At 36.8% G+C, this 72089-nt stretch overlaps 3 protein-coding genes and 1 pseudogene across 3 annotated transcripts; 3 read left to right on the forward strand and 1 right to left on the reverse strand.

Moving 5' to 3' along the window:
* The first annotated feature begins 526 nt into the window (after positions 1-526).
* Positions 527-4396, forward strand: LOC133290508 (uncharacterized). The gene is made up of 7 exons (XM_061488599.1): positions 527-808; positions 896-1013; positions 1885-2303; positions 2347-2894; positions 3084-3204; positions 3360-3580; positions 3715-4396. Exons 1-7 carry the CDS (start codon positions 527-529, stop codon positions 4394-4396), a joined length of 2391 nt encoding a protein of 796 aa, XP_061344583.1.
* Positions 4397-16722: 12326 nt separating this feature from the next.
* On the forward strand, positions 16723-22470 carry LOC133290509 (transcription factor ORG2-like). The gene is made up of 4 exons (XM_061488600.1): positions 16723-17043; positions 18092-18448; positions 22196-22317; positions 22392-22470. The coding sequence occupies exons 1-4, from the start codon at positions 16780-16782 to the stop codon at positions 22468-22470; spliced, it is 822 nt and encodes a 273-aa protein (XP_061344584.1). The 5' UTR covers positions 16723-16779.
* A 4081-nt stretch (positions 22471-26551) lies between these two features.
* Positions 26552-34667, forward strand: LOC133290510 (photosystem II CP43 reaction center protein-like). Its single transcript, XM_061488601.1, has 3 exons — positions 26552-26736; positions 27087-27196; positions 33630-34667. Exons 1-3 carry the CDS (start codon positions 26552-26554, stop codon positions 34592-34594), a joined length of 1260 nt encoding a protein of 419 aa, XP_061344585.1. The 3' UTR covers positions 34595-34667.
* A 9341-nt stretch (positions 34668-44008) lies between these two features.
* Positions 44009-52205, reverse strand: LOC133290507 (disease resistance protein RUN1-like; annotated as a pseudogene).
* Between the last annotated feature and the right edge of the window lie 19884 nt (positions 52206-72089).

Consider the following 72089-nt stretch of genomic DNA (forward strand, 5'->3'; position numbering starts at 1 on the left):
GTTTTTCTTCATTTTAGTGTATCCAAATATTACGGAAAATAAAACATTACAGGAAAGAAAAAAAATAATAGATACTAAGTTGGTTCAATTAGAGTTTATCATTTTAATTTTAATTTTGCCAAACCCAATCTTTTCAAACACAAAATTTTAATTAATTTAGATCCATTTTATCATAACATAAGGACGTCTTCCATTTTTATCATCAGGAGACAGATTGTTACACGAAGGACCTCTACAAGAGAGAAACAGCAGTGAGTAAGGCTTAGGAACTTAGTGGCTTGAAGATGCCACGTCATTCCTATAAATAAGGGGTCCACGTTAGTAGTTAGTTGGTGTGGGCATGTTAGTTAGTGTGAGTAGGACATTGTTATGCAGTTAGTAAGGTGAAGCCTTTGGTAGTACAAGAGGTGAACTCAAGTGTGAGAGGAATTTTAATCAATCAATATACGATTTGTTTTCTTATGCTGTTAGGTTCACCCTAACAAATTGGTGCTTTCATCCGTGAACAACATTCACGCTTTTCATGATGAGGGTTCAAGATCTAGTTGAGGAATTCTCTGCGTTCCAGCAAAAAGTGGATGCTCGTCTGAATGACAATCATTCCCAGCTGCTTCGAGTCGAAACCAGGTTAGATGATTACCAGAACCAAATGGCATTAATTGTGACTCAATTGCAGCAGTTATATAACATTGTTTTAGCGATTGATACATGTTCGAGTGACCCACATCGTCGCAATCCACATTTCGATGCAACATCTTCTTTGAATACTTTGCATGGGGAATCTTCTGATGTCCGCAATTTATCCAAGGCAATTAGTTTGGAAATTCCGTTATTCAATGGTGTTGATCTGAATAATTGGATTTTCTATACGAAACTTTTCTTTATGTTGCAATAGATCTCAGAAGAATTCAAAGTGCCTCTTGCAGGCTTGCGTATGGAAGGAATAGCTGCTGCTTGGTATCAATGGATGTATAACAGTGGGTTGATTCGTTCTTGGAATGATCTTACGCAAGGTTTACGTGAGAGATTTGGAGTTTCAGCTTATACGAATCTAAAAGGGGTTTTTTTATCAAAGCTCACCTAATCCAGTTCTCTACTTAATTACATCCAACAGTTTGAGGTATTGATTAATCAGGTGCCAGTTCTTGAGGATGATCTTTATATGAGTTTTTTTGTGTCTGGTTTACAAACAGAGCTTTGAAGCGCTGTTCAGTTACACTTTCCGTCGACACTCCATCAAGCAATGCAACTTGCATTAGCTTTTGATGATCACCATTCTGAACTGCGTGCCTCATTCACTCTTAGTTTTAAGAAGTTGCCACATAAACCAATTCTTATTCAGGAATCTGTTCCAGTTCTTGTAAACTCATATTCACCTCCTTAATTACCAACCACGAGTTCTACATTAGCCCTACTAGCACCACCGATACCAACGGTTAAGAAATTTTCTCACGCGGACCTTCAGAAGAAATAAGAGATGAGGCTTTGTTATTACTGTGATGAAAAATGGAATGCAAAACATCAATGTAAAAATAAATTCTTTTTAATGGTTGGAGAATTTGATGAGCAGCAACTAGATAAGGAGGAGGAAGAGCAGATAGTATGGCATTTAAAAGAGATTCAGAAGGCACCTCATGAAGGAGCTTTACATGCGTTACATCCTCAGTTTAGGTACTCGTTCCATATTGTTCCTTGCTGAGATTAATGCTTGTGAGTTGTTTGTGTTAGTTGATTCCGGTAGTACACATAATTTCATTCGCAAGTAGCTAGCCAATGATCTGAAGTTCCCAATGACTCGTGCCAAGCGTATGCGAATTTTTTTGGGCAATGGTGAATTCTTGGTGGCTGATTGCAAATGTTTGAATGTACCTCTTATTCTGCAAGGTTATCTCTTCATAGTGGATCGTTGGGTGCTGGAGCTGATTGATTTGAGTCTTGTGTTAGGAATGCCTTGGTTGGAGAAGTTGGAAAGAGTGACACATGATTACATGAGTAGGTCCATGGAATTTTGTTGGAATGGACAGAAGGTGATCTTAGAAGGGTCAGTGAATCTTGCAGAGCAAAATTTGATGATAGAGGAGGAAGAAACTGAGGCTGTTACTTGCTTTGCTTTCATTCAAAATAGAGATGAGAGTATAAAGGCTCCTGCACCAGAATTATTGGCATTGAAAAAAGTGGTATATGATATTATTTGGCAAGTTTTGCTGCAGTATCAGGCTGTGTTTCAATCTCCTTATGAACTACCTACATTCAGAGGATTAGATCATGAAATTCACTTGGTTGAAGGCTCCAAACCTGTGAATGTAAGACCTTATCGTTATGCTTACCATCAGAAAGCAGAAATAGAAAAGCAAGATCATTAAGGATAGGTTTCCTATTCCTACTATTGATGAACTCCTTGATGAATTGGGAGGTGCCAAGGTGTTTAGCAAGCTAGATTTGAGGGCTGGGTATCACCAAATCAGAGTTTTACCTCAAGATGTTCCAAAGACAACCTTTAGAACATATGAGGGTCATTATGAGTTCTTGGTTATGCCTTTTGGCTCGACCAATGCTCCTGCAACATTTCAGGCAGCCATGAATCACTTATTCAGACCATATCTTCGGAGATTCATCATAGTTTTCTTCGATGATATCTTGGTGTTTAGTAGAACAATAGATGAACATGTGGAACATTTAAAAATTGCTCTAGGCAATCTGCAACTGGATAAGTTCCTTGGGAAGTTATTTAAATGCTCCTTCGATACAACTTCCATTGATTATTTGGGACATGTGGTATCTGGAGAAGGGGTGCATGCTGATCCCAAGAAAATTAAAGCCATGGTTGATTGGCATACTCCTTACAATATGAAGCAACTTCGCGGGTTCCTTGTGTTGACAGGTTATTATCGAAGGTTTGTGAGGAATTATGCGATGATAGCTATACCCTTGACTGATTTATTGAAGACAAGATAGGAGTTCAACTGGACTAAAGAGGCAACACAAGCATTTCAATGCCTCAAGGATGCAATGACTCACACATCGGTATTAGTTTTACCTTATTTCAATTTTCCTTTTGTAATTGAAACTGACGCTTCCAATAGTGGAATAGGAGCTATGTTGTTGCAACATGAACGTCCTCTAGCTTTTTTCAGTAAGAAGCTGGACATTAGGATGGAAAATGCTTTAGTATATGTGAGGGAACTTTATGCCATCGCAGCTGCAGTAAAAATATGGAGACAATACTTGCTTGGATCATCATTTGTGATTAGGACTAATCATAGAAGCATTCGAGAGTTGTTGAACCAAACGATTCAAACAACTGAACAACAAAGTATTTGTGCAAGCTGTTAGGCTACGATTTCAGAATTGAATATAAGGTGGGCCGCAACAATTTGGTGGCTGATGCTCTGTCTAGGGGGTATGAGGAGGGTGGTCTCAATGTGATGGTCTCTCAACCAATATTTAGTATCTTGGAGGAGGTCAAAAGGCAGAATTCTAAAGATCCATATCTGCTTCAACATCATCAGAAATGGTTGACAAATCCTGGGGCTGATAAGAATTTGTCAGTTAAAGATGGAATTCTTTTCCACAACAATAGGTTTTTATTGAGTCCCAGCTCTTCCTTGATTTCCACGTTAATTCGTGAGCTCACACTACACCCATTGGGGGTCATGCTGGGTTTCTTCGCATATTTCTAAGACTTTCTGTAACTTTTTATTGGAGCTCAATCAGAAGAGACGTGAAGGAGTTTGTTAGCAAATGTGGGGTATGCCAACAGGTTAAATACGAAGCATCTAAGCCTGGTGGGCTGTTACAGCCTTTGCCAATACCGGAGGGCATCTTTGAGGACCTAACTATGGATTTCATAGTTGGATTACCACCGTCCAATGGGTACACCACCATTTTGGTAATAGTGGATAGGCTTTCTAAATTTGCTTACTTTAGCAAATTGCCTCGTTCATTTACTGCAGCTGTGGTTGCCAAGCTCTTCTGTGAGTTGGTGGTCCACGTTCATGGGTTCCCTCGGTCTATAGGCTCTAACAGAGACCCTATCTTTGTGAGCCAGTTTTGGTCTCAATTGTTCAAACTAAGTGGAACGACCTTACATACCTCTACAGCTTATCATCCTCAATCGGATGAGCAGACTGAGGTAACAAACCGTTACTTGGAGCAGTATTTGCGTTGTTTCTGCAACAAGAAACCTCAAAGTTGGTCAGCTTTCATTAGATGGGCTCAGTTTCATTACAATTCCAGTGTACACTCAAGCATTGGCATGAGTTCGCATCAAGTAGTTTTCGGTAAGTGTCCAATATTGATTCCCCATTATCCTCGTGGGTTAGTGAAAGTTGAAGCTGTGGATTCCTTGCTGGTGCAGCGAGATGAAATCCTTTCTCGTCTCAAGATGCATATGTAGCAAGCACATAACCGGATGAAGATCCAAAGCGACAAGTGTAAGAACCCGCACCGTTAATTAAGGTATTTAATTAATTAATTATGTGAAAATAGGAAACGATTCCATAATTGACCCTAATAATTATTTATGAGGCTTATTAATTATAATAAGTGGGTTAGAATGCTGAAAGTCGCTTTTCGGAAGAAAAGTGCTGATACCGGTTCTGCTAGTCAGTATAAATGCGTACTGAAAAAGTATCCCGGAAAATTAATGTAAGTGCATGATAATTACTAGAATGATATATAGGACTTGTAAAACGAGTTTCAAGTCCAAATAATGAGAACTGGTACTAGAAATCGGTACTGGCTTTGAAAAGCGCGTACCAGAAAGGTGCTCAGAAAAATATAATAAAAATATGATAAATCTTAGAAAATTATGTAGTTTCATAATCCAAAGTTTGGGATTAAAATACTAAGCGTAGCAATTAAAGCTAATACTGCGTGATTAAGTGTGAGTTGGCTATTTATGCACTTACTAAGGGCACATTGCCCTAGATACCTGATTTCCCTTCGTGAGAGAGGCTGACCAGCTGCTTGAGCACTGTTCCATTGGTCTCCTTCACCTTCTCTTGAGCCAAGTTGGGATCTTTGGCATTGATCCTTCTCTTTTCTTCTTGTAAACACTTGAGAGCATCATTGTTGAGTGAAAGGAGAGCCTTTTGGTGAGAGTCCAGCTGCTGTGAGAGGTGTGAGGGAGCTGTGTTTTCTGTTCTTGAGGGGTGTGACCTTTTGTTGGCATTTTGATGCTCCAAGGTGCCTTCTTGTTGAGTAAAAGAGTCATCTTGTGTTACATTTTCGTGCATCATCCTTGAGTCAGACTTAAGGGGTTGTGATGAGCTCCAAGAGCATCTCCATTCTGAGTTTTGAGCCTTGGTATGTTGTACCACCCTTTAACTTGAGTTTAAATGCTTAAAAATGGTACCTTGATGCATCTAATGACTAAAAGATGATAACTTGTTGTTGGGTAATGTTGAACACACCTAGAAATGCATGTTTAAGTGTTTAAAATCAGTAAAAACCCAACCTTGAAGGATATCTTCACGAAATGCAAAAACTGCATTATGTCGTGAAATATCCGGATATTGGATATCCGGATATGGGGTATTGGGATATCTAGATATTGGATATCCGGATATGTGAATCTGTATATCCGGATATTGCATATCCGGATATGGACAGTGTGATATCCGGATATTGCATATCCGGATATGGTCCCGAGGAATATCCGGATATTCTGGGATTTCGTGGAACAGTAGCTGTGTTGTGTGTACAGTAGGCTATTGGGGGTTTGTGGACCCTAGTTTGATGAAGTTGAACTTCTGTATTTATTGGACTAAGCCAGAATCATGGGATTAAGGGCTTGTGGCTTTGTTAGAAGCTTTAAGACTTAAAACGTAATGAAAAGGCGTTGTCTTTAATTTGTATGCATGTGGTACATGTTTATTGATTTATATTTGGTCCATATCAGATTGTGATCTGCTGTGATTGGACTTTGAGCTTGTGGCATTGGATATCTAGCTTAGAGGTAAGCTTTCCTGTCCTCGGTTTAGCCATGTTGTGGTTCCACCATGTCCCATGGGGATATGGTATATGCATGTTGTGTTACATGCTTTTGATGTTTTGGAAATGTTGTTGAGCTATTGTATGTTAGTGCCTTGTTGATATGCATGGAGGTGTTCCACCTATACGGTAAGCCTGAGTATGTAGAACATACAAGAGGGTGAGGTTGTGGGTGAGGTGCAAGCGGTGTTCCTTGTACTACATGTTGGGAATAGACGTATTCCTACATTTCTCTGGCCAGTAGATAGTGATTACACACATGCCATAGATATCTGTTGCACTGCATAGTTTTGGAACTGATAATGATATAAATGCTTTTAGAACTTATATTGCACATGTAAGTGAGCTTGGGGTGGAAGATCCTTGAGGACCCCTTGTCTTACTGAGATTTCTTGTTTAGAGATCTCACCCCACGTTTGGGGAATGCTTATTTCAGGGTCAGGTAATGATGAGACCTCAGGCGGCAGGAGGCCGGAGTTGAGTTAGATTGCTGTTATATTATGCTGCCATGTTGGATGCTGGATTTGCATGCTGCTTTTATGCTTATAGCTTCAGTTTATGTTTTTGGAGTTTTATGTTGAGACTTGTTGTTTACTATGTTTATTTGGTGAGCATGGGGATTGTCCATGACACATAGTATTATTATGTCTTGAGTCTTTTGGAGTTGTATTAATGTATTAGGATATTGTCCGGATTACGAGATGTAATGTCGTGATTTAGATACACACTTTATTTATATATTGAGGTATTTTAGTAGATGACTTATTGCAATTTACATACAGGCGTTATTTTATGAAATTGATTAAGTAATCACGTTGGTAATTGATAATGACGTCATAATTGAAAAGAAAAAAAATATTCTTCATTTTTAATTAAGCACCGCTTAATACGATGTAATGTTAATATTCCGAGTATACACGGGGTGTTACATTTTATGGTATCAGAGCAACGGTTCAAGGGAAAAGCCTGTATGTATTGCAATGCTTAGGATGTTTGGTTGTGTCTGTTTTGTGTGTTTGCTCCATCGAGTATTATTATGATAATGCATATGTGACCACATTGCGTGGGCCTGATCAACTCATAATTTGTGTAACTTGTGCAGAGTCATGGTAAGACCCGGGGGAAACTGCGAGACTTCGGAGGATCGGCCCGATCCTGTCCTGGCTGCATTGGCTGAGATGCAGGCGGCCCGACTAGCCGACCAGGAGGCCATGAGAATGGCAAACCAGGCCATGCTGGACGCCGTCAGAGAGGCGAACAGGAAGGCCACTGAGGACGTGTTGGAGGCCAACCGTCTGGCGAACATGACGATGTTTAGAGTCATGTTGGAGGAGATGAGGAATGGCCCTGATGTTGGTCATGCTCCTCCGCCACCTCCTCCACCGCCACTGCACCACTACCACCACCTCCACCCAGTCTGCAGGATGACTCTCAGAGTCAGATGGGAGATGACAGTCACCTTACGGGGGCCATGCAGACCGTCCCTGTTTTTGTTGAGGATCGTGATGAGATCGACCGCCGGTTGAATGCTTTCCGTAACCATAAGCCACCTGCCTTTGATGGATCCTTTGATCCTGTTGCTGCGACGCATTAGCTTCAGGCGTTGGACAAGATATTTCGGGTCATGCAGTGCACAGATCCGCAGAAGTTGATGTTCACTACTTACATGCTGGAGGGCGATGCCCATGAGTGGTGGACAAACCTTTCTCTCTTCTACGAGATGCAGGGTCATGTGATGACTTGGCCTATGTTTGAGGATTTCTTATTGGGTCAGTACTTTCCATATGACGCTCAGGAGAGGCAGCAGGGAGAGTTTGACAGATTGGTTCAGGGCTCGTTGTCTGTGGACGAGTACCTGGCTAAGTTCAACCAGTTGGTGAAGTTTGCACACTTCAGGATGGCGAGGCCTACTCCTACATTTCTGGTTGCTAAGTTCCGCAGGGGACTTAGTGAGGATATTGCTGGTTACCTAGCTGGTTCTGCTTCTAGAGATTTTGGGACACTGGTTCAGCAGTGTCGTGATATTGAAGATTACTACAGCTCGAGTAAGGCCAAGAAGGCCAAGGTTGCTGAGGCGACGAAGGTTGCAGCTGGTAGTTCCACTTCTTGGCAAGACAGGAAGTTTGGGAACAAGGGCAAGGGTAAACAGTTGGCAGCTCGGCAGGCGCCGAGTCAGTTCAAGGGGACTTCTGCTCAGGGGAGTGCAGCGAGACCTCCTGCTCCCACGTGTTCGGGATGCGGGAAGACTCATTTTGGGCCGTGCTCTACCGGCCAGTTGATTTGCTTTAAGTGTGGCAAGGAGGGCTATTTCTCCAGAGACTGTCCGTCGGCAACGGCGAGGGCTACTGCAGTGCAGGCAGTGCCACTTCAGATGGTTCCCCTTCCACCTACTTCGGCACCGGCAGTGCCACCATCTTCTGGAGAGTTTATACTCTGGATCGTCAGCAGTCGGATCGAGCTCCGAACCTTGTCAGAGGTACTGTTATGATTGGTACATCAGCTGTTGATGTTTTGTTTGACTCTGGGGCTACGCATTCTTTTGTTGCTACCCCGATTGCTGTGGGGCTTGAGTTGCCCATGTCTATGCTTTCTCCACCGCTGCGGGTGACCACCGCCACCGGAGAAAGATGTGATGCTACCACTGTCATCGCGATGTGGCGTTTCAGTGGGATGGCCGTGAGTTCTCGGTAGATCTGATAGGGTTGCCGATGGCCAACTTGGAGGTTATTCTGGGCATGGATTGGTTGTCCAGAAATTGTGTGATGATTGACTGTTGTGCCAAGCGTGTAGTGTTGTCTCCGTGTGATTCCACAGCCAGTTCCTCGCCGTACATTTCGTTGCTGCAGGCTAGGAGAGCCTTGAGAGCAGGGGCATTTGGTTATGTCATGTTGGGAGGTTTGGTGAGTGGTACACAGGAGGATATCACTGGCATTCCTGTGGTGAGGGAATTCCTCGCGGTGTTTCCTGAGGAGATTCCTGAGTTTCCGCCACAGAGGGAGATAGAGTTCTCCATAGATCTGTTGTCTAGTGTGGGGCCGATTTCTTTAGCTCCATACCGGATGTCGCCACCGGAGTTGGCAGAGCTGAAGAAGCATATTGAGGATCTTTCAGCGAGAGATTTCATTAGACCGAGTGTGTCTCCTTGGGAAGCACCGGTTATCTTTGTGAAGAAGAAGGACGGGACAATGCGATTGTGCACCGACTACAGGCAGCTGAACAAGGTGACAATCAAGAACAAGTATCACCTTCCTCGGATCGATGATCTGTTGGATCAGCTCAGGGGTGCTTGTGTGTATTCCAAGATTGATCTCCGGTCTGGATACCATCAGATTCGGGTGAAGCCGGAGGATGTCCCGAAGACCGCATTTCGCTCGAGATATGGTCATTTTGAGTACTTGGTGATTCCGTTCGATCTCACCAATGCACCTGCTGTGTTCATGGATTACATGAACCGGATTTTCCAGCCGTATGTGGATCAGTTTGTGATCGTCTTCATTGACGACATTTTGATTTACTCCAAGACGGAGGAAGAGCATGTGGAGCATTTGAGAACTGTTCTGCAAGTGCTGAAGGAGAAGAAGCTGTATGCGAAGCCTTCCAAATGTGAGTTTTGGCTCAAGTCTGTGAAGTTTCTTGGGCATATTATTTCTGCTGAGGGAGTTGCAGTGGATCCGAACAAGATTGAGGCTGTGCTGGATTGGGAGAGACCCAAGACAGTTACAGAAGTGAGGAGTTTTCTGGGTTTGGCAGGTTACTATCGGAGGTTCATCAAGGGATTCTCCACCATGGTTTTGCCATTGACTCGCCTTACTATGAAGGAAACTCCATTTGTGTGGACTCACGAGTGTGAGGTCTGTTTTCAGGAGTTGAAGGAGAGACTGGCTACTAATCTTGTGTTGGTCCTTCTTGATCCTGCGCTTGAGATTGAGCTTTACACCGACGCCTTCGGGAAGGGGCTAGGTTGTGTGTTGATGCAGTTGGGCAAAGTGATTGCCTATGCTTCGAGGCAGTTGAAACCTCATGAGGAGAACTACCCTACTCATGACTTGGAGTTGGCTGCTATTTTGTTTGCTTTCAAGATTTAGAGGCATTATCTTTTTGGTTTGAGGTTTGTGGTGTTCAGTGACCACAAGAGTTTGAAGTACCTGTTCGACCAGAAGGAGTTGAACATGAGGCAGAGGAGATGGATGGAATTCATAAAGGACTACGACTTCGAGCTGAGGTATCATCCTGGCAAGGCCAATGTGGTAGCTGATGCTTTGAGTCGGAAATCCAGTAGTTCATCCAGCTTGTTACTTGGTAACTTTGATGTGGTTGAGAAGTTCCGAAACTTGGCAGTGACCGCTCCGTGTGGGAGTGTACTTCTCGAGTTGGAAGCAACTGATGTTGTGAACGAGCTGCTGGAAAAGATTAAAGAGGCACAAGTTCAGAGAGAGTCTGGATTATGTGAAGAACCAAGACGGTGTGTCTTGGAATGATGATGGATTGTTTTTGTTTCAGCAGAGGATTGTAGTTCCTCGAGGTCCGTTGACAGAAGAGGTTATGGCAGAAGGCCATAAGGGTCAGTTTTCTATCCACCCTGGTGCTACTAAGATGTATCAAGACTTGAAGAAGAACTTCTGGTGGCCGGGCATGAAGAAAGATGTTGCTATCTTTGTGTCCAATTGTTTGGTTTGCCAGAAGGTGAAGATTGAACATCAGAGACCGGCTGGTGAACTTCAACCTCTTGAAGTACCACGGTGGAAGTGGGAAGGTATTTCCATGGACTTCGTGGTGGGATTGCCGAAGACTCAGGCGGGTTGTGACTTTATTTGGGTCATTGTGGACAGACTGACGAAGTCTGCCCATTTTCTTCCAGTGAAGGTGAGCTTCACTTCAGAGCAGTTGGCCAAGCTTTATGTTCGCGAGATTGTGAGGCTTCACGGGGTGCCCGAGAGTATCATCAGTGATAGGGACCCGAAGTTCACATCTCGGTTCTGGGAGGCGCTGCAGGAGGCTTTTGGTACGCAGTTGAGATTGAGTACCGCCTATCACCCTCAGACTGATGGACAGACTGAGAGGACCATCCAGACCTTGGAGGACATGTTGCGAGCTTTCGCGTTGGAGCAGGGCTCGGCATGGGAAAGGTACCTTCCGTTGGTTGAGTTTTCTTACAACAACAGCTTTCATGCTAGCCTGGGCATGGCGCCCTACGAATCACTGTATGGTAGGAGGTGTCGGACTCCTACTTGTTGGTCTGAGGTCGGGGACAAGGAGCTTTTTGGCTTGGACTTTGTCCAAGATACCACCTTGCAGATCCAGATGATCCGTGAAAAGTTGAAGCAGGCGCAGAATCGCCAGAAGAGCTACTATTATGTCAAGCATCGTCCGCTGGAGTTCAGTGAGGGTGAGCACGTGTTTGTGAGACTTTCACCTGTCACCGGTGTTGGTCGGGCACTCGGAGCGAGGAAGCTGAGCCCGCAATATATTGGGCCATACCAGATCCTTGGTAGAGTAGGACCTGTTGCCTACCGGCTTGCCTTGCCTCCGAAACTGGCTAACATCCATGACGTGTTTCACGTGTCTCAACTTCGGAAGTACATAGCAGATCCTTCGCACGTGGTGCAACCGGATGATGTGGAGGTTCGGGAGAACCTGAAGACTCCCGTCGAACCACTCAGAATTCTCGATCGTGGCGAGAAGCAACTAAGGAGCAAGATCATTCCAATGGTCAAGGTGCAGTGGACCGGAAGAACTCCTGAGGAGTGTACATGGGAGCGTGAGGACGAGCTTCTCCAGCAGTACCCCGAGTTTCGACCAGGTATGTTTCTGATTTTGAGGTCAAAATCCTAAAAAGGTGGGGTGAATGTAAGAACCCGCACCGTTAATTAAGGTATTTAATTAATTAATTATGTGAAAATAGGAAATGATTCCATAATTGACCCTAATAATTATTTGTGAGGCTTATTAATTATAATAAGTGGGTTAGAATGCGGAAAGTCGCTTTTCGGAAGAAAAGTGCTGATACCAATTCTGCTAGTCGGTATAAATGCGTACCGAAAAAGTATCCCATAAAATTAATATAAGTGCATGATAATTACTAGAATGATATATAGGACTTGTAAAACGAGTTTCAAGTCCAAATAATGAGAACTGGTGCTAGAAATCGGTACTGGCTTTGAAAAGCGCCTACCGGAAAGGTGCTCAGAAAAATATAATAAAAATATTATAAATCTTAGAAAATTATGTTGTTTCATAATCCAAAGTTTGGGAATAAAATGCTAAGCGTAGCAATTAAAGCTAATACTGCGTGATTAAGTGTGAGTTGGCTATTTATACACTTACTAAGGGCACATTGCCCTAGATACTTAATTTCCCTTCGTGAGAGAGGCTGACCAGCTGCTTGAGCACTGTTCCATTGGTCTCCTTCACCTTCTCTTGAGCCAAGTTGGGATCTTTAGCATTGATCCTTCTCTTTTCTTCTTGTAAACACTTGAGAGCATCATTGTTGAGTGAAAAGAGAGCCTTTTGGTGGGAGTCCAGCTGTTGTGAGAGGTGTGAGGGAGTTGTGTTTTCTGTTCTTGAGGGGTGTGACCTTTTGTTGGCATTTTGATGCTCCAAGGTGCCTTCTTGTTGAGTAAAAGAGTCATCTTGTGTTACATTTTCGTGCATCATCCTTGAGTCAGACTTGAGGGGCTGTGTTGAGCTCCAAGAGCATCTCCATTCTGAGTTTTGAGCCTTGGTATGTTGTACCACCCTTTAACTTGAGTTTAAATGCTTAAAAATGGTACCTTGATGCATCTAATGACTAAAAGATGATAACTTGTTGTTGGGTAATGTTGAACACACCTAGAAATGCATGTTTAAGTGTTTAAAAATGGTAAAAACCCAACCTTGAAGGATATCTTCACGAAATGTAGAAACTGCATTATGTCGTGAAATATCCAAATATCTGCCCATGGAATATCCGGATATTGGATATCCGGATATGTGATATCCGGATATGGGGTTTTGGTGTGAATCTGTATATCCGGATATCCGGATATGGACAGTGTGATATCCGGATATTGCATATCCGGATATGGTCCCGAGGAATATCCGGATATTCTGGGATTTCGTGGAACAGTAGCTGTGATGTGTGTTCAGTAGGCTATTGGGGGTTTGTGGACCCTAGTTTGATGAAGTTGAACTTCTGTATTTATTGGACTAAGCCAGAATCATGGGATTAAGGGCTTGTGGCTTTGTTAGAAGCTTTAAGACTTAAAAAGTAATGAAAATGCGTTGTCTTTAATTTGTATGCATGTGGTACATGTTTATTGATTTATATTTGGTCCATATCAGATTGTGATCTGCTGTGATTGGACTTTGAGCTTGTGGCATTGGATAGCTAGCTTAGAGGTAAGCTTTCGTGTCCTCGGTTTAGCCATGTTGTGGTTCCACCATGTCCCATGGGGATATGGTATATGCATGCTGTGTTACATGCTTTAGATGTTTTGGAAATGCCGTTGAGCTATTGTATGTTAGTGCCTTGTTGATATGCATGGAGGTGTTCCACCTATACGGTAAGCCTAAGTATGTAGAACATACAAGAGGGTGAGGCTGTGGGTGAGGTGCAAGCGGTGTTCCTTGTACTACATGTAGGGAATAAACGTATTCCTACATTTCTCTGGCCAGTAGATAGTGATTACGCATATGCCATAGATATCTGTTGCACTACATAGTTTTGGAACTGATAATGATATAAATGTTTTTAGAACTTATATTGCACATGTAAGTGAGCTTGGGGTGGAAGATCCTTGAGGACCCCTTGTCTTACTGAGATTTCTTGTTTAGAGATCTCACCCCACGTTTGGGGAATGCTTATTTCAGGGTCAGGTAATGTTGAGACCTCAGGCGGCAGGAGGCCGGAGTTGAGTTAGATTGCTGTTATATTATGCTGCCATGTTGGATGCTGGATTTGCATGCTGCTTTTATGCTTATAGCTTCAGTTTATGTTTTTGGAGTTTATGTTGAGACTTGTTGTTTACTATGTTTATATGGTGAGCATGGGGATTGTCCATGACACATAGTATTATTATGTCTTGAGTCTTTTGGAGTTGTATTAATGTATCAGGATATTGTCCGGATTACGAGATGTAATGCCGTGATTTAGATACACACTTTATTTATATATTGAGGTATTTCGGTAGATGACTTATTGCAATTTACACACAGGCGTTATTTTATGCAATTGATTAAGTAATCAAGTTGGTAATTGATAATGACGTCATAATTGAAAAGAAAAAGAATATTCCGCATTTTTAATTAATCACCGCTTAATACGATGTAATGTTAATATTCCGAGTATACACGGGGTGTTACAACAAGCATCTCAGGGAGCGTTCCTTCACTGAGGGGGACTTAGTTTGGGTTAAACTACAACCCTATAGACAAGTCTCGGTGGAGAGGAAAGCAAATCATAATCTTGCTAAACATTTTTTTAGGCATATCCTGTGGTCAAAAGGTTTAGGGACATGTCCTACAAGCTTCAATTACCAGAGGGCTGCCAAATCCACTCAACGTTTCATGTGTCCCTGTTGAAACAATACAATGGGGAATCTGATATTCCATCCCAACCCTTGCCTTTATTGGCCATGGATAATAAACCACTGTAGGAGCCATTGGCAGTGCTGTCTTCACAAGAGGTTTTGTTGAGAGGGGTTCCTCAACAGCAATTTCTGGTACAGTGGACTCACACAGTACCAGAGGACGCTTCCTGGGAGTCCGAGGTGCATCTTAAACGTCGTTATCCAAGCTTGGACCTTGAGGACAAGGTCAATTCTGAAGAAGGAGGGACTGTTACACGAAGGACTTCTACAAGGGAGAAGCAGCAGTCAGTAAGGCTTGGAGACTTTGTGGCTTGAAGATTCCACGTCATTTATATGAATAACGGGTCCATGTTAGTAGTTAGTTGGTGTGGGCATGGTTAGTTAGTGTGAGTTTGACATTGTTATGCAGTTAGTAAGGTGAAGCCTTTGGTAGTATAAGAGGTGAACTCAAGTGTAAGAGGAATTTTAATCAATCAATATACGATTTGTTTTCCTATTCCTTTCTACTGTTAGGTTCTTCCTAACACAGATTTATATTTATCATTAATTCTCTCGATATCAAAGCTGTAAAAGTTGTTCTTCACGGTATTTCCGAACACAATTAGACCATAGAGGTATATATAGAAATCAAAATGTGTTGGAGAGGCTAACACCTTGCCTTGGCATTTGGCTAGGCTCAGTACAGGGTTAGAGTTAGGTCGAACCATAACACTTAAGTTGGTAGGTGTGCCTTGACTAATAACTATAACTTTTTGGCCTTGTAGTAAATGTTTGATCTAGGGGTGTCAAAACGGGTTGACACGACACGAATTTGACACGACACGAATACATCAACACGAACACGACACGAATTTTTATTCATGTCAAAATCTTCAACACTGACACGACACGAATTTTTTGCGGGTTGACATGACACGAATAACACGCAAAATAGAGGTCAAAACAGTAGTTGACAAAAAGTTTAAAAAAAATGGATCAAAATTTAAAAATTTTTAAAAAATAATAATAAAAAAGTAAAAATAAAAAAATAAAAAAAATACAGGTCGACATATATGAATACCTCAACACGAACACGACACGAATTTGTTTACGGGTCAACCCGAACACGAATTATTATGTCGTGTCGCGGGTCGACCCACGTGTCATAACCTATATTGACACCCCTAGTTTGATCCAACACATGGTATTAGAGCCGAGATCATGGTTTCGATTCCAAATGACACTTTGCAGGCTGCACTATACAAAGGGGATTTCTTGGAGAGGACATACTTGGAGAGGCCAATATCCTTGGCAAGACCTAAGATTTGGTCGAAGTCAAGTCAATCCATAACGCGCTCCAATAGGAGAAATAGTACTGTTAATTTGTAAATTTACAAATCAGATCGGGCTTGTCATAAGAGGAAAAACATGTTGATCGAGTATGGAAGAGAGAAAAGTGTGGCTACAATAACATGTTATGTAATAAGAAGTAATCTAATCTGCATCACAAATACTTTTTACCAAGTTTCTGAAAGGTAAAATGGATTGCATGCTTACGGTGGATTAAGGGTCCGTTTGGATGGACTTTCCCCCCTCCAAAAGTTGCGTTTTTTTATAAAAAAAAGAAAGAAGAAGCATTTTTCACTTTAAGTGTGTTTGGATATTTGCTTTTAAAAAAAGAAAAAATCACAAAAAAAAAGTCAAAAACTATTTTTTTTTAAAAGCTACTTTAAGAAATACTTCTAAAATAAGAAAGAGATAAAAATTATTTTTACTATAAGCCCAAACAAACTGGCTCTCATTTGTCTTTGTGATCTTAATTGAAGGCCATAATTTGTTTCTTTTCCTCTATTAGACCGTTCTTTATTTGCAGGAATTGCAATCCAGTAATTGTATTTCGTTGGTAAAGATATTTGATGGAGTCTTTTCAGCAGATACCTAATCTTTTCTTAATCTTAATTGGCAGCATCACAAAGAGAATATATGGCATAATTATATAGAAAAAAATAATAACGTCATCAATATTAAAAAGAAAATAACGTCATTGCATACGCGCCTAGTCAACAAAAACGCATACTAGGAAAAAAATATACATATAAATAAACATGGGTGCTAACATAAAGTATGACATCGTATACCTATATATGCAAGTAAAGATCTTCTTTATTGAGTCATTCACTGCCTCTAACAAATCCATATCATTCTTTTATTCTCCATTGCTACAACATTTTTCTCAATCATGAATATGCTTAGAGAGAATGAGCCCTTAACCCATAACCAGAAGAACTACTTTTATAACAATACTACTGTGTCCTCAGAGAACTCATTACCCTATAAATTCTCTTCACCGAAGCCACTTGTTGAGGTTGAGAGGTTTCCACCATCCCCGGACCCTACCATAGTAAAGAAGCTTAACCACAATGCCAGTGAACGTGATCGTCGCAAGAAGATCAAACGCTCGATTGCTTCACTTGGTTCGCTTCTTCCGGTGCCACATCAAACGGTACTTTAAGTCCTCTCTTTCCTTCCTCTTTTAACTAAAAGGACACTGTTCCCATGCAAATAAAATCCTTCTTTAAATCCGTAGCTAAAATCTTTTGTAAGCAGCAACTTCACGAAATTAAGAATGTTATCCATTGCTAAAATGATAAAAGATTATTGTCAATTGGGACGTTTATTAATCAAAATATTTTAAGAATACTAATAACAAGATAAATATATATATATATTAGTTTCCTTGTTTAAGGGGTACAACATATGTACCCGTTTCAATCTCCTATGCATTTAGGCTCATTCATTGATTAATATTCAAACCGATTTTTCACAAAAATATTAAATTTTCAATGTCGATATTACTTTCATAAAATTTTCAATTGAATCAAAATATAAAGATATGAATCTGTTTCTCATTACGGCAGTGGTACAGACCAAAACTCTGTAGAGTCACCGTATTGGGCTCAGGATAGTTGAGAGTGAACAAAGGGATGAACTTGGGCTACAATTATGGCATGGGGAGAGATTTCTATTGAGTAATAACAATGGTGAGCAAATGGAGAAGATGATAGAATGAGGGAGCTAAGATCCCTTTGTATAGAGCGTTGGAAATTCTCTCTCAGTGCTCAAAGTGTGATGTCATAATCATTTTCAATCCTATGTGCTCCATTAGATGTGAGGCTACATGACCTTTGACGTGTAGAAGGTCATGCGTGCGTAAGAAGTGTGAGAGGATACATGTATAAGATAGTCAAGTGAGGTGGCCCTATCAGCTATTTGGGCCGGCAGTGCAGGGCCATCCGGCCAGATTTGAACAAATTATAAAAAGCAACCTGATTTATTTGTTAATTTTCTAACTCAAGCATAAAATAAGCACTTATTTAGCAGTAATGCAAACGGGATGAAACAACTACTTCCAACAAGAACACGTTAGTACTAGCTTGTTTAACATTAACCCTGTGTTCATGTGCAAGTTTCTGTGGTACCCCGCAGCTTTACTTCTCAATTAGAATCTAAATTATCATCATTAGAGATGTCATTTCATGTCAATGTTGCAGAAAAAATTGAGCGTTCCGAACACAATTTCCTTAGTCGTAAAATACATACCTGAGTTACAACACGAGGTAGAAGGATTAAGTAAGAAAAAAGAGGAGCTTCTATCGAGGATTTCCCAGCAAGGAGATGCAGTGAAGAAACAATCTCAAAGGAAGATTTCCCAACTCAATTCTGTTTTTGTAGTTTCTGCAACTAGGCTCAACTTTAATGAGGCTGCTATTCAGATTTCATCGTATGAGGTTTACAGGACCCCACTATCTGAGATCTTGCTGTTTTTAGAGAATAATGGATTTTGTCTGCTAAGTGCTTCTTCCTCTGAAACCATTGGAGGGAGGGTCTTCTATAACTTGCATTTACAGGTATGCTTTGTAATATTTTTTTAATTTTGGTGGAATTAGGATATCATTTATATTTTTATCATATTTACTTTACCTACTTTTCTCCAACAACGTGTGATCACAATCTCTGGAAGAAAAAGAAAGAAAAGACAAAAATCATATGAGATTGTGATATAACAGTTGTTGGAAAAAGAATAGGTAAATTAAACATAAAAAAAAATAGACATAATATTTTATGGCTTCTTTTCGCTAGTTGTTTTTTCTCTTCGGGCCAATTGAGAGAGAGGGTATCTGTTAAAAGTTTGAGAACTAACTAACGGTGCGTGGTGCATCTACATGTGGAAAAAACTCATAGATTCTGACTAAGCTATTGTCAATATAAAAGAAACAAAGCATTTAATTTGATTATTTGATCTTCATAATTAGAATTAACGTTAGTTTGATTGAAAAATTTATTTGCTTCTTCTTAGAAATAAATTACAAAAGCTTATATAGAGAATTTCATACTCTAATCTAGGTTTATCTTTGCTTTCGTCTATTTAGGACACAGTTAGGAGTTCTATATTGTTTTGTTATTTTCTTAGGATTTTTGGGTGATTTATCCTCTCTCTCTCTTATTTTTTATTTTTTATTTTTTTCAGATATCGGTTTTCCCTATTGACATAGAGCGCTGGAGCGCTAAATTAATGGAGTATTGGAGCGCTAGGATAATGGAGCGTTGGAATGTCGGAGCTAAAATATAACATCTAAAAGGTGTCCGCCATAGCATTATGAAGAAGGAGGTCCATAGCCCACAAGATTCACAAAGAAATAGGAACGACCATACAAGCGTTGTGGTTGACTACTGAAAAGTCCAACTTCTCGAGCACACAACCTTTTTGAAAGCATACAAATAGGGATTCCTAGGTCTTAGAAAAACATATAATTTCGATTAGAGTGTGTGTGTGTGCGCGTGTTTGTGTTTGGGAGGAATAATGTCATGATGCTTCTTCAATAACGGAGTTATTCTTTAATCTCTCTTCTCTTCTCTTTGATGTCTTTTTACTCAATTGACTTAGAAGTAGATAGAACCCAAAAGTAATTTCTTATGGATTACTTTTTTTTCAACTCAATATATATTTTTCCTCTGTTGAGTGTTTTATCATATTCTCAATGCTTTTATGATTTGGGAACCAAATGATTGATATCAAGATTATTTGCTAAACAAGAGATCTGAACATACAATCTAGAATTGGATAGGAATTCATAAAGATGAATAACGACTGAGGCATTCGCGTCACATTTATGCAGTCTTTATAAATTTTATGTTCTTAATGTTTGAATTTAATTAGGGGTCGGCCAAAGGATTTATGATTGCCTGATTTATTCAAAGGGTTACCGTAAGAGTTTGGGTCTTAGTTGACTTGGGAAATTTTGATTAGCAACTAGATTAATATTATTGAATTACAACTGAATTCAGGATTGGCAAAAGAAATTTTGGGAAATCGAAACCTAACCTATTATTTTCATTGCTTACAATCTTTTTTAAATTTAATTTATCTATTATTTAATATTTTCAATTATTCATTACCTTTCGAAGTATTTCGGTTTACATAATTAAATCCAAGGTGGTTGATTATTGCTTTAACCTCTAATTCTTATGCTAAATTGGTCAATGCACTTATTTTAAGGTCATGTCAATGTTTTGGATTAGTTTGTGTCAAACAATAAGTGTCGCTATTAGAGCCTTGGATTCGGCTATTGATTTCTATTTTGAACTATTTTAGTTGATGTAATTTTTCATTTTACTTTTGTTTCTATTTTTAATTTATTTTGTTTCCTTGTTTTAATTTATTTAATCATAATAATTTTTCCTTTTTTAAGAAAATATTTTTCTTATTTTTTTTTGTTTCCCTCTTAGTTTTATTTTTGTTGGTTTATGATCACAATACTTTCGAGTTTTATTTGGAATTTGAATAACGACAAAGTCAAAGAGGAATATAAAAGTTGCTCAAGAAAAGATAAAACTTTTGAACACACAACCATCTCGAAGGCATATCGTGAGAAATTACGCCACACTTAGGAGTATGCGCTCAGAAATATCTTAGTGATAGATATCTTGGTTGGCTTATAGCCAATATCCCAATCACTGCGCACAAGCAATAAGCTTATAGCCAAGACGTGGGTATGTGCACAATATTGGCAGTAATAGTAAATAAGTCAAAAGTGTGTACCTGAGGTCTTTAGCCTTTTATTTATAGGGTTACCTCTTGGGCTTGGTCTGTTTAGATCTCTCAGTTTCTGTAAGATTCAACCTCTAACTTGTAGGGATAAGGGTCTTATCCCTTTATCTTTATCATCTCTTGTTGTTGAGGTAGATATGTCCTTATCCCTTAAGGGATATGCGGTTAAGATATGGATATATTCCATAACAGTTGCCCCCCCAGCCCGGCAGCTCAGAAGTTCGGACTGCCGAGATGAATAGCCTTGTCTTCGATCTCGGTCTCTCTAAGATGTTATAATCCTCCTTTCTCGAAGCTCGAGTTATAGGTTTCAATGTGGAGGCTCCAGAGTTCGCAATATAGTTTTATTTTGTCTAACAAATAGCTATATCAAGTCGACCTTAAGTGAAGACGCCTTTTCTCTTTGCTTTCATTATTGATCTCGGTTCACAAACTTCTTTTGTCCGAGTTTAGCATTGGAGCCGATTTGACCTTTTGGCTTCTTGCGACTTTTGGCGGTTATGCTTTTTCACGTGTCTCCTTGCAACTGGAAGTTCTTGCATCGTGGAGTGTGAGTTGTTCTGTGCTATTTTAGTTCAATATGGAATGCACGAAATGTTTTGCCTATGCAATTACATTTGTATCCATGCCCTTTTAGCTCTCCGTTTCCTTTTCGTTTTCCCGCTTGTTGCATGCGAACCTTCGTATATATATGTTCGTTGCTTTCATTTCTCATTTTCTACTTTCTTCTTCTGGGAGCTTCATTTTGTGTATTCCTCTACTCAATTTTCGTCGGAACGATTCTATGGTTGCTTTTTTCTTCTCCCATAAACAAGTACACTTTTTATTTCTCTGCTTGTTTGCTCTTTTCCTTTTTTGCTTTGTGAATGTTAACTGTGAAAGATAGTTGAGTACTGGGTTGATTTCTGAGTTTGGGGTTGTTTCTGGGTGTTGTTTATACCTCCAAGTGCTTTCTTTTTCGTTCCCTCTTTAATTTTGAGGTTCTTTTCCTCCTAATCTCCCCATCTTTCGCATTAGAAATGACCACTCCAGCGCCGGGGTGTGGTTCTACTATAGGCCGAGATGGAAACAAGGGTGAGGCTACTAAGGGAAAGGACTTGAAGGAGTAGGAGTTTGTTAAAAAACTTCCCAAGTCGATCTGTTTATAGTTCTATGGTGAGGATTACACTGTGGAGGAGACGACGCAATTGCTTTTGCGTAGTCACCGAGGTGGGCGTAGCAAGCGAAGAATGATGTCTTCTACTAGGGAATGAGGACGTGCTAAGTCGATTGGTGGTCATCAGAGAGGATGTGCTAGGTCTGTTGGTGGTCGTCAGATTCAATCTCTACTTCCTTCAAGTCAACCTTAGCACCGTGCTCCACCGCTGGTTCTTCTACTGGCTTGAACATCGTTGAAGAGGGGGGTGAAGGTTCTTCTATTCTAACCTCGAGAGTCTCGGTTACCAAAGATCCTAAAACTGGTTCGAGCTCCAACTAAATTTTAGATCGGATCCCCGCTCTAGAACTTAGTGATAGTTCTTCCTCCTCTTCTTTCTCTGACTTTTAGCTTTCCCACTTTCTTGTTTCTACCTCTGTGGGGGCTCCTCTTATATCCTTAGATCAATCTCCCCTTATTATTCTTAGTGACTGTGCTTCCTCTTCTTCCATATCGGATTTAGATCTCGACAGGTTCAACCTCAACCAAAAAGGTTTGAGCCTATTATATTTTCTTCTTATGTTGGTTCCTACCCTTCCTGTTCCAGGGCATCAAAGGCAGGGCCTTCAACTTCAGGAGTAGACGATTGCTTTGATTGGGAATTGTTGGAGATCCTTAATATGTGATCTCGGCTTTCGCCTGCCGAGGTATCCTGTCTCCCAATAGGGAATACGTCGGGAGTGGATCTTTCCCCTAGTGACGTTCCAGTGTGCGTAGGTCCGAGCGTCGGCGAACCCCTTTTTTTCTTCCTCTATAGCGACTTGATTACGAAGTTGGGGTTGAGATTTCCTTTCTCCGACTTCCAAGTGGCCGTGCTCCACCGACTTCTTGTTGCGCTCACCCAACTTCATCCGAAGTCGTGAGCTTTTATCTGCGGGTTTGAACAAGTGTGTACCGTACTCAGCCTCCCATGTACAGTTCCTCTTTTCTTTTTCATGTTTAATGTATATACCGCCCGCACTGGGACGGAGGAAAAATGGGCGAAAAGGCTGGGTTACTATCAGCATTGCACTTGATCGTGGGACTTTTATCCCCTACTCTCAGTCCTTTAAGAATTTCAAGGATTGTTTCCTTAAAGTGGTAGTCCATCCCGGATGTCGGCCTTGGTTCGCGGTCGAGGCTTTCGGGGGCGAAAAGTTTGCAGCTCAGTTCGAGCTTTATTGGACTCGGAACCATTATATCAAGCGAGCAAAGTATTACACAACCTGCGAGTCCTCTCTTTCCGATGAAGAGCTATTGGCTTTTAAGTGTTTAAGATCTTATGCTCTTGACTACGGCCTGATTGACTTAAATCGTATTGTAGATAAATTTGAGAATGATCTTCGTCGAGAACTCTGTATGATACCTCGGCTTTCTTAATTATGTTGTTTTTTTCTTTGTTCAATATCTGACATTGTCTTTTTCTTTGCAGGCTACATGGCTGACGACGATTACCGCCTTTATGTTAAGAAGCGAAAAGCTTCTCTAAAGGGGAAGTCTTCGGAGGCTTCTCCGTCTGTTGAAGCTCAAAATATCAAGCTCCTTGACCTCACTGGGCCTGGTTCAACTGCCATGACCAGCCGATTCTGTCTCTTCCCCTTCCTCCTTCTAGGCTCTTAATGTGGAATGCAGTGTTCCTAGAGCTCGGGGAGCTTTGGAAGGTAGGGGCTTCAAAGAGCCTTCAAGCCGCCATAAAGCCTCCACCAGTTATAACCAATAGCTCTCCTCTCAATGCCGACGTCCTTGCCGGACTGAAGCATATGCAAGAGGAAGCTTTGAAGGCAGTTTCTCTAGTTCAGACCTTCTATAATATCCCTAACTTAAATAATTTAATTAATTACTTCAAATTAAGTAATTAAGCATGTATTAATGAGTAAAATTAAGTATAGGGCCTAATTAAGTGAATTGGGGTCACTTTTGAGGTAACAAGTGTACTCAGTGAAAATTAAAGGGTATAAATGGGTGCACGCAATAGTACCCAAAATATAAAAATAAAAGTGGACATATTTCTAGAAAAATATTCCAGACCTTTGGGTAAAGTTTGGTGGTAAATGGAGTTGAATAGATAGATGAGCTAATACCCGCTTAAAGCCACTTAACATATGTTAAGTGACCAAGCAAAAAAAGAAAAAAAGAACCCAAATCCCTCCCCTAACCCGTCGTGGACCAGAAAGGAAGAAAGGAAGAAAGGAAGAGAAGGAGAAGAAGAGAGGGAGAAGAGGGAAGAAGGGGGAAACCCTAGGTTATGCTATCCTTAACCAAATTCATCCATTCCAAAGCCTAAACCACTCCAAACCTTCCCCTCTTTCATAATCCAAGCTTGGTTTTGAGTGGGAGTCTTTGTGGAGTGGGATATCATCCTCCAAAAAAGCCGACCCATAGGAGAAAGTAAGGGATTTGTTGGTTTCTACCTCCATGGAAGCTTGAGGAACAACCTTGCCTTGTTGTGTGATCCTTGGTGGTTAGTTTTCCACTCTCTTTCACACAAATTCCTTGAGTTTTGCATGATTAAGGTTTTGATGAATAGTGTTTTTTGGGGTTTTATGGGTTTGAGTTTGATGGAGGCTTGGTGTCTTTGTAAATATTGTTAGGAATGCTAAATAAACGGTAGAAATGAGTTAGAGTGTTATTTTAATATGCTTTGATATTTGGAGAAATCTATGCTTGGAACTATGGATTTCCTTGCATCGTTAGCATTGTTTGATTGTATTCCTTGTGTTGTTAGGATCGAGGCAAGAGGACCAAGTGGAGTGACCAACCCTTGTGGTTGTGAGCAATTGAGGAAAGTTCAAGAGCAAGGTAAACCTTTGGACCTTGGGGTTGATCCCATTAAGTGTTCCACCATACTCCATTGAGGAGAAATGGTTTATGAGATGTGATATGTAATTATGATAGTAATTTTATGCCCATGCATTGATCTATGCATTGATAAATGTTATGATTGATTAATTGATGTTTGATTGTTTAAGAATGGTTGAGGAATGGTTGTAGAGGTAGAAATAATGAATGAGGTAATGGTTGAGGACTGTGATTGAGGTTATGAGTGATAGTATTATGATGAGGATGATTGGTAGGAACTTCCTTTGGAAACAACCCTATGTAGATCTCCATGTGGTTAGAGCATAAGAGAAACAACCATATGTGGATCTTTCTTGGAGGTTCCTAGATTGAGGTTAGGGACTTCCCTTGAAAACAACCCTATGTGGATCTCCAGGTGGTAAAAGCCTAAGAGAAACAACCCTTAGTGGATCTCTCTTGGAAGTCCATATGATGGTTGTGGATAGGAATGTGTTGAACTGTTATGATTATGTGTACATCGAAAGTGAACCTTAGGGTGGAGTGATCTCCAAGGACCTCTGATTTACTGTGATATATTCGTATATCTCACCCCGTGTTGTGGGGCATCATTTCAGGTACTGATAGAGGTGAGGTTGATCGAGGCAAGAAGCATGAGTAGATTGTACTTGATAGCTGGACATTTTGAGTTGCATGCCATTTAGAATTGCTATATGTATATTTTGATGCCACATGATGTATTTTGGAGGACTTAGTGCATGATCATTGTAGTAATGGGTATCTGATACATGGTTACTTGCTTTGATCATGTTCCTTTTGTAGCTAAGTCCCTTGGCATGTATATTAAATTGTAGGAACTATAATGTAAATGAGACTTTGATGAATTGTAATTAAGGCATGATGTAATGTTGTAATTAATAGAGATATTTGTATGATGAAATGATTTGCATGCTTCTCTTGATGTACGAGTACTTTGAAAGGTCAGAATTCATGTGTTGGAAGGACTATATGATGTCAATTAGGTGAAAGAGGACCAGGGGTTTGAAAATCCATGTTGAAATAAAGACATCCTGTCTTGTTGTCCAATTTTCGTATCTTATATGATAGATTTGGACCCTTGAGTCTTAATGGAAGTTATAGATCCTTTTCTTAGCTTTCCATAGAGACCAAGATTGGTTAATTTGGATGAGTACAACTCAAGTTATGGGTAGAATACCATAGGAGGTCAGATGGTCCTGTTTTGGGGGCTTGCTCCAGAACTGCCACGCTCTGAGCGTGAGATTCACGCGCTAAGCGTCAACCTTTCTGTTTGCCCACGCTATGGGCGTGGGGGTCTTGGGAATTTTGCACCCTTTTCTTAGAAAATGCGTAACTTGAGCTACGGTGCTCTGATTTGAGCGCGGTTTGAACCCACGTGTAGCTAATAAAGAATCCTATAATATTTTGGGAAGATTGAGACCATAAAGGCAGTATATTAATTTCTTAAGTAAACAAAGAGTGGATACGTATAGTGTGAGATGAGAACTATAAAGTAAGTACAAGTTGTACAATTTAATAAAAAGCGAAGAGAGTTTAGTATTGAACTTGAACAAATAATAATATGATATTAAGTCTAGTTCTGATTATTCCGCAAGGTAATAAGGTTATGGTCACACAATTGATTATTTTAAACTCGGCATTGTTAATGAGGAAAAGCAAGTAAGTTTTAAAAAGAAAATGAAATTTATCCGGGTTTTTAATTGAACCAATGTGATTGTAACTGTGCTTAATATCATAAAGCAATGTTAACAAATCGGTTCTAGAACGGGGTGTTACACCTTCGAAGATCTTCACATAAACTATGAGAAGTCTTTTTCTTTTGTTGTTGCTGCCGAGCTCAGAATTCAAGAGTGCGAGTTCAGAATTCAAGACCTCTCTAAGGAATAGGCGAACATGAAGGTCGCCATGGAGCTGAAGAAATCCTTAGAAGCCGAGAATGTGTCCCTTAAGGATTCAATTGCCAAACTCAAGACGAATCTAGAGGCTTCTGCGTTAGCGATGTCGGAGAAGGATACTCAGATAAACAATCTTCAGGCCGACTTCGATGATGCTAGCGCTATGATTGAGAAGGCAGCTGAGTAGTCCTTCAATAATGCCATCGCTCAAACTCAGGTTCTAAACCCGGGTCTTATAATTGACGGCATGGATTTTACCTATTAGGTGAATGACGACTCAATCATGCCCAGAACTCCAGATTCGGGAGATCATCAGGAGGACGTTGATGAGGACGCTTATGGCGGGGACATTCTAGCTGCATGGGATATTTGAAGGGTTAGTGTACTGACTTGATTTGTAATTTTGGTTTTGGGAACTTGGGTCCCCTTTTTTGGGTTTGTATAAAAATTGTTGTTTTTACTTCGGCTTTTGAACTTTAACTCTGCAATTTAATTCCTCGTTTATCCATTCTGAGGTTATTCCTTTTGTTCAGTTATGGGTTTGAGGTCCCATTTATACTATTTCTTGAAGTTCGACCTTACGGGCTCGCTGGCCCAGTCAAACCGCTTTATACTCTTCCTTATTTTGGTTTTGCATATCGAAGTGTGGACATTAATGATAATTTTCCTTCTTCATTGATAATGATAAATTTTTTCAAAAATAGCGTCATAATGGAAGACTTATACTTTCGTCCCATTTTTTCGTTTGAGAATTAACAAAGACTGAGCTCACAGGCTCGTCTTATTTGTAAGGAAAAAAATCTTGTTTATGGACTGAGCTTGGATGCTCGCCTTATTTACATAGAAATAAATCATACTCATAAACTGAGCTCAAAAGCTCATCTTATTTGCATAGAAGTAGAGTTCTATCTATGGACTGAGCTTGAAAGCTCATTGTATTTGCATAGAAATAAAATCCTATCTATGGACTAAGCTTAAAGCTCGTCTTATTTAGGTAGAAATAAGGTCCTATCTATGGATTCCTGGAACTTAGACTTCAAGCTTAGTTATAGTAAGCTTTAAGCTTGTCTGCATTCTAAGTTCTTTTAATGGGCTTCTTTGAAGTCGTTTCCAAAATGTAGGCTCATTTTCCTAAGTTTTCTTTAACTCTATAGAGGCCTTCCTAATTTGCAGCGAGCTTCCCATCTCTGGAATTTTTGTTGCCAATGTCCACCCTTCTTAGTACTAGGTCGCCTTTCTGGAAAGACCGAGGTCTGACCTTCATGTTGTACCTTGCCGCCATGAGGCGTTTTGCCATCATATCTTTGTATCTACATTTTTCTTGTTTTCATCCAATAAGTCGAGCTCTACAGTTAGGGCTTCATTATTTTCTTTCTTTGTTCCTTGCAATCTTTGCATTCTTCTTCAAAATGGTTCTCCAATCTCGACCGGGATCATCGCCTCGCAACCATAGGTCAACTTGAACGGGGTTTCCTCTGCAGAAGTTTGGGTACTCGTTCTGTATCCCCATAAAACGAGGTGCAAATGTTGTACCCAATTTCCTTTTGCATCAAACATGCTCTTTTTACGCCCATCCACAATCACCTTGTTTGTAGCTTTAGCTTGCCTATTGGATTGGGGTGCTCTACATAAGAAAATCGATGTTTAACCTTGTATTTATACATGAGTTCTTGGAACTTCTTATTAGCAAATTGAGTTCTGTTGTCTATAACGATCTCGGTTGGGATTCCAAATAGGCTCACAATGTTCCTTTCAAAGAACCTTTGAACTCTGGCCGAGGTCATGGTGGTAAGGGGTCCGACTTCTATCCACTTGGTGAAGTAATCTACAGCTACTATCAACCAATGGAGTTGTCCCTCCCTCACTGTGAACGGGCCTAAGAGGTACATTCCCCATTTATAAAATGCCCAGGGTGCCGTGATACTCTAGAGCTCATCTGGGGGAGCGTGATGGACACATGCATGTGTTTAGCATTGGTCATATTTCTTTACGTGCTCTTTGGAGTCGGCCTCCGTTGTGGGTCAGTAGTATCCAGCTCGTAATGCATTCCGACCTAATGATTTGCCTCCTAAGTGATGATCATTGATGACCAATGATGCCTTTATGGATCTCAGTCATTACGTAATCTGCCTCATACATAATGGTATACAACATAACCGATATTATATCATATAACTGAAAATACGACATCCTGTAGTTAAAATCTATAGACAGATAGTCCAAATATATATCTCTTATAACAAAAGTTCTTATGGAGTAACCAGAACCAACCGAGGACTGGATGCATTCATGGTGCTAACAAAAACCAGAGTCACCCGAAGACTGGATGCACTACTATCATATTCAGCATCAGAGCCGATTGAGAACTGGATGCACTTATGGCATATAACTAGCATGTTCATTGGCCAAGAACCGGTGTGTGTGTGTGTGTGTGTGTGTGTGTGTGTGTACATATATATATATCTATATATATTTATACACACACACACCTCAAGACTTGTCTTATAACAAGATTCATAACTAATCCACTATCACATCATCAGAACTTCTAAAAAAAATCAAGCTTATCAGATAATCAAAACTTATCTGACAGATCGGAACATATCATAACTTATCAGAACAGATCAGACAAATCAGATCATATCAGAACAAATAGAGCTTATCAGACAGAACAGGCTTATCAAAACATATCAGATGGAACAGATCATCAAACTTATCAGAACATCACGCTTATCAGACTTATCAAAACGAATCATAACTTATCAAACATAACATAACGTATCAGACTTATCCAAACATATCAGAACATCATTTGACTCATCAGAAAGAGCAGAGCATCATCATACTTATCAAACAGAACAATACATATCAGAACTAAACGAAACATAACAAACTGAACAGAGCATAACAAACTGTACAGAGCATAACAGAACTTATCAGACAAATCATATCAAAACAAATAGTCACATCTCCATACTCCATATGAATGCAACTATACTAGTGTCTAACATACTCAGTCACACAGTTATAAACCATTATTCAATGGGATTCTGGTAGAACCACAAGATAGGAAAAAACTCCTAAACCAAGAGCTTACCTCAAAAGCTTTTTTGGCAAATAACTGGATCTCCAATATTACTTCTCTGGACTCCACTCTATTACCATAACAAAACATCATCAATCACCTAAGCAATTCAAACAACTAACACTTACATATTAATTCTACAATTTACCAGGTGACTTACATTGATTCTTTAACAACAATTACTTGTTTCCAATCAAACTTTCTATCAATTAATGATACATGATTCATATTTTCTCAAAGACTTTTCATCAAATACATGGTATACTAATATAACCATGCTTAGGACGAAATCATGCTTAGGCTTTTCAACCAACCAACATGCATATTAACTAGCTCTTCATGCTTAGTTTCACTTTAAATCAATAATCAAGCCTTAACCACATCAAAACATCATGATTAACCATCATATTATCAAACCCTAAACCATAGTCAACCAAGTTCATAACTCATTTTTCAGCCATCAAACATCAAGCTCATTACCTTGAATAGCTTCCAAAGCAACTCTAGATTGGTTTCCAAACTTCAAACCATCAAACAAAGCATCTTAACCTCCAAAGACAGCAGCAGGTTCGCAGCTTAGGAGAGGAGAAAACACACTCAAACAAAGCTCTCTAGAGGAAAAAAGTAGATGCCTAGGTTCACAAGCTCACAAGTTACAAGTTTCATGTGAAAATCATGTTTTAAAAATGTCTGAATCACAAGATACAAGCTTGCCCTTTTTCCTCTCTATGGTTCGGCCATGAAGACATGAAAAAGAAAGGAAAATAGCGTGGGATACAAAGAGAGAAATAGACAACCGAATATGCATAAACAAAAGACAAAGCCACTTAACTTATTTGCCAAGTTGTTAACTTTCTTTAAAACTTTTGACTTGTCTAAGTGAATTTCATTGGTTCATTTTCTTCCTTTTGCCACATGAAATCTCGGCTGCACAAGGATAAAAAGAAGGAGAGTAAACTGACTTACATAGTGAACAACACAACAAGTAACTTAGTTACTAAGTTTGACAAGTTTACTAACTTTTCTTTCTTTCAAAATAAGTCAAACCTTACATGAGTATGATTGGTCCAACCACGTACATATAAATTTTTGGCTGCACAGAGACAAAGAGAAAGGATGCCAACGGACTTTGTATGTAGAAATATCTACTAGGTTAGTAAACCAACTCGTTTGCTTGTTTGATTATTTATATTAATTTTGATGGACATTTGAGAAAAAGTTTGGAACGATGTTATAAAATTAATGATATGTTTATATTTTTCAATATTAAGTATTTGAAATATATTATTATTAGAGTGATTACGAAAATATGGATTTTTAGGATAAATTATAATGTCTTGCTTTTATAATATTTGACTTCATTCTGATGATACTGAGAAAAGTTCTGTTCATTTTCTCTGCAACCCCATTTTACTGAGATGTATATATATTTTGTTGAGAATTGCCTTTGAATGCCTTCTTGCTTGGAAAATGAAATAAATAAAAACAAATAAAATTAAAACTCTAGATTGTTGATAGCTAAAAAGAATCTGCAGCCTAACTCTTCCCTTTTTTTTCTTCTTCTTCCGTTTAACAGAAAAAAGTGAAGGTTTTATAGTTATTTGTTATCAGCAACCTCCATGGATTGAATCACCCTTTGTCTTCCCCAAGAGCCTGCTTATCTATTCATGTTTTTCTGCCCCCAAATAATTTTGGGAATTTTTCCTTCCTTTTGGTTGTACGTCTGCGTCAAAAAAGTGGTAAACTTGAATTGAAGTGTTCCCATCAACACAAGAAGTTGATCAACCGTCAGTGAAGGCAGTCATTTTGTTGTCCTGCCCATGCTGTTGTTTTGGTTTTTCTTTACAACATAGGTTGGCTTCTGACGAAGTGAGGAGTGAACGAAGAAAGCTTGGAAGGGTCAAGGGAGTCAAAAAGAATATAAAACTTTATAAAAAGGCTGAGGCGGGCATTGTATTGCAGCAACGCCAAGAGATATATAATCTTCCTGATTATTTTTCTAATCAGAGATAATGTGATTTATGACAAATGCAATGGTGCAGTGCTTGTCTTTGGAAATTAGCTATATAACTTTGGCAAAAGTATTTATGATGCTGCGGCTGCCGTGGATCCTGATAGATATGTGTATGAGGTGGATAAATCTTTTTGCCGCAGCCTATAACTATGTAACTTTACCACAAATGAAAAAGTGATAAAAAAATATTGTCTCCCTTTTACTCCAAAAATAAAATAAAAAAGTGATAAAAAATATGGACTGCAAATAAACCAAGGTAAAGTAAAATCCTAAAGAATAATACCAATTTAGTCACTAGGTAGCACCAATGTTGGACATATTAGTCATTCTCTAAGACTAATATGTGTGGAGACTAAGGACTAATATAGTCAACATATGTGATTTTTAAAGACTATGATAAGGTTTTTGTATTATCAACCAAGGAAGCACGACATATTTTTTTGGATGAAAAATGTGTGTCGGATGCTGACATATTTTGTATGTGATCAATATTTTTCAATACGCAATCAACATTCCAACACATTACAGCACGCGATCAATATTTTTTGACATTTTTATTTTTTTGACATTTTTTTTTAAGATCCAAATTTTATTTTATTTATCTTTCTAACTAAACATGAAAAATTAATTTATTAATTAAATATTTTCTGTTAAGGAATTTGACATGAAAAATAATTTTTGCTTTATATTTATGTTATAGAATTTCAATATTTGATTAGTTATATGATTTATTATGAGCTGCTATATGTATTAAATATATATTATATTATATATATTAAAAATATTATTTAATATCACGTGTCCTAACATATCAAAATTATAAAATTTACGTGTCGGTGTATCGTGTCGTATCCCGTGTCGGTGTAGTTGAAACATAGTTATTAACAAGTAATAATTCCATGGCCAAATTTATCAAGCACAGATTTGGGAGTTTCCTCGGATGAACTAACACAATTAATGCCTAGAAGCCATCCTTTAACTTAGCCTGTCAATTTTTCTAATGTAAAATCAGACCCCAACAGTAGGGGTGAAAGTGGGCTGGGCCAAGCTTTGCTCCGAAAAGCTCAAGCCTACGTCAAAAAATTTCAATTTGGCCTGGCCCAAGCCTAGTATGAGTCTAACTGTTAGCCTGGTTTGACCCGTTTATAAAAAACAAATGACCTGGCTTGACCCGTTAGCCTGTTAATTTTTAACTTCCAAGCAGAACCATGAATCAACTTTACAAAGTACTCAAATTTTGTTGCTACACCAAAAATCATAATTTCAACGTCCAAACAGAATCATGAATCATAACAAAACTCATACAATATGCATTTAAGTCATTTTCAAAAGCAAAATGCTCAAACTAAATAACATATATTTCATCAGATTTAACAAACAAATCCATACTATGTAAATTAAAATAACTACATGAATCCAACAAACACATCATGATGCTTGTAGTAAGAATAACCTCTCCCAAATTTTTTTTAATATATTCATATACACAATCTAACATGTTGAGATGTTGGTTCCTCCTATATAAGAAATAAAGTAAGATTTCTATTAAAATATAATCGAATATAATTAAGTTATAAATATTTGCAATTGATTAAATTTATATTTTTTTTTCTCCATGGCATATTTACTATATTTTATTTTATTTAAAATAAATAGTACAATACAAGCCGGCCTGTAGACTTATAGGCCCGGCCTTTTGAAAGTGGGCCTACGGCCTTTTTATTAAACAGGCTTTCTTAATGCCCGAGCCCGGCCTATTATACAAAACACACTAAGTCAGGTCTAGCCTGATGTAGGCCGAGCCGTAAACCCCTGTAGGCCGGCCCGACCCAGTTTCACCCCTACCCAACAGGAATCAAAACACAGTTCATATCAAGGAAACAAACTCTGTTCAGCTTGCCAAACCAAGGTATAATGCTTTCCAAACTAGCCAAAAGAATGAAGGGCTTGGGTTCATATCGGACTGAGATATATAAGATAGAAATAAAATGACTACCATTTTGGGTATTCACTTAATCTTATTAGGTATAGGTGCTTTTCTTCTAGTATTCAAGGCTCTGTATTTTGGGGGTATATATGATACCTGGGCTCCAGGGGGGGGAGATGTAAGAAAAATTACCAACTTAACCCTTACTCCAAGTATTATATTTGGTTATTTATTAAAATCACCTTTTGGAGGCGAGGGTTGGATTGTTAGTGTGGACGATTTGGAAGATATAATTGGAGGGCATGTATGGTTGGGTTCCATTTGTATACTTGGTGGAATCTGGCATATCTTAACCAAACCCTTTGCATGGGCTCGGCGTGCACTTGTATGGTCTGGAGAAGCTTACTTGTCTTATAGTTTAGGTGCTTTATCTGTTTTTGGTTTTATTGCTTGTTGCTTTGTCTGGTTTAATAATACCGCGTATCCTAGTGAGTTTTACGGACCCACCGGACCTGAAGCTTCTCAAGCTCAAGCATTTACTTTTCTAGTTAGAGACCAACGTCTTGGGGCTAACGTAGGATCTGCTCAGGGACCTACCGGTTTAGGTAAATATCTAATGCGTTCCCCGACCGGAGAGGTTATTTTTGGTGGAGAAACTATGCGGTTTTGGGATTTGCGTGCTCCCTGGTTAGAACCTCTAAGGGGTCCGAATGGTTTGGACTTGAGTAGACTAAAAAGGGACATACAGCCTTGGCAAGAACGACGTTCCGCGGAATATATGACTCACGCTCCTTTAGGTTCTTTAAATTCCGTGGGTGGCGTAGCTACAGAGATCAATGCAGTCAATTATGTCTCTCCCAGAAGTTGGTTAGCTACTTCTCATTTTGTTCTAGGATTCTTCCTATTCGTAGGTCATTTATGGCACGCGGGAAGAGCCCGCGCAGCTGCGGCAGGATTTGAAAAAGGAATTGATCGAGATTTTGAACCCGTTCTTTCCATGACACCTCTTAATTGAAACATGAAATCTAGTGTTGGAACTAGGAATTTTTTGAATTTCACCATACGCATTGAATTGAGTCAAGAAGGTAGGTCATATTGAAAAATCGATAGTTCTATCTGTATATATATATATATATATATATATATATATATATATATATATATATATATATATATATATTGAACTATACCGGTTTTCAAGACCGGAGCTATCAACCACTTTCAGCCACCTCTCCAAAAGATAATTTCTATTTTATCTTTATTCCACTGAATAGAACATGACCATATCTATGATATCTGAGGCACTATTCAAAAATCTATCTATGGTAAAGATATCAGTTAATGTATATGTAAAACAAAAAAAAAAACAATCAAAAATTTTTTAGAATCAAAATAGAAAAGTTTTCGAATATTCTCTGAATATTCTAAATATATAAATATATATAGAATATTCTTAATATAAATAGAGTTACTATTTATGAAGCATTAATAGATTAATAGAATATATATATCTATAATAGAAAGAATACATATAAGTTTAATTTAGAAAGAATATATAAATATAGAATTAAAATAGAATATGGACTCAGCTGGTTGCGATTTTTTCGTCTTGCTGAGACGATTCTGTATCTGGTCTTGTTTTTCTGTTTCGACATCTTTTTGCGTTGACGCACAGATTCCTCTTCTTCCGGTTAGTTGTGTGATATGTTCTTTCTGATATTTTTTTTTATTATGGACTCTCTTGTCTCCAATGTTTCTGTTTCTGGGACTCCAGCTGGACAAAAGTCGGAGTCTACTATTTTTTCAAATTATATCCTTGCTCCGTTGAGTGTGGATAAATTGGATGGGTCCAACTATGATTCTTGGTCTTCCGATCTGCGACTTTGGTTGGATGGGCAGAATTATCAATCCCATCTTACCACTAAGGCTGGATCTGTGGCGGACAATGAGCGCACACGATGGAAGATGATTGATGCTCAGTTGTGTAGTCTCATTAAAGTTACTCTTCATCCGTCTATTAAGCAGATTTTTCGACCTGCTAGTACTTGTGAAGCTGTTTGGAGTCAGGCAAAAGCACTGTACACCAATGATACCCAGAGACTCTATGGTGTGTGTCAGAAATTGATGACTACTTTTGCTCCTCGGGACTTCCATTGTCCTATGACTGAATATTTGGAGAAAACTCAGAGTCTACTTCATGATCTTAATGAAATTCTGCCTCTCACTGGTGATGTTACTAAGGAACATGAACAGCTTAATACACTTTTTATGTTGTTCATTTTATATTGTTTTCCTGACCGTTTATCTGCCAATCGGGATCAAATATTAGGATATGCTATAGTTCCTACAGCGGATTCCGTGATGTCTACCTTGCTTAGAATTCCCTCTAAGCCCTCTACGTCATCAGCACCTCCTATGATGCATATACCCCCAGTGGGTTCTGTTGACTCTTCCGCTCTTGCTGCTCAAGGGTATGGTCGTGGACGTAGAGAAGATTCTGTTGACTCTTCCGCTCTTGCTGCTCAAGGGTATGGTTGTGGACATCGATTCTCTAAAGGAAAGCTATTATGCACTCATTGTCATCAGACCAATCATACTGTTGAGCGCTGTTGGAAGCTTCATGGAAGGCCACCTCCACCTCCTCGGAATGCTCATGTTGCTCAGGCTTTCTCTAGTACCTCGGCTCCAGAGTTACCTTCCAGTGCACAACCTCCAGCTGCTCTTCTGAACGAATTTGTGACTTGGTGGTCTGAGAAGCAAACATCAGGTCCTACTGCATCCATTGCTACCACTGGTAATTCTTTTGCTGGCATCTCTCAGTTGCACTCTATAGGCCCTTGGACTCTTGATTCTGGGGCTTCTGATCACATTTCTGGTAATAAGTCCTTATTCACTTCCCTTTGTACTACTGGTTCTTTTCCCACTATTACTATGGCCAATGGGTCTCTGGTCCAATCAAGGGGGATTGGCACGGTTCTTCTTTTACCCATTTTATCTCTGGATCATGTTCTATATGTTCCTGATTCTCCTTTTAACTTACTTTTTGTTAGTCGTTTGACCAAATCCATTGACTGTGTTGTTTCTTTTACTAAAACCTCTGTCATCTTTCAGGATCAGAGTTCGGGGAAGGAGATTACCAAAGGATGTGAGTCTCAGGGCCTCTATCAACTAGTTCCCTCTTCTTCAGCCTGCCCCACTGTGGATTCTCCTCTTACTATACATGCTCGTCTGGGTTATCCTAGTCTTGCAAAGCTTCAGAAGATGGTTCCACATTTATCGTCTCTTTCTACTTTAAATTGTGAGTCTTGTCAGTTTGGGAAACCTACTCGTAGTACGTTTCCGAGTCGTCTTAATCGTCAAGCTGTTTCTCCTTTTTATGTGGTCCACTCTGATGTTTGGGAACCAAGTCGTCATTCTTCTACTCTAGGTTTTCAGTACTTTGTTACTTTTATTGATGATTATTCCAGATGTACTTGGTTATTTTTAATGAAAAAGCGGTCTGAGTTGTTTTCTATTTTTCAGTTATTTTATAATGAAATAAAAACTCAATTTGGTATTCCTATTCATACTTTTCGTAGTGATAATGCATGTGAGTACTTATCTCATCAATTTCAACAATTCTTTTCATCTCATGGCATTCTTCATCAAACATCTTGCCCTCATACACCTCAACAAAATGGTGTAGCTAAGCGCAAGAATCACCATCTGGTTGAAACCACTCGTGCCTTGTTAATTGATGGCAATGTTCCATACACATTCTGGGGTGATGCTATACTTACTGCATGCTCTCTCATTAATCGCATGCCATCATCTGTTCTTAATCATAAGGTACCTCACTCTATTTTATTTCCCCATCAAGCTCTATATCCTTTAACTCCACATGTGTTTGGTTCTACGTGTTTTGTTCATCATCTTGGTCCAGGTCTGGATAAGTTTGCTCCCAAGTCTCATAAATGTGTTTTTCTGGGTTATCCTCGGTCTCGAAAGGGTTATCGTTGCTACTCTCCCACTTTATGTCGATACTTTATCTCGACGGATGTATCCTTTTTTGAATCAGTTCCCCTTTTTTGGATCCTCTATGTAAGAACCTGCACCGTTAATTAAGGAAATTAATTAATTAAATGTGAGAATTAGGAAATAATTCCATAATTGACCCTAATAATGATTTTTAGGCTTTAATAAATTTAGTAAGTGATTAAGACTGCTGAAAGTCGCTTTTCTGACGAAAAGTGCAGATACCGGTTCTACTAGTCGGTATAAATGTGTACCGATAAAGTATTCCAGAAAATTATAATAAGTGCATGAATATTACTAGAATAATATATAAGACTTGTAAAACGAGTTTCAAGTTAAAATCATGAGAACTGGTGCCATAACTGATACTGGCTATGGAAAAGCGCGTACCGGAAAGGTGCTCCGAAAAATATAATAAAAAATATGATAATTCTTGTAAAATTGAGTAGGTTAAGAATCCTGAGTTTGGGATTAAAATGCTAAGCATAGCAAGTAATGATAATATTGTGTGTTTAATGGTTAATTGGCTATAAATACTCTTAATTGCACAAAACCTTAGGCATCTCCTTTATGCTACGTGAGTTGTTGAGGGTGGCTGACCAGAATACTTTCCCTTTGGCCTTCTTCACCTTTTCTTGAGCAAGTTGGCACCTTTTGCATTGATCCTTCTCTTTTCTTCTTGTAAACACTTGAGAGCTATCATTGTGAGGGTGCATTCCCTGAGTCTTTTGCCACTGTTTGAAGTCAGTTTAAGTGCTGAGTTTGAAGTTTGGGTTGAGAACCATCTTGTTCTTGGCTTGTGAAGCTTCAAGAAGCTTCCTTTGTGTAGAAAGGTCCAAGCTTGTGTTGTCATTTTCGTTTTTGGCAAAGTCAGAACTGTGAGGAGCCATTGGTGAGCTCCAAGACCACTCCTTCCTCTTTTTCAAGCTTGGGTAAGTGGTTGAACCTTTGAACTTGAGTTTAAGTGGCTAAAAAATGGAACCTTGATGCATGTAACAAGCTAAGGTGATAACCTAGCGTAGGCGATCGAAAAAGAAAGAAATAGTTAATATATTCAAGATAATTATGTATTTACAAAATACCGTCTCAATTCATCCTATTTCATCAAATCCAGGATGGGATATGGTTCCGAAGGATGAACTGGACGGTTCCAATAAGATTTCATTCTTGAACAAAAATCTGTTTTGTTGGGTAATGCTTAACTAACTTATAAAGGCATGTCTAAGCTTCTGTAATCGGTAAAAGTTGGACCTTTGGTTTGGATTTTCGCGAAATGCAGAACTGCATTCTGTCGCGAAATATCTGGATATGCATAACTGGATATGGGGTCTATGGATATCCGGATATTGATATCCGGATATGTCCCCGATAAATATCCAGATATTCTGGGATTTCGAAGAACAGTAGTTGCACTGTTCATACAGTAGGCTATTGGGGGTTTGTAGACCCTAGATTGAGGAAGTTGAACTTATGTTTTAATTGAACTAAGTCAGAATCAAGTGATGAAGGGCTTGGGGCTTTGTTAGAAGCCTTAAGACGTAAAACATAAAAGGAAAGGCGTTGTCTTTATGTTGCATGCTTGTAGAGTATGATTGTTGATATATTATTGGTCCATAACAGATTGTGATACATATGTGTTTGGGCTTTGAGGTTGTGTGGACTCTTGGCTTGGATTGTTAGCTTGCAAGGTAAGCTTTCGAGTCCTCGGCTTAGCCATTGTTGGTTCCACCATGTCCCTTGGGGGTATGGTTATATGCATGATGTTGTTTTCGTGATATATTGATTTGTGAAATGCTGTTGAGCTGTTATATGCAAGTGCCTTTATGATATGCATGTGGTGTTCCACCTATACGGTAAGCCTGAGTATGTGGTACATACAATAGGGTGAGGCTGTGGGTGAGGTGCAAGCGATGTTCCTTGTACTAACTGTAGGTAATAGACGTATTCCTGCATTTCTCTGGCCAGTAGAATAGTTTTGACACACATGGCATGAATATCTGTTGCACTGTATAGTTTTGGAACTTATACTGTTAAATGCTTTTGAACTTATATTGCATATGTAAGTGATCTTGGGGTGGAAGATCCTTGAGGACCCCTTGTCTTACTGAGATTTCTTGTTTAGAGATCTCACCCCACGTTTGGGGGCGCTTATTTCAGTTTCAGGTAACCAGAGGGTTGATACCTCTAGTGGCAGGAGGCCAGAGCTTAGCTGGTAGATGATACATGTTTATGCTGCTTATGCTGATATGCTCTTATGATTGGATGCTGGATCCTGTTTACTGTCTTATGCTTTTAGCTTCAGTTTATGGATTTCTATGTTGATACTTTGTTAGTTATGCTGTTGATTTGGTGAGCATGGGGATTGTCCATGCCACATACACTTGATATGTCTTGTTTTATTTGAGTTGTAATAAGGTATCAGGATTATAGTCTGGACTACGTGTTGTAGTTCCGTGATTTAGATACTCACTTTATTTTGATATATTGAGGTATTTTAGTTAGATGTCTAATTGCAATTTACATACAGGCGATATTTTATGAAATTTATTAAGTAATCAATTTGGCTAAGTATAATGACGTCATAATTGAAAAGAAAAAGATTTTCCACATTTTTAATTAAGTGCAGCTTAATACGATGATATGTTAACAAATCGGGTATACACGGGGTGTTACACTCTACTACTCCTGTGGATACTGATTCTGTACAGTCATCCTTCCTAGGTGACCTTCTTTACCTTCCGTCTTTATCTGTCCATGTTTCTGGCTCTCCTTCTATCACCTCCTCTGCTGATGAGATCGAGCATAGTTTGTCAGATGTATCTGTGGACTCACATTCAACTGCATCTCCTCCTACGACTTCGGTCCCACCTTCGGATAGTGACCTTCCCATTGCTCTTCATAAGGGTACTCGTGATACTCGCCCTCCGGCCAGGTATACAGTCAATATTAGTTACCATCGTCTTTCTCCATTATATTTTGCTTGCCTTTCCTCTTTTTCCTCTGTATCTGTTCGTAAGACTACAGGTGATGCACTTTCACATTCGGGATGGAGACAAGCTATGATTGATGAAATGAGTGCTCTTCATCATAATGGCACATGGGATCTGGTGCCTCTTCCTTCTGGAAAATCTGTGGTTGGTTGCAGATGGATTTATGCTGTTAAGGTTGGACCTGATGGTCACGTGGATTGTCTTAAAGCTCGCTTGGTGGCGAAGGATTTCACTCAAGTCTTTGGCTTGGATTTTATTGATACTTTTTCTCCTGTGGCGAAAATGTCTATTGTTCGCCTTTTTATTGCCATGGCTGCTATTCTTCATTGGCCTCTTTACCAACTGGATATCAAGAATGCTTTTCTTTATGGTGATCTTGAGGAAGAAATTTATATGGAGCAACCTCCTGGATTTGTTGCTCAGGGGGAGTCAGGTCTTGTTTGTCGTCTTCGTAAGTCTCTCTATGGCCTCAAACAATCTCCAAGAGCTTGGTTTGGTAAATTTAGCAGTGTTGTTCAACAATTTGGCATGACTCGGAGTGCAGCTGCTCATTCTCTCTTTTATTGTCATTCTGCTTCTGGATCTATTTATCTGGTGGTATATGTGGATGATATTGTCATCACAGGAAGTGATCGGCATGGGATCACTCGATTGAAACAACATTTATGTCATCATTTTAGAACTAAGGATCTTGGGAAACTTCGATACTTCTTGGGAATCGAGGTGGCCCAATCTAAAGCTGGTGTTGTGATATCTCAGAGGAAATATGCTCTGGATATTCTTGAAGAAGCTGCTCTGTTGAATTCAAAGTCTATTGATACTCTTATGGATCCAAGTATCAAGCTTATACCAAATCAGGGGGAGCCCTTTTCAGATCCTGAGCAGTATAGAAGATTGGTTGGAAAATTGAACTACCTCATAGTCACTCGGCCTGATATTTCCTTTGCAGTTAGTGTTGTCAGTCAATTTCTCAATTCTCCATGTCAAGAACATTGGAATGCAGTTATTCGTATTCTTAAGTATACCAAGGCATCTCCAGGAAAAGGCCTTGAATATGAAGATAAAGGTTATGATAAAGTTGTTGGGTACTGTGATGCTGATTGGGCTGGTTGTCCAGCTGATAAGAGATCTACTTCTGGGTATTGTGTCTTTGTTGGAGGCAACTTGATTTCCTGGAAAAGTAAGAAACAAAGCGTAGTTGCCAGATCAAGTGCTGAAGCAGAATATCGCTCCATGGCGACTACTACTTGCGAGCTCATCTGGCTTAAACAGCTTCTCAGAGATAAGTTTGGAGACACTGGACAGGCAACTCTCATTTGTGATAATCAAGCAGCTCTACACATTTCATCAAATCCAGTGTTTCATGAAAGGACCAAGCATATAGAAATAGATTGTCACTTTGTTCGAGAAAAGGTTCTTGCTGGTGAAATTTAAACTAGCTTTGTACCCTCTAATGAGCAATTAGCAGATGTGTTTACAAAATCTTTGAGGGGTCCTCGAATAGAGTTTATATGTAACAAGCTTGGTGCATATGACCTATACGCTCCAGCTTGAGGGGGAGTGTTAGAAATATATTGTAATTAGGGTTTCCTTATTTTGTATTAGGTCTGATTACATTAGGTTTGGGCTTAGCCCATTACTATGTTTATATATTGTACATCCTTCATCAGTTAATACACACAGTATTATTTCAAATGTTCCTCTCTTTCTCTCGTTATTTTACATGGTATCAGAGCCTCGCCGCCCCCCACTTTCTCTTGTGGCGTTTCTTAGCACAGGTAGGCTGGGCCTGTTGCATTGTCCACTCTTCAAGCCCAATGGGCTCTTGTGTGAGGGGGCGTATTGAGATATATAGTCCCACATTGGTTGTATGAGCAACTAATGCGGAGTTTATAAGGCCTTGGGCACTCCCACCCTTTGAGCTAGCTTTTGGGGTGGTGTATCCCAAGGTTCTTTACAATATTAATTCTCCTCTACCTACTGGGGCCTTTCCCCAATCATAACCCAAAATTTTTTAAACCCAAGACCCATTAACCCATCAACTAAACCCAAGAAAAAACCTAGTCATATCTCATCAACAAAATTTTATCTGTGTAAAGTTTTATATCCCATTGCCAAAAAAAAAAACTATATTATCGTTTACTTATGTTTTTGCATTTCAAAATAAAATAAGGTTACAAAGCCAATATATACAAAAGATGTTATTTGCACAATAATCATGGAACTAATTTTAGGATTTTCACAAAACCGAGAACTGATCCGATACAAACCGAAAAAAATTGGATTGGATCGGATCGAATCGTATTTAAAAAAAATCCAAACCAAATGGATAATTATATGATCAAACCAAAGGGATTGGATCAGATGATTTTTGCTTCCAAAATCGTTCCAATTCAGACCGTGAACATTCCTAACCATGAGAAACGAGGTTTGACTTATATTGCATAGAGAATTTTACCTTTTATATCTATTAATAGTAGTGGGTATTGATTTTCACAGCATAGATTGCAAGTTAGGGATCACTACAGTTTCATTTTCAAAAGTGTCGAGATAAAATTTTGCAGTCTTAAGAGAGCTTATTTGTAATAGTGGTGGATACGGATTACTATATCTTCCTTCTTATCTTTAATACTGTTGTAGAATCAGATCCGAAGATCCTTTCCTGTTTCCACTATGTTTCATCTTTCGAGCTTTCAGCTGTGTTTGGATGCATAAAAGTGAACGTTCTTTCACACCTAATTCTTATTCATCTCTATTTGCTAAAAATTATATGGAATTAAATCAACCTCTGAGCATACATTACTATTCACATGAAAAGTTCCCTCGGAATCTGATTCTTCATTTTTTTTCACTTCACACAGATAAAACTGCAATAAACTAAGGGATTTATACTTCTTATGCAACATAAGAAGAGCCTTCTTATACTACACTCACATCATTTTGCATGTCAATTTTTTTAATTTTTTTATTTACCATTTTCCAATGAGGCCCACCTGAGTTTGTGTGTGTTGCAAAAATTCTCATCTTATGTCACATAAGAAGTGTAAACCCCATGAACTAATACCCAGCAACCTTCTCCGCACTAGCACATTAATATTGTCTTGTTTTAAGCTGCTCCAATTTCTCAAGCATTAAGACGGTGGCAATATAAATTTATGGTACTACCCAAAGAACCGAAGTCATTGTTGGTACTCACAAGACAACAAAATATACTTACCAATAAAGGCATTTACTTGCCAAACATTGTCTTATTTACCCTCTTCTCTTCCCTTGATTATTAGCCGATACGAACAGTTTTAAAGTTACTCCCAACTTGTGCTCGACATAGAATGTCTGTATTCCACCAGATATTATCCTAACGATTGTTTAGCATCACACCTTGTCAAGCAATCATGAGATCAAGAATAATGAGAAAAGAACACTTAACTAGATTTTCAAAATCTTATTAATTGAAACAAATAATAACCACTTGAATTCTCCATTTTGTATGTACAACATAACACTGCCCCTACTCCCTCCCCAAAAAAAAAAATGCAAATCATGAAAAACGAAGGATCCTATATTATGACAATGGCATGCTCTTAAATCGTTGAAACCTCAATTCCAGTCCAAGCATAAACATTCTCCCATTTTCTTTGCAAGTATTGTAAAGAAACTTTTATTTATCTTTAGTGATTGCTCCATTTTCATGTCGGGGGATGGTTGTATGTTCACTTCAGGTGATGGCTCCATTTTCACATTAATTGATGGCTCAATTTCCACAGTAATCGACCGACCATATATTAGATAGACAGCTGTCTCCCTAACAGTCAATCCATGCCCAAAAGCTACAAAAATCTTGACATTGTCACCAGGTCCTAGATTTGACATTACATCCTGCCAATCTTCATCATTGAAGGACATTGCTGTGTCTCGCTTGTATAACACGATGGTGCACTTTGTGTAATTAATGATCAAGACACTAACAAGACGTTCAGTTCCCATGTTTTCAGGGGTATAGGAATAAACAACACACAAAGCCATTCCCTTCATGCGACAATCACCATCCTCGGGCACTTGAAAAAGTACTGAATGTCCATCACCTTTATAGGCTAACCAGTAAGGAAAATTGTCACCCGGAAGCAAAAAATCACTAGAACCATTTGTTGTCAATCCCTGTATCATGAACAAAAGCTTAGTTATTTTTGTAATTATGCTATTCAAATGGACGTTTGTGCCATTACAGTGTCATTCCGAATTCTAAAAGGTGAATGTTTAATATAATAACAGTGTACTGCATAAAGCAAAACAAATACAAAGAAACTAATTGAAACAAATTCAGTCCCCATCAACAGCAGAAAGTTGGGACAGATTTCTGCCTCAAGAATTATTGCGAAACTCTTACCAAAAGAAAGAGTAGCAGAACTGATGTCTGATATGTGATACACGTTTTTCAACTTGTAATGGGCTAATGGCCATTTTCTCGTGTTACTAACTATGCTCTTCATGATCCCCACTTTAATTTGATCATGTTCATCCATAAGTTTGTTCAAGATAACAATTATGTTACTTAATTTTGCTGAGGAAAGAGAAAACGAGAGACATTTGATGAAATCCATGTATCTAACAACACAACGGAGGGTGAATTATAGAGACGAAAAAGTAATAAATACAAAAACAAATATCTTAATTACCGTAATTACATGATTCGGTTAACCTATATAATGAATTTAAACACTATTTACATACTTTCCTATGCTTCCCCTCAAGCTAGAGCATATAGATCATATGCACCAAGCTTCTTACATATGTAACTTATTCGAGGACTTCTCAAAGACTTAGTGAAAACATCAGTCAATTGGTCATTTGAATTAATGAAGTGAGTGGTGGTGTCTCCACATAAGATCTCTCTAATAAAATGACAAACTCTCCGTTATGATCCAATTGCAAAATATGAGACTTGAAATCTCAAATCGGAAACATAAGTTTCTAGTGTGGGATTTATATGGACATTGGGCTCTTCCACCTTACAAGCTAGCTTTTGAGGTGAGGCTCTTCCAAGGTTTGTATCAATTGGCATTGAAGTGTTCGCCCAGGGCTAGTAAAAAACTAGCGCCAAACCAGCACGTGTGGGCACTTGGACTATGGAGCATGGTGGGATGTTATGATCCAATTGCAAGGTAAGGGACTTGGAGTCTTACATCGGATACATAAGGTTTTGGTATGGGGTTTATATGGACTTTGGACTCTCTTGCCTTACAAGCTAACTTTTGGGGTGAGGCTCTTCCAAGGTTCGTATGACTATCTCATTGTGTTTTGTCCTCTCATGGAACACTAAATTCAAGGCTGGGCATGTTTGTATGACACATAATTTTCACATTGTTTCCCGTTTTTAAGATGTTGTGAAGGAAATAGTGAGAGCAAGATTTAGTTGTTTTCACAATTTCTTTTGCAAATTCTTGAAAACAAAAAACAAGTTGAAAACAAGGTGGCATTTTTGTAATTATTAGTAAAAACTTATTGACTCAAATAAAATCAAAAAACAAATCACACGCCCTAATTGCATCATGTTCATTATTACGTTCCCATTGATTATAAAAAAAAAAAACACATTTTAGCGAAAGAAAAGATTAGTTCATGTTCTCTTAATTACTAGTTATTAGAATATCCAGAGGATATGTCATAATATCATAGTTATATTTTAAAATAGTTTAGAGTATCTCCGATAATCTCTTAGGATTCGATTTTATATTTCATGATTTGTTCCCATATTTAATTAGGATTAGGAGTCTACTATTAGTATAAAAAGGGCTTATTACTTTGTCTTTTATGATACATCCTTTTTTATTAAATTAATATCAATTTATTGTCTCTTTTCTTCCTCCCTAACTTAAATTCTAATGGGCATGAAAATGGTGAGTACGTTAGTTAGTTTGTTGGGAAAATATTCTAGAATATTCTTAGAAGAGGGAATAAAAGGAGGAAATATGTAGAGTGGGGTAGCCATGAATTCGGTATTGGTTTAGTAGGGAATTTGGGATCTCTTAGGATCTCTAGAAGCCTAGGTTTGTTGGCTTTTAGGGTGAGTTGAGGTCTTTTGGTGTATTTGTTCTTCATTTAATCTTTGTAAGGAGCTTGTCTCCATTACTATTTTAATCAATTTCAATGTTATTTTTCTGAGTTCCATCAATTTGGTATTAGAGCATTTTTTATCTTGGGAGTGCTTTTTGGTCCAGATATGTAAAAAAAAATAATAATAATAAAATAATGTCACAAATAAGAATGAATCTTAAAGCTTTGGAGGTCATTGAGTTGTTTCAAAAGATGATAAAGATCATAGATGCTTGGGAAGAGAAGCAAGAAGCTCTAATGAAAGAAGAACACGAAATAGAAGGAGACGAAGAAGGAAGAACAAAGGTTGAAGAAGAAGAAGAACAAACAGAGGAGGAAGATTGCGATTCATATCCAAAGAGAAAGACGGAAGAGATACAAGAAAAGTCAGCTACCAAACAAGAGATGGAGGAAAGCAAGGAGGAAGAACAAGGTGGCGATGAAAATCATGTGTTTGAGCTATCGAACTTGGACCTCCACAAAGAAGAGGATGGATCTTTGAAGTTTAGCCATGGGAAGAACCAGTCACGAGGAGAGCACATAGAGGAGAGAGAAGATCGAGAATGGGTTACTAATCTAGGTCGTATGGCACGAGGGGTTAAAGAAAGGGAGAATGAGTGGATACAGGTCGGTTCCGGAACGGGTTGGGCGGGTTGTGGATATGTGGCTAAAGTTGAAAGTAACTCGCTGGTGGCTTTGTCAAACAGGGCCAATACCCACTTTGAGACGCAGCCCACTCTAGGTTATAATTCAGAATGCAACAGGCCAGGGAAAATAGGCCAACGTGAAACAAATGGGCTAGGAGGAAATGGAAATAATGGGTTTTCAATTGGGCAACCTTTAGAGACTAACGTGACAAACCAAGGGGAAGCTGCTGGTATTTGCAACCGTAACATGAATGGAGGAGGGAGAGCGACTAAAATCCATTGCCTCATGCCGGAGGAGCTCAACGACGGATGATGGCACAATCTTCGTTTCCACTGCAACGCGCCTTTCTTGTCGAAGTATGTGTTCCAGAATCAACACCTCTTTGTTGGGGCTAAAGTGACGGTGCAAGGCAAAGCCGAAACTGTGAATGGTGTCCAAGACGGATGCTATGAGCTGTGATTTCACCAATTGGTGCAAGAGGTGCTTAACGACAAGGGAAGACAAAGCCTATGTTTCAGGTGTTATGCTCCTTTTTTTCCCTGGGCATGTCTGTTTACTCCTTCATTTGCATGAGATGATTCTAGGAAGGGTTGGGAAGGCATGGGTGTGGTTCCCGTGGTGGGAGGCCAGCCATCCCATTATCGATTGGGGGTTGTTTCGTTTAGCTTTGTTACAAAGGTTCCATTTATAGGGCTTGATTGGGGGCAAACAATTTGAGATGTTGTTCATTCCTCTTCACCATGCTGATGATGAAGTGATATAAGCAATGTTATTGAATAGGTTGCAAAGAGAAATTCACGAAGACATGATGATGGGTTTTGTTGATGACTTAGGTCAAATGATGACTTTGACCCAAAGAACAGAGAAAAGGCTGAATGTTTGGGGTCAGGTGGGATCAGTGGGTCGACGAATTGAAAGAGGAATATGTCATGGTGTTGGGGTTTACACCAGAGAAGCCTTAACTCATAATCGGGCCATTGTGGATAGGAAAACAGGCCTCATTCGGCCATTGGTGACTCTAAGGCATTCCATATATCTCCGGCCAGTTCTATGACTCATGAATTGAAGCTATCAATGTGGTCAAGATGCTTCAAACAATGGAACCCAGGTGGAAGTCCTCTCACATCACCTATCCTCTCTTTTGACCTTGGGGACAAGGTGAGTTTTGGAGGGGGAGTATTGATGGACTTGAAAATGGTGAGTAGGTCGTTTCTTTGTTAGGAAAATATTCTAGAATATTCTTAGAAGAGGGAATAAAAGGAGGAAATGTGTAGAGTGACGTAGGGACAAATTCAGTATTGGTTTAGTGGGGAATTTGGGATCTCTTGAAGCCTAGGTTTTGTTGGCTTTGAGGGTGAGTTGAGGTCTTTTGGTGTATTTGTTCTTCATTTAATCTCTGTAAGGAACTTGTCTCCATTACTGTTTTAATAAATTTCGGTGTGATTTTTCTAGGTTCCATCAAATTCCTATAATATTAATACTAGTAAAGATGAATACTAAAGTGAGGCAAACACAAAGAGAGTAAGAAAGAACCTCTGATATGCTATTGCTAAGCATATTGATGACTTGGTGGTAACTTCCCATTCCAATTAAACGAGATCCCACGGAATTCTCTGAAATTTTTTATGCATATAATGTTCTTTCCAATTCAGGAAATTTTACATTGCACAAGTCATCCAGAATTCTTTTTAATTCTTGACTTAGTTGAAACTCCGAGTCACATTGCAGCCATATACTTCGAAGTGTTGAAAGTCCACTAAGCATTGGCAATAGATCACACAAATTATAATTTGGTATATCCATGGAGACTATAGATGTTGACATGCTCCCAAATGATTGAACACAGGATACGAGATTTGTTCCTGGTGACATCCAAGACCATATGAGAGAAGGAAATACATCACGTGCTAATCCTTCATATCCACATAGGGATATATATCCAATACTTTTGGATCTTACTATCGAAAAGGGCACCTGTTTTACACCAGTATTGTTTGCCATTAGAGTTGTCAAGGATTCCATCTGCACAATGTCTTCTTCTATCTTTTCAATCTTTGAACAACCAGAAAGGATCAGAGTCTTCACAGCTTTCAACCCATAGATCCTCCTTGGGAGATTGCTAAGGCCTGTACAGTCCTTCAAATTTATCAGAAGAAGATTACTTAGATCTCCAATGGATTGGTGTAACTTGGACAAACTTGGACAATCTTTGAGAATGAGCTTTTCAAGATTAGGCAGTTTTGAAAAATCAGGGGTTTCTGTCAAGTACCTGGAATGACTAAGATTGAGGATTTTTAGCCTCTCCAGCAACTGCAAGAGAAATTGTTTTTTCAAAGAAAACTTAGAGAAGCAAATGGTGGAGACAATTATTATGGTCATCAAAGAAAATTTCACGTAAAACATACCTGGGGCTCCTTCCATACTAGTTTAAGATTACTATGTTTTAAGTCAATAGCAACAACATTTCCTTGATCAAAGTTGTCAGGTATGTGTTTTAAAGGAAATCCTTGCCACTGGACCCATTTCAGTTGTTTGGGAAGATATTTAAAATCTCCAGCAAGTTGTACATGATCAAGTTGCAAGAGTCTCAATTTCTTCATTTCTTCAAATGCTTTGGTACTGAAACAAACTCTACTAATTCTTTGCAACTTCATAGCCAATCCCTGAATAGCTTTTGTTCCCTGTTGAAAAAAAATAATAGAAAAATTCTAAAAATAATGGGAAACATTTTTTGTTTTTTCACTAGAAAGCAAATAAGCATTACATAAAACTGCAGCTTAAGCATACATTTAGTGCACACTACAAGACAGATACTCTCCAAATGATCAATAGATTCAATACCACAATTTCTCACCAAAAGTTAGGTGGAAAATTTTTTATAATCATGATAAGTTCATGGAGGATTATCATAAGTTTCACAATAGTATGCAGAGAAAGTTCTTACAGTATGTTCTGTCAATACATCAATTATCTCCTCATTAACACACAATCGACTACGCTTCTCAGGTTCCTCCGGTGAACTTAGACGAATGATTTCTCTTCCCATGTCACGTATCAAATCATGCATACTGAGCTTGTTATTCTTGTCAACTTTTATGAGGCTCCTTTCTACCAGGACTGTTATTCCAATTTCAGCATGAAGTCCACAGCCATTTAGTATCTCTGTGACGTAGCCTCTGTCCTTGCCAATAAAGAAACAACATATGTCAAGAAATATGTCCTTCTCCATATAATCAGTTAAACCATCAAAGCTTATTTGTAGTTTCTTTTGTATTTGATCATTGGGAATTATTTTCAGTTTTGATAATACATTTTCCCACTCTTCTTTTCTCCTCTTGTACAAGTAAGATCCAAGGACTTCTAGAGCTAGTGGTAGTCCTCCACAGTAAGCGACTACATCTCTTGAGAGTCTAAAGAAGTATATTCTCGGATTTGCTTGCCTGAAAGCATGCCAACAGAAAAGCTCAAGAGACTCACTTTTATTCATTTCCTCCACTTCATAGACATAGTCAACTGCAAGGACATCCAGTAGACGTACATCTCTAGTTGTAATGATTATTACACTTCCGGTACCAATCCCATCACGATTTCCACATAGTAAATTTAATTGCTCAAACTTATTCACATCATCAAGTACAACAAGTGCCTTTTTTGTGCCAAGTGTTTCCTTGATCATAGCTTGTCCCCACTCAATGCTATGCACCTTCATCTTTCCAGTTTTAAGGATATCCAAAAGAAGTTGTTCTTGTAAATCAATTTGGCCCCTATCATTCTCCCAAACTTCTCTAATATTCGAAAGGAAACTTTTATCATTGAATTCATGACGAAGTTCATTGTAGATGGCTTTGGCTATAGTTGTTTTTCCAACTCCTCCCATCCCCCAAATCCCTATGATACGAACGCCTGTTGATCGCTGTTCTAAAAATTGAATCACATGTTGCGCACGGGGGCTTAATCCAACTGGAAAGGCTGTAATAGACAAGTATGTTTTGTCTAGAATGTTCAAAACTGTATCAACAATTTCCATCACAACGGTGTTTTCATTACTGCAACAAGAAATAAAAAAGGACAAAATTTGTGAAAGAATAGAATCCTAAAATATTCTATACATTAATAGACATTTGCCTCAATTTTCAATTAAGTCAACACCATAATCAAGGACAAAAATTCAGTAGCATAAAGCCTTGGACAGTATTGAACTCGTATGTCTTTTGCCAACCCTATCCATCATGGAAACAGTTTTTACTAAACCTTATTGAAGAATAACAGAAAAATCATAATTTGCAAGTTCAAGTGAGTAGTTATCCCAAATAAAAGAACCAAAACAGAGAAGATATACATACGTGTAATTTCTCACATCCCAACCAGCCAAATCTGCTGCTTCCTTCAGTGCACTTTCCCGTTTCAACTTGTCGTTGAATGACTCATATACTGCGGCTTCTCTAAAAGTTGCTTTAATGTCACGAAGAAACGATGGGGTGACATTATAAAATACGGGCAAAACCACCTGATCTGTATATTTCTGACATTCCATGATTTTAACAAGTTCATCAAGGCACCAATTAGACTTAACGTAGTTTTCCGAGAAAACAACTACAAATATTCGAGAACCTTCTATTGCTCTCAATAGTTCACGTCCCAGATTCTTTCCCCTGGGAAGCTTCTCATCGTCGAGGAAAGTGTTTACTCCCGCATTTGAGAGATAAGAATAGAGATGAGAAACGAAATTCTTACGAGTGTCTGCCCCTCTGAAATTGATGAACACGTCATATCTCCATCGTGGTTTGGATTTTGAGTATGAAGATGAAGCCATTGATTGATCGGATGAAAACATTGAAAAGGAGATTAGGCTAATTAGTTAGGAGAGCAGAGAAGGGAAAGAAAATTGAGAGTTGTGCTGTCAAACTCAAACTTGGTTCATCACCCTGCTCTATCCTTGAGTTAGTCAAACGCGTTATCACGTCATTGATGGTGGGGACTAGACTAGTAGACTTCAATTATTGATTTTAGTTGTGTATGATTTTAAGGATTTATTAGTTATTACCACTATCTACCCTAATTCTGCATTTAAAGTGTGCTTGTAAAAAATATAAAATTTCCCCCAATCTTAAAAAAAATGGATCATCTCAGCTATTATTTAACATAATCATATTATGTGAGAAATTGTAATCATTAATGATCAAATTAATAGTAATAATTTTATTAATTTTTTTATTCTTATATTTTGTTTCTATTTTTTTTATCATTATTGACTCAATTTTGTATGGTTAAAATTTTCTTACATAATATAATCATGTTAATTAGCACATGAAACGATCAATTCCCAACTTAAGTAAAAGATCATACAGAATAATTTCTCTTCCCAACTATTATTATTCATGGGGTTTTCAATTATTTTATTTTTGCTTTTTGTATATCTTGCTATTATGTGTAAATTAGGGTACACAGAACTCAATCGGATATTTTTTTTATGAATTGATTTGATTATTAATTCAATGTCTCTTTATCTATATTGAGTTGTTATCCTATGCATAATTCTTCTATGATTTGGAAACTCATATATTAATGGATACAAGGGTGTTTGGTAGAGGAGAAATTTTTTTTTGAGTAAAGACCTAAATTGGTCCCTGACAAAAAATGCGGTGGCCAAATTAGTCCCTAAGAAAAATAAACTCAAAAAAAGTCCCCAACAATGTCAAACAGGTCCCACGTTAGTCCTTCTTTCAAATGAAAATTGACGGGGTGAGTGACGGTGCTGATGTGTCACGTTAAGTGACATGCGGTTGTCCACGTGGAGTGCTTGGACGTCGTCGTTTGGTACAAACTCAGCCACTTGGACAACCTTTTTTTCTAAAACCCAATTTTGCCCCTCACCTAACCGTTGGACACTTTACCTTTTCCCCCTCTTCTAACATCGACACTTCATCGTTGAGAAGGAAGGAAGAAGACAGTCCATTAAACCCTGGTGTTTGCATTTAGAATATTGCCAACTTTTTCCAGAATCGAAGGGAACCAGTTGAAGAACGAAGGGCCATATTTGGATACTTTCTGAGGCTGAGCATTCCGCTGAAAAAGGTATGAGTATTTATAAGTTGAAACATTTTTATATTGTTGTTTGTCATCCTTCGTTTAATGTTTGTGGTCCCCATGTTGTTCCCCTTTGTTTAATGCGCGAAGTGGAACATTGTGGTCCATGTTTCCATTTAGGGTTTTGTTTTAAAAGAAAGTAACAACCAGGTGGTGCGGTCCCTGCCATGGTTGACCCATTTAAAAACATTTAAAAACCTCATGTTAATCGTTGGAATACATGTCTGCATCCATAAAAAAAGGTTGCTTTTTTTATTGCTTTGTATTGTTTAACACTTTCAAAGTCTGTGGCTTCATGGTTTAATGATAGGATTGGTTTTTTGGTTTTGACAGATGTCCGAATACATAGTTATTGTCTATCATCACGGTGGTATGTTTATCAGAGATGAAGATAGAGTGATGACCTATATATATGGAAGGGTGGACTCATTGCCGGAGATGGACATTGACTACTGCAATATCTGTGACCTTGACACCCTGTTTAAGCAATATGGGTATGAAAAATACAAGAGGATGATGTGGCTACAGCCTGGGGTACCCGATTTGGATCTGGGGCTGAGACCTCTTAGTACAGATTCAGATGTGTGTGCTATGTGTGAGGCTGCTTTAGGGAATGGCAATGAGATACATGTCTACTTTGAGGGCTGCATCTCAATTCCCCAGTTTGCTTCACCTACACATGATAGTGAAGAGGATAATATCATTAATTCAACACATAATGAGGACCATGAAGAGGTTGATGATGGGGTCGGTTCACATGAAGGTTGTGCACAAGGTGATGTTGGGGTCAAAGAAAATGAAGACCATGCACAGGCTGCTGATGACCTTAGTGCACAAGGTGATGATGGGATGAATTTGGATGAAGACCATGCACAGGCTGCTGATGACCTGAATGCAGAAGGTGATGATGGGATCAATTCGGACCATGATGAAGACAGTGCAGATGATGCTGGTTATGGGTCTGAAGAAGACAATGCAGATGATGACCATGCTACCTCACACTTAAGAAGACTTACACAGTTCAATGCTCCAAGTGTGGTCAGACTGGTCATTATGCCAAGACATGTAAGGGACCTGCTGGTGGATCAAAGAAAAAAACTAAACCGGTTAATGTTGAAGTTGGCCAGTCAAGGTCAGTTGAAGAGATCCTCATCAGCATGAGTCAGGGCCCTCCACCAGAGACAAGCAGCCAGCATGCACCAAATGCAGCTGAACCAAGAGCCAGCAGCCCACCACCATGTAATCCTGTTGAGGCAGTGACTAGTGAGACAGCAGCTGCAGCTAGCAGTGGCACCAGAGCCAGATTCATGAGCTTCATGACTACACCAGGATTCAGGCCACCTAGGCCAGCCCCACATAACTGAACATGAATTGTAATCACTGACATTAGGCCAGTTCGAATGTCTTAGTAGGCATTTTTTTTGTTATTAGGCCATTAGCTTGGAATTGTAATTAGGCAAGTTTTTTGGTTTACTTTGGTTTTGGCTCTGTTTAAATTATTCACCAATGGCTTTTTTTTGTATGCCTCTGGTTATGGCCATATTAAGTATGAACACTTTGTTTCTTGGGAATACTAGTGTTCCTACTTGGTTTATTATGTCAGTGCCAATTGTAAGTACACAGTCATGATATCAATGGAATATGCTTTATGGATTACTAAATCTCTTATGTCATTACTAGTTTGGAATTGCTGTCATTGATGTGAAATGATTGGAAGATTATGTCAGTTTGGTTACTATCTATATTCACTGTCATGATTGTTTTCTATACTGTCAAACAATACTATTTTTTGATTCATTTCTTGTCTTGTTACAATATTTGTATGCTGTGTCATTTTGGGGTCATGCGTAAACATACCTGAATTCTGGGTTCCCTTTTATGCCTTATAAGTCCCCCACAATTTGGGTCGAGGACCATTTTAGTCCCTATAATTTTTTTCAGTTGGACAAATAGGTCCCTAACAAATTCATCGAGACCCAAATTAGTCCCTGTAACACATGACAGTAAGACCAAAGGGGCACCAAAAACTGTTACCACAGAAGCTCATTCCCCCCTTCTGTTTAATTCCCTCAATCCTTGTTGTTACTGGCATTCCCTCAATCCACAGAAGCTCATACAGTCTTTTGACATTTTATTTGGCATTTCAAGATAACTTAATACTTAGCAATTGTGCTTTATGAACAATCAAGTTCAAGGACATTAACCATTTTAAGAACAATCAACATCTCATTACATCCCAACAGTGGTCTTTCCATTACAGAGAAGCATACATATTACAGATTAAAGATGTGCATTTCACTCCACCATACTACAAAGATATAAACATATCACAAAGACAATGATAATGTCAGCTAAGCCCACATTTACACAATGGAGCAGCTCTCCTTCTTCCACTACTGGACCCAAACGAACTACCTAAGCTCCCCCTTCCAGAAGACATAATCATGGCATAAACACAAAGTTCAACCCTAAATCGAACAGTATACACACACCTTCCCTAACCGTCAATCATTTTTCCTAAACTGTCAATCAATTTTCCCCAAATTCATGCGTTCAACCTTCGATTTGATGCCATGCTTTCTGCTTTTAGTTGAACCCTAAACCCTAAACGACGACGTTTCTTGTATGAAAGAGAACTTTGTGTCCAACGTGGCTGAGCTTACCCAAACGACGTCGTCCAAGCACTCCACGTGGGCAACCGCATGTCACTTAACGTGACACATCAGCACCGTCACTCACTCCGTCAATTTTCATTTGACAGAAGGACTAACGTGGGACCTGTTTGACATTGTTGGGGACTTTTTTTTGAGTTTATTTTTCTTAGGGACTAATTTGGCCACCGCATTTTTTGTCAGGGACCAATTTGGGTCTTTACTCTTTTTTTTTTACTAAGGAATCACGATTCTCCAGAATATTGTGAGAAAATGAGTTTTCCGAGAATGTTACCAAAAAATTATTTGGTAGACCAAAATATTATCGAAATTTTTGTCAGAATTTTTACATCTAATTTTTTATGTTTCCAAGAAAGTGTGATATTTTGGTTTATATTTTACAGATAAAATAAAATCCCGAGAAAATCACAATCTCAGAAAATTTTTCAATTTTTTTATCAAATATAAATAAATTAAATTACCACGCTCACTTTTCTATAAGCGTTTGGTAAAGGAGAAATTTTTTTTACCTGCGAATCTCGATTTTCAGAAATATGATGAAAACATTCAATTTAAGATAATATCCGAAAATTAAAAATTTAGAAAAATTCAATTTCCCGAGAATTCTGAAAAAAAATCAAGTACCAAACGGCCCTAAATCTAAAAATAAATCGTCTAGCAAACATATGGGTGTAAATGGGCTGTGCTGGGCTAGGCTTTGGTTTAAATAGGCCAAGCCTGTGTAAAAATTATTGGATATGGCCTGACCTATTGGCCTGTGTAGGCTCCAAATTACAAGTCTGACTGACCTATATTCAAAATATAAAAGCCTTGGCCTAGGTCTAATAGCCTATTTAAGCCTATTAAACATTCAAAAATTAAATGAATAACTAAAATAATATTATTTTATTATTCAAAATTATTAAATAATAATTTTATTTATTATAATTTAAATAAATAATATGATATAAGCCGGCCTGAAGGCTTATAGGCCCGACATGTACAAAAAAAGCCTATGGCCTATTTTCTAAATAAGTTTTTGAAAAAGCCTAGGCCTATTCTATTTTACTACTTATAATAGGCCAAGCCTGTCCTAATATAGACTAGGTCGTAGGCTCCTGTTGGGCGGCCTAGTCCATTTACACCCCTAAGAAAACAGTCATATGCACTCGGGAAATGGGTGTATGGGTGGAATTGGAAAATACTATTATAAAATAACTAATAACCAGTGTTTTAAAACTCGGACCGGTCATCGAACCGATCGAGGTACTGGGTCACTGGTTCAACCGGGTTTAACCGAATTTACTGTTCACATATTAAAAATATAAAAATATTACTTATATTAATAAAAATTCACATAAGAAAATTATCAATGAGCTTCAAAAAATAAATTGATTTTCAATGGTAGAAAATATTATATACTTCTAAGCTTCTAGCTATAAACCATATCCTAATATTGGATTAAAATTGCAATATAAGTTAAATCCACCTTTTGTGCTTGACATGATACGGACAAATTAAATCATGATAACAAATAGTATGCATGAAATAAACACTAAGAAAAAAGTGTCACTGTTATCATGATCTATGAAGCACCGACACTTCAAAAACTCCGACGTGTCGTGTCCGACACTTCTCGACACTCTCTGACACTCCGACACTCCCCGACACTTCAACGTGCGTTGAAAAAATTCAAAAAAGTTCAAAGGTTGCGTTGTGTTGCGTTTTTAGTTCTATCAATTAGATTCGTTGGATTTTTATTATTATTTTATTGAATTTAATATAAATATTTATGATATCTTATGTATCTTTGCAAAATTAATGGGTATTATAAGTTTAGCTTTATTTTTTATAAAATTATTTAATATTAAATATAATATACGCAACATAAATTAAAAATATTATTCAATATCAAAACGTGTCCTAACGTGTCGAAATCTAACATTTTTTAGAATTAACGTGTCGAAGTGTCGTGTCGTATCGTGTCCCGTGTCCCGTGTCGATATCGGTACTACATAGATCATGATAACAAATAGTATGCATGAAATATACACTAAAAAAAAAGTGTCCAAGTGTCCACCGTTGAGATGAGATCATGAGACCATCAGTGTTTATCACCACTTAACTTTATGAGGTCATTATAAGATGTAACTAAATTACATAAACGAACTGCACTAATCTAAAATACCTTATTATTTTCACCTTACTTTTAATCATATTCATCATAAAATATGAATATGATTTAATTCAAGAGTTTTTATCAACAAAAAATTTTTTTTACCAAAAAAACGAGAGGAATAACCGGTCTAACCCGGGTCAACTGGGTCTCCGGGTCGCTGAGTTTCAGCCGGGTCAACCGGTCCAATCCAAGTTGACTGCAGAAGCGGTCCAACTACCCGCTTAGACCGGCGAACCCACAGGGTCACCGAGTCCCGGGTCGACCCAGCCGGTCCGAGTAGAGTTTTAAAACACTGCTAATAACCTTGAGATATGTGTTACAAATTGATTTTAGCGGTTATTTGGTATGGAGATTATTTTAGGAATTTTTAGAAAGTGAGATGGGGCAAAAAAAGTTTCAACATTTGATATGAGGAAATTGAAAATATTTTCGAGAAATTTTTTTTCCCATTATTTCAATTTTAACTATAGAATCTCAAACGAAAATATCATGTAATATATAATATTTTTATTTTTCCATAGCATTAGTATAATTAACCCAACATTTTTGGAAAAATTTTGAACTTACCAAACACTTTTTCGTAATTTACCCGAAAAAAAATTTCTTGATAAAAAAAATATTTCCTATACCAAATATCCCCTTACAGTTAACCAAGGGATTCGACTTTTCTTGTTGGCATAAAGAGTTAAGGTATAAATGATTAATCTTTAACTAAATTAATTGAATTCAATTGGCAGTGGAATAAATATAGGGGTGTAAATAGGTCAGGCTGGGCTTTGGCCTTCATGGCCTAAGCCTACGTAAAAAAATATTCAGCCTATCTAGCTTATTGGCTTACTAAAGGCTTTATTTATAGGTCAAGTCTGACCTGTTTTTAAAAATTAGAGAGCCTTATATGGCCTACAGGCCTTGTAGGCCTCTCTAGTGATATATTTTTAAAAAATTTTACAAATATTTTTAACAATTTTTAAAATATTCACTCGACATTACAAGTCATTAACGTGTTCGGGCATCTTTTTGTATTGCATACGGCTCTACTTATGGGGTATGGAATCTCTTTTTACCTTCCATCTAAAAAAAAAAGAAAAAATACCTACTCTCTCAGATCCTAGATCCATAAATGATTCAATAACCAACCTTCCTTTTTGTTTGGGAGTATTTTAAAAATACTATGATGGTTCCGTTGCTTTCTTATTTTGTCTCGTCTGTTATTCAGCAATCCAAAAGTTTTTTTTTTCAATTTCAAATAGTTATAAAAAAACAATTGTTTTTTTCATATTTTTTTCATAACATAAATCTTGTTAAAAGTTTTGTGGTGTGAAAACTGAAAACAAAAAAGTTTGTGACACCGAAATAGGGGTGGAATCCAAGAGTTAAGGTATAAATGATTAATCTTTAACTAAATTAATTGAATTCAATTGGCAGTGGAATAAATATAGGGGTGTAAATAGGTCAGGCTGGGCTTTGGCCTTCATGGCCTAAGCCTACGTAAAAAAATATTCAACCTATCTAGCTTATTGGCTTACTAAAGGCTTTATTTATAGGTCAAGTCTGACCTGTTTTTAAAAATTAGAGAGCCTTATATGGCCTACAGGCCTTGTAGGTCTCTCTAGTGATATATTTTTAAAAAATTTTACAAATATTTTTAACAATTTTTAAAATATTCACTCGACATTACAAGTCATTAACGTGTTCATAAATTGCTGCATTTTTTTACACGGGATATAAATTTCACTAGTGAGCATTAAAATTTTTACAATAGTAAAAAAAATAACTAATCCAAAATATACTGAGCAAAGTTCCATTCATGCATGCACTAGTACTCATTGCCACCTAAAACAAATATATTATATTATTTTATTTTTAAAAATTAAATAGGCCAGCCTACAAGGCTTTAGGCCAGACTTGATAAAATTGGCCTATTGCTTACTTGTTAAAATGCTTTCTTATTAGTCTAAGCCTACTCAACTTTTCAACGTAGGCCGGGCTAGGACAGGCTCAGCGTAGGTTGGGTTGTAGGCTAGGCCAGGCCAGCTTGGTCCATTTACACCCCTAAATAGATATAATTGAGAAAAAACAAATCCTAATCAATCTTGATAATGATTACATCCACGCCTTTGGGAAAAAATTCATTTATTGCTTGTTTTAATAAAAAATTACGAAAATATAGTCGTTTTGAAATTATTTACGCAAATATAGCACTCAAACACGCCCACATGAGGCGTGTTCCAATGGAGAGAGACACGCCCATTTGGGGCGTGAGTCGTACGAGAGACACGCCCACATGGAGCGTGATCAGGAGAGAGACAATCCTCATTTGGGCATGACCCAGAGAGAGACACTCCCCATTTGGGCGTGTTTCACCAGGTGCTGCCACGTGTCACAAGAGTCGACAATTTGACCGTAAAACTTTGGAAGTCAATAACTTTTGACTCGGGTGTCCGAATTAGGTAAAAAAAAATTGATTCCACATAACTTTTTGAGATCTACGTAATGACACCTCATTTGACATATTTTGTCTGTCACAAAAAATTTGAATTTACAACAATGATACCATAGTAACGTTTAAACCCAAATTAATAAAGAGAAAACCACTTTTTAATTAGGAGAAGGGAGAAGGTTAAAACCCAAATTAATAAAGAGGTAGTAACTATAACTTTCTCCTATTTTTTAACCTTCTCATTTCTCCTAATTAAAAAGTAATTTTCTATTTATTAATTTGGATTTAAATGTTCTTATGGTATCATTGTTGTAAATTTGAATTTTTTTGTGACAGAAAAAATATGCCAAATGAGGTGTCATTACGTAGATCTCGAAAAGTTATGTGTAATCAAAAAAATTATCTAATTCGGACTCCCGACTCAAAAGTTATATGGACTTTTAAAGTTTTACGATCAAACTATTGACTTTTGTGTCACGTGGCAGCACCTGATGAAACACGCCTCAATGGAGAGTGTCTCTCTCCTGGGTCACGCCCAAATAGGGAGTGTCTCTCCAACCGGTCACGCCCATGTAGGGCGTGTTTGACTGTTATATTTGTGTAAATAATTTCAAAACTTACTACATTTTTGTAATTTTTTATTAAAAAAGCAATAAATTAATTTTTTTGCCCACGCCTTTCACTTTATGATTTGTTATTTAATTGTTTTGGTATTTTGCTTTTTTTAATGGGCTTTATTACTCTCCTTATAAGCATCGATATGCCCTTTTTTTTAAAATTTGCGTGTCGGACGTGCTCCGACACACGGTCAATATTTTTGGATATGTGATCAACGCTTCGACATGTTTCTACACATATTTTCAATACGCGGTCAATTTTTTCTGACACGCAGTCAATGCTCCGACACACATCCAACACGTTTTTTTTTTTTAGTTCTAAATTTTATTTTATTAACTAAAAATAAAAAATTAATTTATAAGTCAATATTTTTCTGTTATGGAATTTGACATAAAAAATTAACAAGATATGAAAATTACTTTTGCTTTATATTTATGTTATGAAATTTGAATATTTGATTGATTATATGACTTATTATGGACTGTTATATGTATTAAATATAAATTATACTATATATATTAAAAATATTATTTAATATCAAAACGTGTCCTAACATATCGAAATATGACAATTTTTAGAATTAACATGTCGGCATGTCGTGTCGTGTCGTATCTCTCTTTGTCACGTAAGATAATTTCTTATGTTATAGAGAGAAAATTGATAGGTCTCACCATTACAAGAAAAAAAAAAAAAAGGTGGGGATGTGAAAATCGAAATGAGAGAGCATGAGAGAAGTTATCTTATATGAAAAGAGAGTAATAATTTCCTTCTTTAATTTACTTGCAATTAACTTAATTTGTCTTCTTTTTTGGGTTTTTTTTTTGGGGGAAAACCTAGTTCATCTTAAGATATTGTGCTAGTCACAACATGTTCTTTTGGCGTCAACACGAAAAGTAGCCGGTGAAGCTCTAGATTAGACAATTTTACTTTTGTTTCAATTTTCGTTTTTCTTTAATTTACGTTATATACTTTATTGAATTTATTTTATATTTGTTATTCATATTCCACGTTACTAATCCATCTTTTATAGATTATGCGGGGTACCACTAATCCTCCTGCTTTATACTTTGATCCCGAGATCACAAGAACAACAAGAAGGAAAAGAAGTGCAGCTAGAGAAAAGAGACAACTAGTAAATATTCAATCTCTAACAAAAGACAAGATGGCAGAGGAGGTAGAAGTCCATAAGAGAGCAATGAGTTATGAGGTAATATCCTAGAATGGAGAGGTGTTCTACCAGCATTATGAGACATGTTATTCTTGCAAACAATTTTGAGATCAACTTGGCTCTGCTTTCACTAATACAACAAGATCAGTTTGCCGGAGGAAAAGTTTAGGATCCTAACCTCCACATTGCTAACTTTTTATAGATTGTGACACTATTAAAATGAATTGAATCACTAACGATGCCATCAAACTCATTGTTTCCCTTCTCTTTGAAAGATAGAACTAAAAGGTGGTTGCAGGTCCAACCGCTAGGTAGTATCACCATATAGGAGGACTTAATCATCGTTTTCTTATCCATACATTTCCCACCATCAAAACATATGAAAATGAGGTGTGAGAACACCTATTTCATGCATAAAGGGGAATCTTTACAAGAGGCATGGAAGAGATTCACAAGAGTTACAAAGAATTGCCCACATCACTCCTCTGATGATTGGTAGCAAAATCAAATCTTTTACATTGGTAAAAGCCAGTACTCCAAAATGATTACTCATGTATAAACTAGAGGTTTTATTGCTACGAAGACTCTCTATTAAATCCTACAATTCATATAGATCTTTTAATTCGTCACTTTTTTTTCTTTTGGTTCGTCACTTTATCCTAAAGAGGATAGTGTCGCTTGCAAAAAAACTTCTTATATTATTCTTTAGTATTTGCCTCAACATTAACTTGAAACTTAGTTTGTCTTGATGAACCAGCTTTCATTTTTTCAAGAGTTGGAGGAGAAATTATCTATCAATTTTTATAATTTCTAAATATTTTTTTCAAGGAATTCAATATTTTATTTCTTCTACCAGAAAAATTTAAACTTTAGACACAACGGCTAGTGATAGCTTGGTTCTGGTGTATGCCAATGAAATTCGTATAAATTTTGAAGAAGCCAACTTACTCTTATTTATGAACAGAACTTAACGAATTTAAGATGATTGGATAATTTAGGTGTCAACTTTTAATAATTATCAAAAAGTTGGAATACTTGGTGCAGGGATCAAACCCTGCCGCAGTTTCTTGAAAAATCTTTGGGGGCCAAAGGATAAGCCAAAAATCTTCGGTTGGGGAATTAGTCTCGTCCTTTCTCCGGTTGCGATGTTTAGTGCACCCACTGTTACAATGAGGGGCTAGCCCAAACGGGCCGTACCCCGAGGGCATGGTGCCCGGAGAAGGTTGAATGGGGATACCTCCTGGCAATGTACCAAAAAAAAAAAAAAGTTGGAATACTTTAATAGGGTAGTATTGCTCTAACCAGCCCTCTAACATCCCGTATATATTGGGGTTGTTATATTTTTTCGGTATGTGCTTTTTCATTGTCAGTATCAGTTCTGCCACCAGTTCTCATTATTTTGCCTTTAAACTTGTTTTACTAGTCCTATATAGTATTCTAGAAATTATCATGCACTTATTATAATTTTTCGGAATACTTTTTCGGTACTCATTTATACCGAGTAGCAGAATCGGTATCTGCATTTTTCATCCGAAAAACGACTTTCAGCATTATTAACCACTTTCTATATTTATTTAAGCCTCATAATAATTATTAGGGTCAATTATGGAATTATTTTCTAATTTCACATAATTAATTAATTAACTTCCTTAATTAACGGAGCAGGTTCTTACAAGCCCCATGTGTTGAAACTAGTCCAAAAATCAAGAAGGTATTTATGAGAAAAGGGGTTTAGTGGAAGTTATTAGTTGCGCCAAGACATGCTCAAGAAAATATGAGAGCAAAAATGGTTCGAAGCAACTATTCTTTCCAAATTTATATTTACAAAAATTAAAATTAGATTTAGGAATTTAATTATAAAAGAAGAAGGATGAAATCTTAATTTAATTATAAAAATATGTTGGCAGGCGGGTCGAGCAGGCCCTCCGGGACAAGCCTAGTTTTTCACCTTTAACTATCAGCATATTATATAAATAATTATTTTTTTGCAAGGATTGGTGTCCTTAGTATTTTGAATTTTACAAATTTGTATTTACAAAATCTGAAATCAGATTTAGGAATTTAATTATAAAAGAATAATAGTTGAATTTTAATTTAATTATACAAATGTGTTAGTGGGCCGGCCCTCCACGCCGAACTCAGTTTGTCACCTCTAACTATCAGCATGTAATAGATTTTTATATTTATCCACAAAAAAGGACTCCTATAGTTGTGTCTAGGTTTTTATATTTTATCCCAGAGATAAACTTTCATTTATTACAATCAGATTTAAAAATTAATAATAAATAATTATTTATTGCAAGGATTTCTATCGTTAGTATTTGAAAAATTTTAAAAATTTGTATTTACAAAAATTGAAATCAGATTTATGAATTTAATTATAAAAGAAGAATAGTGAAATTTTAATTTAATTATAAAAATGTGTTGGCAGGTGGGGCGGGCATCCGGGCAGGCCCTCCGGGCCAAGCCCAGTTTACAAAATTTTATTTATTTTTTACAGAATGATAACTGTCATTTTTTATTTTTTATTTAAAATAAAAATTTAAATTCTTTTGTTTTCATTGTGCATATTTTTAAATTTATAACAAAAATATAATAAACAAATATGAGTTGATACAAAAAATTATTCTACTAAATCGAATGTTTGGTGAATTGAATTGCATTGCATTTAATATAATCAAATATGTTATTATTTAAGTAAAAAAAGTATAATATATATATATTAGAAACACGGTTATTGCTAAGACCTGTTTTATAATACACTAATTTATTTATTTTTAGCAAATGAAATGTTGTTGAAAGAAAAAAAAATCTATTACTCATTAAAAAAACATAAATTAAAGAATTCAAATCATTATTAAAACTTGGTATTCTAACTTGATATCAAATGTGCTAACATAATTTCAGCTTAAATTTTATTTTATTTTTCATAAAATAGTATAATTCCAGGCACTGGCGGACCCACGTTGGGTCACATGTCCGCACTTGCGGACATGTGATTTTGGATTTTAATTTTTTTTTAGTTATGTAAGTTATTATTTTTCTCTTGGTTCAATATTTATAGTAGGAATAAATATCATTTTAAGTCCCTAACAAAAATATGGTCTCCATTTTAGTCCCTTATCAAAAATTAGTCTCGAGGAGGTCCCTAAAAAATTCAAAGTAGATCAATTTAATTAAAATCGTGGTCCCTCACAAATTCAAAAAAGACCTACATTAGTCTCAAAAAGACTAAAATAGGTCCACTTTAAATTTCCTAGCGACCAGGTGACTCTTTTTTTTATAATGGATTAAAGTGGGGACCGAATTTTTTGTTAGGGACCAAAAATGATATTTATTCTTATATTAGTTAGCAACGTAGCAATGTACATAGATGATTAAAACAACATAGCAACACAAATTGATTAGAGAGAAAACTTATTCTTCCTCCCCCGTCACGTACCCATTCTCATGATTTCTTCATTCTTTGTTATGGAAGCAACTAGATTATGAGCGGGTTCATGTAACAGCCTCAAACCCTGTAGCATGATATTGTCCGCTTTGCCCCGCGCACAAGCATCGTCGAGCTCACGGTTTTGTTTCTTGGGATACCCCACAAAAGGCCTCACACTAGAAGAGGTATCCACACCCTTATAAGGCATGCTTTGTTCCCCTCTCCAACCGATGTGGGACATTACATCCTCCCCCACTGGGAATACAGCATCCCCGCTGTACACACCGGTCCAGGGCCAGGCTCTGATACCAAATGTAACAGCCTCAAACCCTGTAGCATGATATTGTCCGCTTTTCCCCGCGCACAAGCACCGTCGAGCTCACGGTTTTGTTTCTTGGGACACCCCACAAAAGGCTTCACACTAGAAGAGGTATCCACACCCTTATAAGGCATGCTTTGTTCCCCTCTCCAACCGATGTGGGACATTACAGTTCAAGCGTTAATTTAAAGTTTTTTTACAAAAAAAAATTCGTGGGTGCTGCCCCCAAACCCCCACCACTAAACATGCAGACATAGAAAAATTTTCCTGGGTCCGCCATTGATTCCAGGTGAATGACCTATGAAGCACCGACACTTCAAAAACCCTGATGTGTCATGTCCGACATTTCCCGACACTCTCGGACACTCCCCGACACTCCAAGACGCGTTATAGAAGTTCAGAAAAAGGTCCAAAGGTTACGTTGCGTTGAGTTTTTAGTTCCAACTATTAGATTCGTTGTATTACGATTACCATTTTATTGAGTTAATATAAATATTTGGGATATCTTATGTTTCTTTGCAAAATTTATGAATATTATAAGATTAGATTCATTTTTTTGTTAAATTATTGAATATTAAATATAATATTCACTACATAAATTAAAAATATTATTTAATATCAAAACGTGTCCTAACGTGTCGAAATCTAATATTTTTTAGAATTAACGTATCGGAGTGTCATGTCATATCGTGTCATGTGTCCCGTGTCGGTATCGATGCTACATAGTGAATCACATATGTTTTATGATTTTATACATTATAAAATATTAAACGCGCGCGCACACGCGCATATATATATATATATATATATATATATATATATATATATATATATATATATTATAACGTAAGATTAAATAAGTAGTATATTCGAAATTTATTTCCTTTATACTTAGGTTTATTAAATTTTAATTTTAGCACATTAAATTTTTATTATAAACTAACTATTTTACATGTGTAATCATTTATTTTCTTTATACTCTATTTAATCAAATTCTAATTTTTGATAATTCCAAATTTTTTTATACTCTTTTTTCACCTACTAAGTTCAAAATTTAAATTTAAAACGTTTGAATTATAAACATTAAATATTCCCCCCAATAGATATAATAAATAATATTATTAATAGGCTTAATAATTTTTCATGGAAAAAGTAATCAGAAACATTAAAATAGTCTGTAAAATGCTTAATGACAAACATCTTTTTACGATGCAGGAGTTGGATAGTTATTGGTCACTAATTGGTTATTCATTTTTATAGTGATTAAATTTTTATATTTTATTTTTTACAGAATGATAGATGTAATTTTTTTTATTAATTATACATACTATTTAAAAAATTAATTTTTATCTTTTAATTTGTAAGTTTTAGATTAGATATACATATATATATATATACATATATATATATATATATATATATAAAATATTTATGTTAATTGTTTTTTTTTTAAATAATTGCTCGAATTTTTTTCTCTTTTTGTATTATTTTTTTTAAGTTAAACTTTTTTATTTATTTTCTTTTATAGTATAAATATGTCATTTCTTATTTTTTTTGTATTTAATTAAATTTTTTATTTATTTTCTTTTATAGTATAAATATGTCATTTCTTATTTGTTTTTTGCATTTAAATTTAATATTTTTTAATTTTTTTAACAACTATACACATATTTTTAAAATTTTAAATATTTTTTCATTTAATTTATATTTTATATTAAATTTAAATTTATTATCTATATATATGTTCACACTACATGCCATTTAAATTTATTATCTATTTTATAAATAGTTGAAATTAAAAAATATAAAATTTAATCTACAAATCGAAATAAAATAAATGAAAATTTAAGTGAACAATTTGTGGTGGCCTATGATGCACGGACACGGGACACGACACGACACGTCGACACGTTAATTCTAAAAAATGTCATATTTCGACACGTTGGGACACGTTTTGATATTAAATAAAAATTTTCGTACTTTGTTAATTTTTCATGTCAAATTTCATAATAGAAAAAAATTAATTTATAAATTATTTCTTTTATATTTAGTTAACAAAATAAAATTAAGATTTTAAAAAAAAATGTGTCCGAGCGTTGACCACGTGTCGAAAAAAGTTGACTGCGTGTCAGAAAAACGTGTTGGAACGTGTGCGAGAGTTGACCGCGTGTCCCCAAATGTTGACTGCGTGTCGGACGCGTGTCCGAGCGTGTCTGTGTCAGACACGTGTCCGACACGCAAATTTTTTGAAAAGTTGCGTATCCGTGCTTTAGAGGTGGTGGCAGACAACTCATTCAATGTCCCACTACTTTCTACATTTCAAATTGCAAATTAATAATAACTCGATTCTTTTAAATTTTGAATTTATGTTTAAATTTAAATTTTGAATTTGAATTTATAACTTTGTAATGGTGGGAAAACTTTTGGAAAATTTTTAATGGCAGACAACTCAGTTAATATTCCATTACTTTTCTTTTGTTGTATATTATAAGTAAAAAAGACCTCAACTTTTCTTTTATTGTATATCCCACTATTTTTTGCATGGATAATTGTTATCCCAATTAATGCTACATAAAAAAACAAAAATATTAAAAAAAATTGTGAAATAACAAAATGATTTATATTGTAAAATAAATTCGAAATTTGGAAATAAATTAAATGGAAAATTATGTGAACAATTTTTTTGTGATAGACAACTCATTTAATATCACATTTCTTTCTACATTGAAATTTCTAAATTAATAATAACTAAACTCTTTTAAATTTTGAATTTGAATGTTTAACTTTGTGATGTGGGAAAACTTTTGAAATTTTTTTTGTGGCAGACAATTCATTTAATGTCCCACTACTTTTCTTTTGTTGTATATTATGAGTAAAAAACACCTATACTTTTCTTTAGTTGTATATCCCTCTATTTTTTGCATGGGTAATTGTTAGCCTAATTAATGCTGCATAAAAAAAAGTATTAAAAAAATATTGTAAAATAACTAAATTATTTTTATTGTAAAATAAATTTGAAATTTGAAAATAAATTAAATGGAAAATTATGTGAACAATTATTAGTGATAGACAACTCATTTAATATCACATTTCATTCTACATTGGAATTTCCAAATTAATAATAACTCAAATCTTTTAAATTTCAAATTTAAGTTTAAATTTAAAATTTGAATTTGAATTTTTAACTTTGTAATGGTGGAAAAATATTTGGAAACTTTTTGGTGGCAGACAGCTCATTTAATGTCTCTCTACTTTTATTTTGTTGTATATTATGAGTAAAAAAGAACTCTACTTTTCTTTTGTTGTATATCCCACTATTTTTTGAATGGGTAATTGTTAGCCTAATTAATGCTGCATAAAAAAACAAAAATATTAAAAAAAATTGTAAAATAATAAAATTATTTATATTGAATTATTTTTTTTGAAATTTGGAAATAAATTAAATGGAAATTTATGTGAATAATTTTTAGTGGCAGACAACTCATTTAATATCACATTTCTTTCTACATTGGAATTTCCAAATAAATAATAACTCAACTTTTTTAAATTTTGAATTTAAGTTTAAATTGAAATTTTGAATTTGAATTTTTAACTTTGTAATGGTGGAAAATATTTTCGTGGCAGATAGCTCATTTAATGTCCACTAATTTTCTTTTGTTGTATATTATGGGTAAAAAAAAACCTCTACTTTTCTTTTGTTGTATATCCCACTATTTTTTGAATGGGTAATTGTTAGCCTAATTAATGCCGCATAAAAAAACAAAAATATTTAAAAAATATTGAAAAATAACAAAATTATTTATATTGAAAAATAAATTTAAAATTTGGAAATAAATTAAATGGAAATTTATGTGAATAATATTTAGTGGCAAACAACTAATTTAATATCACATTTCTTTCTACATTGGAATTTCCAAATTAATAATAACTCAACTTTTTTAAATTTCTAATTTAAGTTTAAATTTAAATTTTGAATTTGAATTTTTAACTTTGTAATAGTGGAAAAACTTTTGGAAAATGTTTGGTGGCAGACAACTCATTTAATGTCCCACTACTTTTCTTTTGTTGTATATTATGAATAAAAAAGACCTATATTTTTCTTTTATTGTATATTCCATTATTTTTTGCATGGCTAATTGTTAGCCCTATTATTGCTGCATAAAAAAAACATTAGAAAAATATTTTAAAATAACAAAATTATTTATATTGTAAAATAAATTCGAAATTTGAAAATGAATTAAATGGAAAATTATATGAACAATTTTTTGTGGCAAACAACTCATTTAATATCACACTTCTTTCAACATTGAATTTGCAAATTAATAATAACTCAACTTTTTTAAATTTTGAATTTATGTTTAAATTTAAATTTTGAATTTGAATTTTTAACTTTGTAATGGTGGGAAAACTTTTGGTAACAGACATCTTATTTAATGTCCCACTACTTTTCTTTTGTTGTATATTATGAATAAAATTTTTTGTTACGATTTAAAAAAAAATCTTACCTATGCACTGAGAAAATGAGATGTGGTGGCTAAGAAAATGAAAGAAGATGTTAGATTAAATTATTTTTAAATATTTTTTATTTTATTAGTGGCAGTAAAATCGAGGCAACAAAGAGATAAGAAGGAATACCTGATGAAGGATTTACCATTGAGGAACTTTTCTTCAAAGGTTGAGTGTCGTTGAAAGAGGTGACTCTGGAAGCATAAAGATCCTCACTGCCGCTGTGGAAGAAGAATGAATTAGCACTGTGAACAAAGATCTCTTTTTGGTAGTCGTTGATCGAAACAATTGAAGGTGGAAGACGCTGAATATGTAAATAACCACTCACAATATCATGAATCCTTCCACCCTAAAAAATGAATAAATCAGTGTCAGTAGAAAATTTATGAAAACGAATTCATAGGGTTTGTTCATAAAGAAACCAAAAATTATACCAATAGAATAATCCCTACACACATGAATGAAAAAAAAATGCAGGAAAGACAAAAAAGAAGAAGCAATACTTCTCTATTTATACAAAAACTGAATGCATTATTTGAGAAGTATCATTCAATGGATTTTCCACTTTCAAATAACTTTAGTAAACAACTTTTCAACTTCCAATAAAGCACAACTTTAAAAAACTTTTCAGCTCCCAATAAGGTTCAATAAATAGTTAGAGCTTCCAACTTTCGCAGCTTCCAATAAGGAGATAGTGGGAATTTAATTATGTTTGTCAAAAAATAATTTTTTAATCGAATTTTTTTTATTTTTTTTAAACTTTAAGCCTAAAAACAATTTAAAAAGTTACTATAACAGGAAACATTTCAAATTTCTTTAGGTGTGAACACAAAGCTAAAATTGAAGGAGAATGCGACACGTCAGCAAAGTTTCTTTCCTACAGTGGGTTTAAGATTCTATATATTAAGATTATTAGATAAAGGCCCTCTGGAGTATGGAGTGCCCAATGCACACGAACCGGCGACGTAATGAAAAGCAGGAATTGGGCACGTGATTATCACTTAAAAATGATAGTAATTCATTTAGAATGTGTTTGTGAGAAATAAAGATATAGATGAAAGCTGAGGGAAAGAATATAGAGATTAATCACTCTTCTCAACTATTATTATTTGTGGAGTTTTTAATTATTTTATTTTTGTTTCTTCTTTCTCCATATATTTCTACTATATGTAAGTTACGATATATGGAATAAAATGTATTTTTTTATGAATTGATTTGATTTTTAATTTAATATCTCTTCATCAATATTGTAGTTTATACGCAGTTAGGAAATTGGTATATTTGCTAGAACTAGATAATATTATCATAAAAATGAATTAGGCATGCACTAAAACTTTATAGCATCATTTGCGTCGAAGTTTTGTTCC

This window comes from Gastrolobium bilobum, unplaced genomic scaffold (assembly GCF_033153095.1).
Source record: "Gastrolobium bilobum isolate Gb01-03AN ecotype WA unplaced genomic scaffold, APGP_CSIRO_Gbil_v1 utg20434, whole genome shotgun sequence".
NCBI lineage: Eukaryota > Viridiplantae > Streptophyta > Magnoliopsida > Fabales > Fabaceae > Gastrolobium > Gastrolobium bilobum.

Bases quoted from the DNA above. Each gene is read 5' to 3' on its own strand.
- LOC133290508 (XM_061488599.1), top strand. From the start codon at position 527: ATGAGGGTTCAAGATCTAGTTGAGGAATTCTCTGCGTTCCAGCAAAAA. The intron at 809-895 runs GCAATTAGTTTG...ATGTTGCAATAG, and splicing joins ATGTCCGCAATTTATCCAAG to ATCTCAGAAGAATTCAAAGT. The intron at 3,581-3,714 runs GTTTTTATTGAG...GAGCTCAATCAG, and splicing joins ATTCTTTTCCACAACAATAG to AAGAGACGTGAAGGAGTTTG.
- LOC133290510 (XM_061488601.1), top strand. From the start codon at position 26,552: ATGAAGGTCGCCATGGAGCTGAAGAAATCCTTAGAAGCCGAGAATGTG. The intron at 26,737-27,086 runs GTAGTCCTTCAA...CCTTTTGTTCAG, and splicing joins ATGATTGAGAAGGCAGCTGA to TTATGGGTTTGAGGTCCCAT. The intron at 27,197-33,629 runs GTGTGGACATTA...GAGATATATAAG, and splicing joins TTTTGGTTTTGCATATCGAA to ATAGAAATAAAATGACTACC.
- LOC133290509 (XM_061488600.1), top strand. From the start codon at position 16,780: ATGAATATGCTTAGAGAGAATGAGCCCTTAACCCATAACCAGAAGAAC. The intron at 17,044-18,091 runs GTACTTTAAGTC...TCAATGTTGCAG, and splicing joins TTCCGGTGCCACATCAAACG to AAAAAATTGAGCGTTCCGAA. The intron at 22,318-22,391 runs GTTCAACCTCAA...TTCCTGTTCCAG, and splicing joins TCGGATTTAGATCTCGACAG to GGCATCAAAGGCAGGGCCTT.